The sequence below is a fragment of the Toxorhynchites rutilus genome, chromosome 2 (genome assembly GCF_029784135.1).
Source record: "Toxorhynchites rutilus septentrionalis strain SRP chromosome 2, ASM2978413v1, whole genome shotgun sequence".
Lineage (NCBI taxonomy): Eukaryota > Metazoa > Arthropoda > Insecta > Diptera > Culicidae > Toxorhynchites > Toxorhynchites rutilus.
Genome location: NC_073745.1, coordinates 30,298,471 through 30,361,948, shown reverse-complemented (window position 1 = coordinate 30,361,948; position 63,478 = coordinate 30,298,471). Strand labels below are relative to the sequence as shown.

The 63,478-nt window shown below is 38.1% G+C and overlaps 1 protein-coding gene and 1 long non-coding RNA gene across 2 annotated transcripts; one reads left to right on the top strand and one right to left on the bottom strand.

Annotated features, from left to right (window-relative positions):
* Nucleotides 1-4,266: 4,266 nt before the first annotated feature.
* On the bottom strand, nt 4,267-60,918 carry LOC129765000 (protein twist). Its single transcript, XM_055764739.1, has 2 exons — nt 59,493-60,918; nt 4,267-5,108 (listed from the first exon to the last, which is right to left on the bottom strand). The coding sequence occupies exons 1-2, from the start codon at nt 60,584-60,586 to the stop codon at nt 4,892-4,894; spliced, it is 1,311 nt and encodes a 436-aa protein (XP_055620714.1). The 5' UTR covers nt 60,587-60,918; the 3' UTR covers nt 4,267-4,891.
* On the top strand, nt 4,882-21,270 carry LOC129765003 (uncharacterized). Its single transcript, XR_008741320.1, has 3 exons — nt 4,882-5,141; nt 20,986-21,043; nt 21,230-21,270. It is a non-coding gene; the product is annotated as an uncharacterized LOC129765003 (long non-coding RNA).
* Nucleotides 60,919-63,478: the final 2,560 nt, after the last annotated feature.

Sequence of the window (63,478 nt, the reverse complement as noted above, 5' to 3'; positions counted from 1 at the left end):
GTAAATGTAACGAAAAATGTAATATTTATTAAGAGTTTTCAAATGCATATTACGCAGAATCGTTCTTATGATACATGTTATAATATAAATCATTAGACGGCAAATTTATCCACAATTTCTCTCGCCTGAGACATCAACAGTGGAAATAATAAAACAAGTGAACAATTTTACAAATAAAAGAGGTATGTTTTGCGAGTGGGTGCGAAGGTAAATCATGTGTTATGCATTCTTTCTTCCAACTTCGCTCCCATGAATGTTGTATGTAACACAAAATTGCGTGCAATGATTCGTTCTATCTAACAAATTAGCAAGGTGCTAAAGTGATCAGATACAATATTTCATGCATCACTCTTCATGCGAGATTTCATCAAAGCTACGAGGAAAGTGTCACCCACACAGTGATCGTTAATTAATTAGATTATCATGCGAAGATTTATTGAGTTATTAATATTCTTCATGACTCATAAAGGGTGTGTCACATCAAATTGCATCACGGAAAAAACGCTGTAGAAATTTAATTTTTAGGAATTTTATCTTCAGCTTTCGCTTATAATCAGATAAGAGTGTATAGATCACGTTGGCCATGCTTCACTGTCAATTTTTCGTAAATTTGGAAAAATGTCGTCGAACGAAAAAGAGCGTCGCGAATTAATCCTGCGCACTCATTTCGAGAATCCGGAGTTGTCACATCGGGACATCGGTAAGATGCTGGGAATCGTCCAATCCACGGTCAGCAGAGTACTAAAACGATACTTCGAGAACCTAACCATCGACCGGAAGGTGAAGAACGGCAAAAATGGATGCTCCGTCAGTGAAAAAGATCACAAGCGCGTAGTTAAGCAGTTTAGACGTGATCCGAGAAGTTCGGTCCGGGATGTCGCCAATAAGCTGAATTTGTCAAGTTCATTCGTCCAGCGGACCAAGCAGCGGAAGGGCCTGCGTACATACAAGGTTCAGAAGGCTCCTAACCGCGTCGAAAGGCAAAACATGGTGGGGAAGACGCGAGCCCGGAAGCTGTACACCGAAATGCTGACGAAGCCGCATTGCCTGGTAATGGACGACGAAACCTACGTCAAAGCGGACTTTCGTCAGCTGCCGGGCCTGTTGTTCTTCTCCGCAGAGGACAAATTCAGCATTCCGGAGGAGATTCGCAAGCAGAAACTATCCAAGTTTGCCAAAAAGTACATGGTGTGGCAAGCGATCTGCTCTTGCGGAAAGCGGAGCGCCCCCTTCGTGATGACCGGCACGGTAAACGGGCAGGTTTACCTTAAGGAGTGCCTACAGAAGCGCTTACTACCACTATTGAAGCAGCACGAGGGCCCGACCATCTTCTGGCCGGATCTCGCTTCGTGCCACTATTCAAAGGACGTGTTGGAGTGGTACGAAGCCAACGGGGTCACCTTCGTGCCAAAGGAAATGAACCCGCCCAACGCGCCGGAGCTTCGCCCAATAGAGAAATATTGGGCGATTATGAAGCAGTCCCTCCGGAAGAACCCAAAAGTTGTCAAATCGGAGGCGGACTTCAAGAGAAAATGGATTTCTGTTCAAAAAAAACTACAACCTGACGTTGTACAGAACCTTATGGACGGGGTAAAGAGGAAGGTGCGAGCATACGGGCTTGGGCTCGAAGTATGAATAAAAAGAAAATGCCAAAAGTTGTTTAATAGTTTTTATTTTACTGTCTAAAATTTTCAAAAGGATCGGTCTACTGGGCGAATTTCTACAGCGTTTTTTCCGTGATGCAATTTGATGTGACACACCCTTTATTCATTATTCTCAATGATCCAATTCCTTCTATGATAGATTGAGCAGTAGAACCAATACGACATGATTGTGATAGTCTGCAAACGAACATTATTTCACAGAAAAAGCTACTGCTTTCGATGCCTAATAATAAGAATAAGACAATGGAAAGAAATCACAATACCATAGCTATCCAAATAAAGCAACTTCATGATTTCATGTGTATTTTACCTCAAAATATCACGAAATCGTCAGTATTTTCAACTTGTTTTTTCGTTTCTTCCCCATAAATTTCATATTCAATGTAATCAATGACGATATAATTTTTTACCGATTCACATATACTTCATCTACCATTCCAAACTGTTATGTGTCCCACTGATATCCATTAATCATTTTCAATTAGACAGTTCAACAACCTGCCAGAAGCTTATTGTCTTTCTTTGTTCGTTATGAACCGTTTGAAGGTTATGAGTACAAACAACGAACGGCCCTTCTCAGGGCTACTATTTAGAGTTTCAAAAAAGTTAAACTAACAGATTTCTGAACAATGAAAAAAATTACATTTAAAATAACCATGTGTTCTGAACAATCACAGTCTACGCCCCTAGGTTCAGACCCTTCTACTTTCATTTCCCATTAGGCTGTGTTTCCCTAACACGGACCTCAAAATAATGTGCCTGAGGGAATCCGCTTTGCAAATACATGCAAGTTGGGGGTATTTTTTGTGTTGAGTACTTCTGTACTCGCTTTTCGTTGTGCAGACCGAAATATGTTTCCTTAAAACGTACTTTTAAACTGAGAAGACTGGGATACTAGAGGTGAATGAACTTTCGCGGTTCGAGAACTACGTAAACATCTTCTTCTTCTTCTTCAATGGCACTAACGTTCCTAGAGGAACTTCGCCGTCTCAACGTAGTATTACTTGCGACATTTTTATTAGTACTTAGTTGAGATTTCTATGCCAAATAACACGTCTTGAATGCATTCTGAGTGGCAAGCTCTAGAATACGCGTGATCACAGTGCAAGTCGGAGGAAATTTCTTTGACGAAAAATTCCCCCGACCAGAACGGGAATCGAACCCGAACACCCGGCATGTTAGTTATGACGCTAACCACTCGGCCACGGGAGCACAACTACGTAAACATGAGATGTGCAATAATGTCAGAGGGAAATGTAAAATACAATGATCGTTTGACAATTCATTCGTTCACATATTTCAGTAGTCCTAGGCATCATATCAAATGTAAAAGGACGTTCATCAGATTTATTTGTAACGAAGAACATAATCTATTACAAAAATTTTGATGCATTCTGAAATAATATTCGAAGTGGGAAACTAATGGATTGCATAATATAATTGCATTGTTCTACGTCAAAAATATGCGATCGTGTCCTAGATACAACCCCTTACAATTTTTTAAATAGTAACAGTAACAATAGTAACGATAGAGAGATGTCTGCAGAATGTATCCATATAAATTCAACCCGAATCGGTTCAGTAGAACTTGAGATGTCGTGTACGCCAGTTTGAAGAAACTAGTTTCGAGAAAAACTCGTTTGAAGTTCATTGTTATTGCCGTACCAGGTTAGATACCGCATTACTAAAATGACTCTAACTCGACAAATAATTGGATTTTTGATAAGTGCTTTCTAGGGTATATTCTTGAATGCCTAAACTACATAAATATGAAAGAAACAAAATTTGATTTTTTTTCAAAATTCTAGAGACGGTACGAGGTTTTCGTTTATTTCGAACACATATGTTGCTCTAAAGAAAAGTTACTCTTTTATGACTGCATTGATTCCGGAGAAGTGGACAAACCATGCTCTTGCTTCCTGCTGGAACGCTTTGCTTCTTTGTTTATATTTCGAAACATTGTGATTAATTCGTTTCTAGTCTTCTAGAAGCATAGTATAGGTCAATTAGACGATAAAAAAACATCTCTCACATAACCCTGAAAGGACCATTCGAAAATCTACCTAATAAAATAATAAAATAAAACCTTAATTAGAGAATAAAATTTACCGGAAATCACCGGTTTCACGTTGTTAAAAAATCGATTATATGATCTATTGGAATGAAAAAAAAAAAGATTCGAGCTGATCAATCTGTGGGACTCCAGCAAGACTACTGAACAGTGGCAGACGATATTTTGGAACAATTTAAAACTGCAAACATGTGCGAAGAACGAGTGGCGTTGAACATTCTGAGAATGTTGAAAAATTTTGTTAACTAAATACAAAATTGGATTTATGATCAATTCTGAATTCTAATACGTTCGTTTATAGTAATTTTATGATGTTACTACCATTAATATGTTTTTCCTTTGAAATTAAAGTTGTTTTCCTTGAGAATTAAATAACAACTTTTGACCTTTAAAAACGAGTACCACGATTATGTGCGAAGGACTGGATCACTTGAAGAGCGCTGAAACCGTATATGACCATCGGGAATTTTCGGACAACGAACATTGACTCTCACGAATAGTTTACAATATTTTGATGTGATGGAATCACACACAAATTTGGGCACTTTACTTCGGTTTATCTACATTTTATTCGTTGGACTTTCTCCAAAACTTCACATGGCACGACGAAACAGTCTTAGGTCACTTTTAAGACACTTACAACTTATTTGAATTTTAACATTTGTTTCGAGAAAATAAAAAAAATAAATGAAAAGAAAAATGAACGGCATACGTTAAATGGAAATGCATACGAATGGAGATTTGCTATGACCCATGTTTAGAGTCTCCACTAAAGCGGCCATACCTAATGTACCATATAGTTATGAAATTCGATATTCGATCGCAAATCATCAGTCCATTTGTGACCTAGTCAAAACGAACGATTCTTTATTTTGTAGTTTATAACAACACATTATGCATTCTTGGCTTTTAGCGCTTACATATACTTATACTTATACATTTGTAATTTCTGGAATAGTTTTCGTAGTTAGCTTAAACAGAACCTCTAACATGTATTCCACATTTCTTTGGACGAAGCTGTTGACAACATTATTTTCTCATCGTTTACACACATCTTCTCACCGCTTTGTAGGAACGTAACTGTTTAGTCCTGGGTAATACTTTCAATGTTTGTTCTTTTCTCCTTTACAGGGAGAATGAGTAACTACCGAAGTCGTCACTCCTTACCGCTGCTATTTCCGGAACTACTGCCATTGCTCCAGTCACCCTCCATGCGCCACACGCTGAACAGGTAGCTAAGCTTCTCGTGCGCCAAAATGCCACTCCCGTTGAACTGCAAACCTCCGGTGCCAGAGCTGAGCAGAGTTTTCTGCGCCTCATCCATCGGTGGCAGTTCGTTGTTCGATAGGACTCGGTACAGGAAGTCGATGTACCTACAAGATGATGGAAAGGAAAAAAAAAATATGGTGAGCGAAAATTATAACCATATTCAAAGTATCAAAAAAGGAAGACAAGTCACTGAGGTTATAAATAACATAATACGGCTTAAGACCTGTTCCGCGCGATCGATCCCAGCAGGCGTTAATCCCTCGCGCGGCAATAAGACAACTTTTACACACCCAACAAATAGAAAGAAAAAAATGGTGATGACGTAAGGTCAACATGGTTGCGCTTCGGTGGGAAAGTTTTTTGTTTGCGTCGTCTGCTCGGTTCGATCCGTGATGATATCATAAAGTAAAACCACTAAACCCAACGTTTATCCGTTGAAATCTTTTGGGGAGCAGAGTGAAAGACAAAGGAAAACTCGCGCACCCATAGCTTACTGCGATGCTCTGATCTTACCAGGGCATTCCGGTGCAGAAAGGGGGGTTATGTTGTCTTTGGAAAAAACGCGGAACATGTGTTAAATATTCATCATAATTGGTTGCGTTTTGTGTTGTACTTTTTGGCTGATGATGTATAGAAGAATAACATGGCGCGAGTTGGTTCAGTGTCTTCTCTCGGCTGTCATCAATCTTCGGTGAGTAACTATGGTTGATTCTATTTGAATTGTATACGATTATGGAATGTGTCAAGTGGTGTTGTAACGCTGGGAAATATTTGTTTGACAGGGAATCATAGTTTGCTTTTCTATTAAAATTCTTTTGCGGTAGTTTGTCACAACGCAATAACAGATAGCTTTGTCAAAATTATTAAAATGTGAGACACATTCCGAACTAGACATAATAAGTATACATGGCACGAATTTGCCAAGAGCTACTTGATGATAATAATGATCTATATAAATAAAAATGTAAGGCAAAATCTGTTGATAAGCGTAAACCCAAAGAAGGGATGGTCCGATTTTAGCCTTCTTTATTTTGTTGTATTCGTATCTTCCCGTAGATCAATATAGTGGGGAGAAAAACCGAAAAAAATTCGGAAAAATCTGAAGGAAGGTCTGAAAATTCGGAAAATTTAATTCCCACATGTACGAAAATTACATCATAATAAGCGTTGTTAGTCCATTCGATATTTGCGCTATCGAAATTGATTTTTGTTTGAAGGTGGAAAAGGATTTTCAGACGAAATAACGCATTCCTATATCTTCTATCTATATAAACAAAAATGGAAGGCCAAATGTGTTGGTGTGCCCTAAACCCGAGGAAGAAATGATCCGATTTGAGCTGTCTTTATTTTGTCATATTCTCTGTATCAAACATGTATTCCATGCAACGGAGAAACATGTTATTTCCAAATGCTTGAAGAATCTTGAACGAGAATTGTGTCTGAAAATAATTTTATATTATTATTTTTTATTTTTTTTGGCAGACTTATCTCACTTCTTAACTAGGCGAACCTAGCCAGAATTTCCACCTGCCCCCGGGCTTCTGAATGCCAAAGGGGGACTAGGCTCTGCGGAATGCACGTATCTGCATGCTCGTGCTGTTTCAGTCCTGACCGAGAAATTGTCGGACAATCGCGCAGGTGCTAAGGATGACCGACATTTTTTATTTTTATTATTATTTTTTATTATTTTTTTTTGCGCTGCGGTAGAAATCTTCAACAGATGCATGTGCGCTTCGCTCTTCTTACGTTAGTCCTGCACGAATTCATGAAACATATTCTCGAAGATATTGATTCTCATCGGCACGTTGTCCGAGGATTTGATTTGTACGACTGCGCGAACCTATGTTCGATTCTCCGATAGGTGGCATGATCTCCCTTATTCTGCGCTGCGAGTGTCGTGAGATAACAACCTCACCCACTTTATTCAGTAAGTCACCCCATTCCTGGGAGCTAAAAATTTTTTGTAAAAATTTTATATACCAGTCGATCACAAAAGAATACACAATTTCTAATATCATACGATGATAATTAAAGGGCTCAGAAGGAAAGGGGTGTAAGCGATTTGATCGAATTCTCTTCATCAACTTTTTCTTTAGTTAGTAACTCAACTGCAAAATCTTTCCAATTTGAAGTTTGCCATAGAATCCGATAGATGAGGCTCTGACCTATCTTCCACATTTTCAAATACAGCTGGGAATGTATTTGCAGCTAAGTTATGACCAAAAGAGAGAGTCGATGTAGATGATTTCACTTACACCCCTTTCATTTTGAGTCCCTCGATTATAGTCACGTCATTCGAGTTGAAAATCAGAGAACGATCGCGAGCTAAATCCCAGAATCGCTTATTGCTTGTTTGCTTATATATTTTTTATATAATGGTCCTAGCGTTTCCAGTGGAACTTTTGCCCTCTCAACGTAGGTATTGCTTGCGTTATTTTTATTAGTAGTACTCAGTTGAGATTTCTATGCCGAATAACACGCCTTGAATGTATTCTGGATTGGCAAGCTCTAGAATTCGCGAGACCTCAGTGCAAGTCGGAAGAAACTCGTTGACGAAAAATCCCTCGGCCAGAACGGGAATTACTCTGACACTACTTACTCCAAAATTTCATAATATTTCCACTCATCATTATAATACAAAATAAAAAAAAACATGTTACTCTTTCACATGAATACATATTTAATACGAAAAAGTTATTTGATTCATAATCTTTATCTTTAAAGTGCGTTGTTTTACCTGAAAAATCATTATTATCTTCACGTCACACCGAAGGAAACATAATTCAATGCCATCAACGCGAATTTCAATTGGACTACAATGTCTACTTGTGGCCCAGTGATCGCGTGGTTAGCGCCATGCACACCATGTCGGTGGTTGCGGGTTCGATTCTCGCTCGAGTCGAGTTTTATCCTAAAAAAATTCTTCCGACTTGCACTAGTACATGCGTACTCTCGAACTCGCCTCTAAGAATACAGTCAAGGCGTTTTATTGGCATTGAAATCTCAACCAAGTACTTATAATAAATGAAGCAAGTAATATGACGTTGAGACGGCCTATTACGATTCCAATTTTCAACACGTTCGTCGCTTTTAAAAGAAATTTGATGGAATATGCACCTCAATATAAATAAAGAATATATAGAGTAATCATAAAATCAAAACCATCCAAATATAATGTTTATACTATACTTTTTATAAATTTATGTTACGGATGGTTTGTACTAATTTTGCTTATAAACTCATGTTATATGACATTACCAAAATGCTAGATCATATAAAAGTTTCCTACAAACGAAATTTGATCCTCGTTTAAAAATTTATCAGCTAGTTGGGCCCCGCGAGAAACTCGACCGGATCGCGTTAGGCAACGAACGTGTTAACCATTCCTTGGGCGGAAATGAATACAACCAAATAAAGACAGGCCAAATCGGAAGAGCCTTCCTCGAGTTTTGCGCTTAGCAACATTATTTCAGTAGCTTTGTCAAAGATCGGATCATCACTTTATGTATAAATTAATAAACCAATATGCTGCAAAAATAAAACTAAAACTCAAGACAAGAGGCCCAGTAAACTATGAATCGTGTGAAATGTCGAAATTGGAAACGATATACAATTTAGCAGAAGATTCTCCTAGCAAACATTAAATCGTATAATTAGCGTATATACAGCATCATAAACCCTATATTTCGGGTGGTTTATGATGCGCCTAACTAGAGTGTAAGAGTGTACCCAGTAATCATTAAATCGTATAACTTGGCATACTCTATAACGTCATTCAAAGCATACATTGTGTATATCTGAAATCGCGTAAAATACGAAAAATCTGATTTTATTTATCACGACGGATTAAGCCGTAATTGGGTATAACAATCGTTGGTTTTACGATATACACTACCGTAAAATTGAACTAAACGATATCAGGCAGGTGCAGCTCGAGGGTCACATAAACTTATAATTTATATAAACAATGTAGTAGTACGAAAAATACTACGCAGCGGACTATCATTCAACGGTACATCTTATTAGATCGTAATTGAGGACATATTACGTCAAATAATTTGACACATCAAGATTGTTGTTCATTTCAAGACGGATCTGTGACACAAGGTGTGATCGTTTGATCACTAAGTAAGTTAGGGAAGCGGTATATGAAAACAGCACGAAAGCGAGCGTTTACCTGAAACATGAAAGAGAGGGGTTAAAGCGTTCGAAATTCTACATTCTTTCAATTAATTCAGTGGTATTCAGCTTCTACTAGTACTAGTACTTTTGTTTAGAAACAAAACAGGATAGAGTTTCAAGAAGGCATAACAAATTGAAGCCAATGAGCTAGTCTTTTTCAAAAATTATTACGCTTCGGTCATCTGAATTGGTAGTAGTTCAAAAGTTAAAAAAAATCTATTTTATGGACCACCCTTAAATGGAAATGGGCACCTTAATGAAAAAATAAAAAAATACGAGTATAATATTTTGCGACAAGGAACAAAACTACCAAATTTGACGAAAATCTGGGAATCACTATATCGGATTGGGTGCTATACGATATTATGTATTTTCGAAGACGAAACGTGAAAATTAACTCTCCTCTCTGTCGCTTCGCTTCGAGTAGGACTACTTCGGCAGTCGCCGTCAACATGACTAGTTCATCAGTCATCCTCGCTTTTAACGCTCGTCAATTTATTTCTGGTCAATTCAATTCTAGCAAATGATTATTCTAATTGACGTGACGAAAAATACAAATCTGCCTCTCCATTCAAACATCGATACATGAGAAAGAAAAAGGAATTCAGTTCGGGGGAAGTCACTTCAATATGCCGTGTAGTCCACGGCAGTGAATAATGAAATGAGCACGAAGCGTCGTAGTGAAGAGAGCAACGAAAACGTCCGAATGACCCTAGAGTAAGGTTAACAGAGAAACTACAGGGAGAGGTAAAAACTTATTTCCAATAGAATGCGAAGGCCGATGGCTAAATAGTCCCCTGACTATCCTTAGCTGAATCTGAAATTACCGAGCCCTGATTTACTGGACCAGTACACTGCATTTTTTTTCTTAAATGGTTATAACGCTTCTAGTTGAATTTCTTCCAAAAGTTCCATTTTAGAACCTTTCTTGGAACTATCTACCGTTCTGAATCATATTTCGGACGCTTAAGGCATATGATGCAGGGAACAGATCTCAACTTTATGCACAGTTATTATTTGGTTGATATTTTTAATAAATTAGTTCAATATACTTTTAAGCTTTGTACTTTGGTACCTATTTGATTGAAAACATAAAAAAATCATCGAATAAAATGCTTTTCAAATCGAGCGAATGAGAATCAAACTTCGAACACTATTTATAAAAAAATCAAATTTCGGACAGATTGAATTAAATTTTCGGACACTTTATTTTGTAATTTTTTGAACGAAAATTACATTACACTTGATTATCTTTTATAGTCAACTGCGAAACACTTACCAAGCAATTATAGTAAACTGATAACGATGATGGAAACTGATGACACACGGGAGAAATTTTAATATTGATGAACGGGTAAATTCTACGTGCTCACGCTAAGCAAACGTCAAACACAAACGATAATTAGTGGATTTTGGATTTTGGATGGTTTTTTTCATACTACGAGGGTCACTATTTATATTTCGGGAATAGGAACAAAAACAAATAGTTAAGCTGCGAATATATTTTTATTGTTTTTCAAAGTACTCGCCACGATGATCGATACACTTTTGCATGCGCTTAAACCAATTTTCAAAGCATTTATTCCAGTCGACACGAGCCTTTTTTTTTTGAGCGATTGTCAAATTATGTGGGATCCAACGTGAACATAATTTTCGCACAACTAAGTGTTCATGTAAAATCGCATATATGCTGGTGGAACTAATGCTTAGGGATGCCTCAATCTCACAATAGGTTACATGACGATCTTGCGTAATCATTTCGTGCACAGCTTCGATGTTTTCTGGCACTAAGTCGATTTTGGACGACCTTCACGAAACTCGTCGGACAGCGAACTACGACCACGATTGAATTCACTATACCAGCGATACACAGTGGTTTTTGATGGAGCTTCATCGCCAAAAGTCAAATTAAGTTGATTGACGCACTCTAGTTGTGATAATTCACGTCGAAAGTCGTAAAAAATCATCGCACGAAAAAGTTCACGATTCAGTTCCATTTTTAAGCCGAGACCAAACTTTCAACTAAAAATTTAAAATAAACAAATAGCCCTATTGGATATTTCCATGGAAGAAAATAACACCAAAATCTCATTAAATAATAAAACTTTCTGACATAGCTTGGATGGCAATTGTGTTGTGATTTAATTTCATTATTCAAGGGTCCAAAAGGACAAAATAGCGTTCTGATAAAAGCTAACTGAATTGAAATCTCAGAGATCTCATTACCACAATACACCATCTTCTTCCCAGATAACATTGGACTCGCTGGAAGTTAGGACCTTAACTTAATTTCCATCTGCAAGCGTCTCATGATGATGTAAGCAGTTCTAACAGTCATTACACGCATATTTTTTGCTTTTCTCTGTTTTGAATGTTTTCGATCCCAGCCAGCAAATGCACATTATCAACATTATTTGCACAAAAGCCATTTTTTTACTTTGTCACAATTTCAAAAACAACAAAAATTAATCCAATTTTCCTAGAAGATTTAACCCCTTAGCATACGATTTAATTTTCAAAAGAACGGACCAAATGCAAACACTTCGGTGGGTAATTAAACGCATAGAGTAATTTCACTACTCTTGCGCCTTGTGATATGCAAGTCTTAGCGCCTTGTGATATGCAAGTGTACCACGAGAGAGACTCGATGTTGAACGTTTTGGCACAATCATCTCACATCGAGTGAGACCACCAGCAAATAAAAGGTGGCAGAGCTTTCTGGAGACAAAAATAATTAACTGAACATCAATTGTCTAGGCAGAATGGGTGCTAAGTTCGAATACACTTTAAAAATGTGTTAAAAAAAATGAAAATACAAGATATTATTCTCTGTGTCAATTTTTATTGAGGTAATGTTTATTGAGAACCTTTACGACATATGAATAAAAACAAAATTCAGCTTTACTTTACTTCAATAGAGCAGTCGAGCAGTGATATTAAGTTTTCACTACGTTTGGTATGAATAAAAGAAACATCTAAGTATTTACTTTTCGAAAATGGATCTTTAGCTGATTTCGTATGAATAAAACAGCATTTATCAAGTATTTACTTCGTAGTTATCAAGTGTGCTCATGAGCATACTTTGGAACTGAAAACACATTCATTTGTTTTGATGTCATATCCGATTTATGTTTAATGCTGCTTTCTTGCGCTTAAAGTTAAACAATCCACATTGACGGTATTGAGTTTCGTTTACTAGTTTAGGGGTTCTGCTCCCCTAAACTTATAAACGAAACTCAATGCCATCAATGTGGATTGTTTAACTTTGATTGATTTCAGGCGGAATGAACACGTTTTTAAAATTTAAATTATGAATGAAAAATAACCTTTCCGTACCAAATTAGCATTCTGTTTAAATAAAAAACACTTTTTTTTGCAAATTTAAAAAAAAATCTTGCACGAAAGTTGTTTGTGAAGACAACTTTACATTATAATGAAAAGTTTCAGTAACAATGTTGAAGATGTATAGACAAAAGGTTGAATAAAAGTCGGAAACATGTGTTTTAAGTAATAAAATAACATAATGTAAAATTTTTCATTCAAATTTTAATATTTGAAAACTGGCTTCGTGTCTTCTAATCTGATAGGTATTACATTAACGAGATTGGGACCCAAAATATGGTCCCTAATTGGAAGTCGCCACCAGACGTCGACACTATTCCTTGGTCGTCGCGAATACACGCTTTGTCCCAAAAAAACGTTTTGAAACCAAACCTAAACAATCAGTTGACAGATGTTTGACAAAGTAAAAACTATGTTCGAATTCGAACATGCGTTAAAATGAAATTAGTAAAGTAAACTTTTATTTATACGGATTCAAGTAAATACCAGGAAAGTTTACTTTACTTGGAAACGGGCAGAATAAATAAATCCTTTTTTTTATTCATACGACCTAATAGCTGGGAGCACCCCAGCTGTATGACGAGCTTGAGACGTTTCTCAAAAGAATCGCACGCGGCACGCACCTGGTCCATCGGCATATCGTCCCAGGTCTTGGAAACGAGCTTCTTAAATTGGTCCATAGTGCTCACTTTATGTTCGTTCATCTTGGCCAGCATGTAAGACCATACATGAAGTCCAGGAGAATAGAGTCCGCTGGGAGCGGACAAAGTCAGTTAAATTCTCCCGACACCACGCTTGGACGATATTCGATTTATGGGCCAGTATGCTGTCCTTAATGGTCCTTCCCGTATTGGTCCACAAGTGCCGCTAGGACCTTCTCCAGGACCAGGACCTCGATTTTATTGTATGCGGCGTTGACTTCCACGATTTTCACCAGTGGGAGATTCCGACGCCTGGATACGGCCCCCCAAATCATCAACGACGCGGCGCTTCAGAACCGCGGGATGTTCATGTGGGGCGGGGGATGCTGGCCAACGTCAGCGCCCACAGCCGATCATTTTGGACCATCAGGAAACACGAACTCCTGACGTGCGTGCCGCGATAGGATCAGTTTGTTCTGTTCAGCCTCTTCTTCAACCCGTGAATCTTGCGCTTCTTGTACGGCTTGTATCCCAGGTCATGATGGTGTGGGCAGTCCTGATCAACATATCCAGGTCAGCTGCGGTCCTCCGGATCGAGCGATTTATTTTCCGACGAACCCGCTCCCTCACCACCTTGATGGGTGCTGGTGTCTTCGCCGAGCGCGGCCGCCTGGATCTCGCACGGCCTTGGCCGAACCTGTCTCTCGGTACCGACGGATGGTGGAATAGATAAAATTCCGTTCCATCCCGTGGGATTTCAACCCGCCGGAATATGTTGCCGGGTCGCTCACCTCTCGCAAACAACTTCACTAGGACGTCGCGGTACTCCTTCATCGTGCGCGGTAAAAAAATAACAAATGACAGCAAGTCGACACCATGCGTGTCGGTCGAAATGGAAAAAGGATAGGTGGGAAGATTTTTATATCTGTGACGTCACAAATTTTGTTTATGCATGTTACTTTTCTTATAATAGTCCACTACATAGGAAAAGTGTTGTTATTAAAAGTAAGAATAAGCAGATGAAATGAACGAACTAGTTTTATTTTCTTAAATCAATGTTAGCAATTAAAATCATAAAAGCCCAACTTACATTTTAGCAGAAACTGAAATTTCAGTATTATTGAAGTATTCTAAACTTAATTTCAATCCAATTTTACTTCTCGTTCGTCGACCAAAAACGTGAATGAACAAAGTCAAGGTCACAGAATCTTTTGTTCCTTTGACGGAGAAACACTTGACAGTGAATGGGAAAAAAGGTTGCAAGCTTTTTCATGTAAAATGCACTTGCAAATGCACTAAATTTAATTGACTTCGTATGACCTAGATTGAGACGAAAAGTTTTCCGCTTGTGTCTTAGTTTTAGACGAATGAAGTGTTCAGCACCCTAATCGTGAAAAAAAGTAATTACAATTGCTGACAAGAGGAAAACTTCCATGAAGTTGCTCTAAAATCCAAACATAGTAGACATTAGAGTACTATTTCTGATATAAGAAGAAATCAATGAAAAAAAAACATTTTAGTTCGTGACATGTTCTGTTTTTTTTTATAATGCGAAAAATATATTTTGGAAATATGTAATTCGTTTCTGTATATCCTCTTTCAAATTTATTCGCTGACACACTCAATGTAGTAACATTTGAGTAACTGACTGGTATGCCTGATATGTGAACTTCCATTCTTCCAGGCTACTAATACAATCAATGTTTAACACAACCAAAACCCGTGAATCTTCCCACCTTCTATTCTTCATCTCGACATTATTGTTCTGTTGTTTTTGACGTAGAACTACGTCTTTCGTCTTTCATTAAGGAGTTTCAATCGGGGGCAGCGCATCGAGGAATATGTGCGCGTTTGTGCTGAGATCATATTTTGAATGGGCGAAAAATAGTTCACTCTGCCCTAGTGATTTCGAAACTAATATAGTTTCATTAATTTCTTTGATTATATTTTTGAGATGGCACGGTGAAGTGAAATATTGGGGGAAGCCATTTTGATGTTGCGTTTGTGGTAGTGAAAACTCGTAGTTTTTGTTGCTCTCTCAGTTGTCGCGTGATCGATTTAGCGTTATAGTGCTCTCCCTCCGACACGTGTAAACATTGGCATGACGAAGTTTGTTTGCCTTCGTCTAATACATCGAGTGCGAGGTTATCGTAGTGAGTGTATCACAACCGAAAGCCATCGAAAATGGATGGACTGAGCATGCAGTGGCGTCAGCTAAGTTTTCTTTTTCCATACACACATACAGCTTAATTTACTTTACAGTCTAAATTGTAGACCATCTAAAGAGTTTAAACCCGCTTCTCTCTCCACAGTAAACGATTGCAATTGTTCTGGTGTACTTGTCTCTCGTGTTCTCATTATTATTTTGCTTCTTTTTTTCTGGAGACAATTGCAGTAATGGAATGGAAATGTGAAAAACTTATAGAGTCATAAACTCAGGAATTCTTAGATCCACAGATGCATAAATCCATAAATTTTAAAATCCATAGATTCAAAAAATTCATATCATTTTTTATTATACTCATAAACTCTTTAATTCTTCAATTCTTTTTTTTTATTTTTTAAAATCATTAGTCAATTCATTAATTCATAACTCTCTTCCAATCCATCCCACCGTCGCAATCGAAGTTCTATAAAGAATACACTCGATGGTTTACGGAATTATTCGCAGTTCCGATTGATTTCTAATTGCTCTCGGTGACCTTCTCAGGTTTCCTAAAGATCTCCGTTACTACGAATGGGGTTGAATGAAGACTATGCGTGTGGAATAACGGATTATAGTTATAGGTTGTTTTTAAACATGTTTTATGGTTAGCTTCTCAGATTTCCCTCAGTGAATTCTCCACCGTCGTAGTTGGATTGCGATAAAAAAAGTGCGATGGGTACGATGCGAAAAGAATCGTTAGAATACCATTTCGATCAAAAGCTTCCCGGAATTTATTCAGAAAATGTAACATACAAGACTATACAACAATTTCTCTTTGAAGGGGGGGCAACCCCTTCAAAGTACTCCCCATCGACTGCAACACACATAAGTCCTGGCTCCAATCCTCGAGAATTATATTCAATTTGCGGTATGGCCATCAGCGCCATCTTCGATTTTATCTCATCTCGGGTGCTGAAACCTAGTTTCTTGAGTCGTTCGAATAGGAAACGTCGCAGGGAGCCAAATCAGGTGAATTCGGAGGTTGCGGATGTTTTTAGTCAAATATTCACGAATAATGATTGATTTCGCAAATTTTGCAAATTGTACAGGCATACACAATAGCAGATGTATCCAAAACAGCGTAACTTTTAGAAGTGTAAGTGTATTAAAGTGTATCCCACTACAAATTTCATAGAATGTCAATGACAGATGAGCCAACCTACAAAATAGAAGAAAAATAAAACGGGTGACTAAAAGCGCCACACGGTATTGATTCCGTGAACTTTTTTGATCAAGATGGTATATAGGAGTTCAATTAATTTTATAGGTTTTCCTTCTCAGGATACCTAAAAATAATTTCTGCCGCGTGTAGTGACATATCAGAGTTTCACATTTTCGTTTCGTAGAGTGGTCGTTAGTTAGCGTTTATATAATCACATCACTTACCGCAGTGAATCCTGATTCTTACCTCGGCCCACTAACAACTATCCGCTTCATGATAAACGCTAGGGAACCACGCTATAGAGGCGACCCTTCTGGCCTTCGGGCGGCGAATATCATACTAACATTCCTTCCCTTCCCCTGGTGACTGTAAGGACGTGACCGGCGTCGTTATTGACCATTTAAAGCTCGAATCACCGAAAATTGCACAACTAGAATGATTTGCTAGTCCCAAGCGTCATTCTGTGTGTTCTTTGTGCAATTTGGTTGGTTCAGGTCAATCACGGAGAGCAACTACGAATTGTACAGTCTACCCAAGCTCAAGCTCAAGCTTAGAACTACGTCTTTCATTAAGGGTGCCAAATCAGAAAACAGGTCACGTTTTTATGAAATAAAGTTAAAGTTAATAACTATTTTTGCCGTAAACGGATTCTGGCGATTGACATACCAAACGAATCGGAAATTCCCTTAGATTTGTTTCATATATTATACATTACAGTCCCATAGTCTGTATATGGTTTAAATCAGTGGTGGCCAGGTATAGACACTATGCGGGCCGCATTAGAGTTTTTGATATAGCCGCGGGCCGAGCAGTCTCGTTTTTTAACCACTACAGGAATTTTTTGCATCGTTCCAAACATATTCGCTTCAATCTGGCCGTCAATAAATGACTCACACATCGATGTACGCACCAATTAATTTAGACTGATAGACACTTTTTTTCCGAAGAGGATTGCGTTGAACGCGTTCATGAAAACGTAGATAACATTGTACAGCCTACCGACCTCGGACTCCCTTTATGGGCCTATCGCCCACAACAGCTGTTTCTTTGTACTGTTGTAGTGTACGGAACACGAATCGTTCATCGATAGGAAACGGTTTGAGCAGCTCGTAGATCTGTTTTTTCCGGTTTCCCACATTTAAATAACGTGACAGTTGCCACATGCTTCACGTACAGACCGAACTTTATCGTTGCTAGGAAACAGAACAAGTATCGATGGGACCATGAAACTTGGTGAGAGAGAAGTTCAACACTATTCCGATTTCGTTCGAACTACTTTTCTTGAGCCATTTTATCTAAATCAGCTTGAATGTGAGAGATAAGGTGGAAACAGAATGCCGCGTTGTGCGTTGCTTCTCATCAGCAGTCATTCCTTGTGTGCTGTACTAAAACATTCGTCCGACGCAGTCTGCTGATTTGCAGTCACAATCTAGCATTCGCGTCACCACTTTTCATGTAAACAAAAACAAAATAAAGTTCGTATGAAAATCTTATTCTTGTTGTGTCCACGGATCAGTTGAATGTTTTTAAAAACAACACATCGACATATCCGCGCTGGCGGCATTGAGCTTCGTTTACTAGTTTAGGGGAGAGTGAAAGAATAGCTGATTTTCAGTCGGAATGAACACGTTTTCAAAATTAAAATTATGATTGAAAATTAGCCTTTCTATATCAAACTAGTACTCTATTTAAATGAAAAACATTTTTGTTTGCAGGTGGTGAAAAAGTCTCATACGAAAATTGTTTATGAAGACAACCCTATATTATGATGAAAAAATTCAGCAACAATGTTGGAATTGTTTAGCCATATGGTTGAAAGAAAGTCAGAAACACGTGTTTCAAGTAATCAAATAACATGATGTGAAAATTTTCATTCAAATTTTAGAATTTAAAAACCGGCTTCGTGTCTTCTAATCTGATAGAGATTACACTAATGAGTTTGGGACCCAAATTATGGCCCTAATTTGAAATTGTCACCAGACGTCGACACCATGCCACTGTCATCGCGAATTCTGCGCAAGCAGTTTAGAACAAATGTTAGCGTTTAGTACAACGATGCTAATGTGGCAAAGTATTATTGTGTTCGACTAAATGGAAACACACATATTTAAAATGAAGTGTCAAAGCACAATTGTCGCAACGCGACGCATGGCGCGGCATTCTGGTCCCACCTATAGCAATGTGAAGCGTGTCTTCCAACCGACTTTCAGTGATTTTGTTCCTTGCCTTTGATTTCAATTCTTTCATAACTAAAACAATTGCTCACAAATATTTGCGGATTCAAACAAAGAAGTAATGAAATGAGCATGTTTTATTAGTTCTGGAAATCGCGCTTCTGGAACATATCTGGAGTAGAAATCCAAGACATCATGGTTTTGAAATTTGGCACGCAACTCTAAATCACACTGCGTTTCAATGAGATCCATCTGCATGTTTTCTGCATCGAAACTGAATGGGGTAGAGAAAATTGGAGAATTATTTCATGGGCTTTGAAACACCAATATCTGCGAAAAAAATTAGTCGACTGGACTTACACAAATCAAATGTCAAATTTTATGGTATGGGTACATTCGTAATTGTTCGGATCATTGACGTTTACTTGCCAGTGAGTAACTGACAACGTATAAACCCGGTTTTACTGCCGTTACTTGCATGAATTTATGTGAGTGTGAGCAGATGAGAACCAAAAATGTGAAAAAGTCTTTTGAGTACTAACGAGAACGATTGTCAGAGGATTAAATTAGCACGAAATAAAACGGAAAAGAAAACAGAAAAAGATTAGTTTGGACACCCACGATTAACAAGAATAACTCGCAAAGTTCTTTCTAACCAATTGTATGGAAGAATTTTCAACTATATTCATAATTTCGCTCATATGATTTTTTTTTTCAAATCAGGCCGCGGACCGCATAAACAATGTCATCATAAAGGCTTCGTTGGTGCCTTTGATATTGCATCAATGCATTGAACTGACGCTATGGTGAAGCAGGTGTTAAGATTGGACACCAAAAAATTGTTCGAGGAATACCAAGTTAATCAATAAGCTATAATAAGTCATTAATTTATATGGGTTTGCGTGCAGATAGAGTTTATTTCGCTTATTTAGTCACCAAGAAAGTAAATGTCGTTCTGGAATTTTGTATGTGATTTGGTTTCGCTTGCCGGTAGCAAAACTTTCTCCACTAAGGATGACAGCTGCGCTTATCTCGAGCACGTATTGCTCTGCGAGCACAGGAATGCATCATCAAACAATTATCGTCAAATGATTCTACAATAAAAAATAACATTTTAGTGCGACCAAACTGGTAGAATGGTTATTTCAAAATTTTCGTAGCATTATAAAATAATATCCGCAGTTATAAACAAGCGACTTGAATTAAACTACAGCGTAGTTCTACGTCAACAATGCGGTCGTGTCTTGAACACAACCTCCTATAATTTTTTAGGCATCGAGACCAAAGAGACTCTAACTGTTTACATCATTTTTGGAAAACTGTAACTATAGTTTTGTGTTTTTGTAATACATTGTTTGTTCTGCTTTTTATCGATATCATATTCGGCAAAAAGCAGAAATTTCAGAAACTTTTGATTAGCCTGACCACTTTTTGATTCATTCACAGAAACAGAAAGATGTGTTGAACTTTTCAGGAAAAATATTGAGCTGCATACTAGATGTATACGAATACTATAAATTTTGGTTTTTTATGATTTTTGAGATTCCTAGAACAACGAGACTCTAGCTTTTAATAATTTGATGTAAATTTATAGGACCGTCTTTTCGTTGTTGAGATATATTCGTTCCTAAATATAAAGTCATTTGTTTTCTTTAATGAAAATATGTCTCAATATTGAAAACAAATTCCTGTTCCTGTAATGTAAATAGTGGTTCCTGTAATGTGAAAATTTCTTAGCTTCTCAAATTAGGTTGAAAAGCTAAGGTATTTTTGGTTTCGGCACCACAAACGAAAATTTAACAGACGAAAATTTTACATTTGGGGCATAATTCATCAAAATAAGTTTTCTCAACTTGATCTCCTAATTCAGAAAGATGCACCCTAGGAATAAATAGAAAAAAACATTTCATTAAAAATTTCTATAATGAAAAAAGATATAGATGATTTAACAAGAGTCAAAGCAGTGTCTGCAGTAATGGACTGGAGTCCATGTTTTTTTCCGTGAAATTTCTGTTTTGAAAAAATGACAGGTGAGTAAGTTTATTTCACTGTTCTATCAGAAAAATCTGTTGTATTGGTCGGCAGAGACATAGAGGCAGTTGAATTATTAAAATAATTGTGCCGGATAATTTTCCCGTATCCATTGATGTGACCGGAATAAATATTTGTTATCTGATAACGAATATTTATTCCGGTAATATAATAAAAATAATATCGTTTCTATAGGCTATAATATTTTATATACATGTATACTATTTATTATTTTTATTTCAGTTTAATTTCACATTGACTTTTATTGCTCCAGCTTCAACAGGCATCATAGTGAATACAGGTGAGTACAATGATTTATTTTTGTTGCATAGTTTTCATGTTTTTTGTTATGAACGGAATCGACCTAATAGTAAAAACGGTTCCTTGTTTCTGGTTTTTTTCTAGACCAAGGAATCGTTTTTGTTATCGTTCCTATTATCTCTAACGTATAATGTACTTTCGTATTAATTATTTTATTTATTTTCAGGTTAATCTCGCATTGCCTACCACCGCTCCACCGACAGCAGGCATTCACATTAATATTATTATATACTACAAATACTTTTAACATGAATATATATTTAGATGTACATTATAAAACTAAGTGAATAACCGATAAGTTGATGATTGTATTTCAAGTTGCAATTGTATTTAAGTGTAAATTGCTTTTTCTAGAAATAAAATACATATTTTTTTTATCAAAGGTTTTTCCCTCATTACATTTTATTTTCATTTCCTTGTTTTGCAGTTTGCAGTTTTGCGTGTGGTCGACGCGGTGCCAGATTGGCCCAACGTTGGCTCATAATTGGTTGTCAAATACGAAGGGTAGGTCGACAAAATCATTGCAAAATGGCACGATATCCGTTGTCGACACCATTTGTTGGGACCAATTTTGCACAACAAAGCAGACTGGGAAGTAATCGCTACAATTATAGCGGGGGGCAAAACGAGGTCCAATCCATCACTTTTGTAGTACTTTTCACTGTTTCGAGCCGATAACCGCTCGAAAATAATTTAGAGCGGAAAGTTACTCGAAGAGTACCAGTGCTGCAATCCATCACCGTCAATGTCACAAAAAAGCTGACCATAGTCACTCAATTCCTCTCACGGCACGTGAGATCCGGACACTCAGTAGTGATGCTCACTCATTTGTTTCTGACACTTAACCAAATGACGGTTGGTTCCAATCTAGGTAGTGCGGACTGAATCAAAACGGCTGTCAAAAAAGATCCAATTGAAATGTCAAAAGAGATCCAACGATCAGGAGTGTTATTTTTCTTATGATAATCAACACTATAAAAGAGGTATTGTTATCAAGGGCAAAAATAATTAAAATTAAAAAATGAACGAACTACATTTTTCCGTCAATTGTTCAATTAACCATTGCATCTCTGAAAGAGCATCTCAGCCTTTCACTGAGCAACGCATTTTTATTGTCCCCTCTCTTTGACATAACGTTTTTCCGAACGAAATAAAAACAAACGAAGTCAGAGTCACGTAAATGTTTACTCCTGCGATTTGAAAATATTCGATAAAAAGTGGAAGGAAGGGATGCCAGATGATTTTTAAAAAAAGTCTGTGAAAACATGTGGATGTCTGTTAAAAATGTGGAAAAGTCTGTAAAAGTGTGCAGATCTATAGAAATGTCTTTTAACGTTAATTTTCACATATTCATTAATACTTTGTACATCGCGATACACGTAAGATTGTATTTTGTATATATATACAACCATTCCATGCCAATCCAATATAGTGATTCTCAGATCTTCGTCAAAAGTGGTAATTTTGTTCTTTATCGCAAAACATTAGACTCGTATTTTTTTTTTTTTTCATTAGGATGCCCATTTCCATTTGAGGGTGATCCAAAAAATAATTTTTTCCACTTTTTCCCAAAATGACTTTTTTCAAAAATTTATAACTTTGCAGAGTTTATATCAGATAATATGGATCCTATTTTCGTAATTATTGATTGTAGTCGTTTTTTAATGTTTTCTTGGTTTTAGACTAGGGGGCACCATATTTTTTTATATTTTTTCTTGAAAGCTTAGAATTTTTTTCATAAAATATCTTGATCTCAGATATGCTACTTTTTCGTTTTTGAAATATGATTTTTCAAGATTAATCGATGGTTCGAAAAACAATTTTCCCCATTTTTCCCACTACAAAAAGTCATAACTTTTGAACTATAGGACCAATTCATGTCATCGGTATATCAAATTGAAGCTTACGAGTTATTTTTCTTTGAAAAAATATTCCTTTGCGAAAAAATTTAATTTTCACTTTTGTAATTATTGATTGAGTTAGTTTTTCATAGTTTTCTCGGTTAAAGATAGGAGCGCTATATTTTTTTATATGTTTTATGGAAAGCTGAGGATTATTTACCTAACATATCTCGATATCAAAGATGCTATAATTATCGTTTTAAGTTATAATTTTGTAAATTTAACATATTCATATGTGATTAAACTAGACCTATGCTACTAGAATCCAATCTTCCCGCAAGTGTGATATTATTGGCTTGGTTTATTGGCTTATTGGCTTCAATTTAATATATCGATCATCTAAATCGGTGCAGTAGTTCAGATGTTATGATTTTTTGCAGAAAGTTATTTTTGGACAAAGGGGGAAAAATTATTTTTTGAACCACCGGTTAACTTTGAAAAATCATATCTAAAAACCGAAAAAAAGCATCTCTGATTCCAGATATGTTATGTAAAAAATCCTCAGCTTTCAAGAAAAAATATAAAAAAATATAGTGCCAAAGTCATAAAAAATAAAAAACGACTAAAATCAATAAATACTAAAATATAATTATTCTTTTCGCAAGTTAAATATATTTTAATAAAAGGCTAGGTCATTAGTTTCAATTTTATATGTCGATCATCTAAATCGGTTCAGTGATTCAAAAGTTATTAATTAATTTTGTCATTTTTGGGAAAAAGTGAAAAGAATTGATTTTTCGGACCACTTAATAACTTATGTGTTGTAAGTGTGTTTGAATGTTTCAACGATCTACACATACATACATACATACACATACATACGCGTTGTTAATTTTTATAAAAATCAGTATTTCTTCGTTGATATATTGGACTTCCACCAAGGCTTGCGGTCTTGTCGTTGATGAAATTTATAAGAAAATGCAGTGTATATTTTCCATCCGCCATGCAAAGCTATACAAGTTTTAGATCACCACACGGCTATGAACCATGTCTGTGGTAACAATATCGAACAGTAACCCATATTTCGTCATAAGCAGACCCGAAAGCGAATGTAAGTTGTTGAAAATAGAATGAACATTTTTAATCGATGTTGTTCAAATACTTAGAAGACATAGTCCTGACCCTAACTTAACTATTTTCAATAAATCTCCTTGCATTTCAGCAAAACAATCTTATCTAGAACAGAAAATAATTATCAGAGACAATTTTCGTTCAAGATTTTTCCTTACCTGCATAGAATGCAATTTTTCATTAATTGTGTATAACCGTATCCTCTCTTTCGTCTGCAATGATGTCAGGGCAAAAGTACTTATGTGTATGAGTTCCAAACTTTATACACATCAGATGGGCCAACCAGAAAGACTGCCGGGCCGCAGGTTGAGTATCGCTGGTCTAACGTCATGTATATTGATATAAACTAAATATAATAACTTTTCTGTATTAAAACTGTGGAAAAATGTCATATGGTGAGTCAAATATCTTTGATGTGATGGATAGAGCCTCTTATTTTTCAAAAACCTGTGAAATATTGTTATATCCAAAAAGTCTACAACAAAAATAGAAAGTGTTTTACAGATATGTCTGTAAATTTACAAACATATTTGTAAATCTGGCATCTCTGGTGGTCTGAGAATTTATTGCAGGAAATCGCTTGAAAACATGCATGAATTTGCTTGAAAATGAAGTGGATTGAGTCCGCACCACTTAGGTTCCAATGCCTCGCACTGCCGATCGCTCTGTTTACAATTTTACGTAAAGAGAGTGGTGGATGTGGTGAATGATGGTAGTGGAAATGTGAGTGACCAGAGAATTCCAATCATTTTTGACAATCGCGAACGTTATTTAGATCTGTTTGTTGAAGCAGAAGTTGTTGTGTAGAAGAAAGGTAGAGAAAATTGCTTGTTTTGCTGTCGCAAAAGTAAGATCGGGGCTGTCGATCCCGGTTTCTGTGTTTGGTGTAGTTCATCGTCACGGCAAAGTTGTAAGTTTCTGTTTTTTTTGTTTTCTCTTCATTTACTCAATTAGGCTCGAGTGGAAGAGTCATCATCTAGCACAGCTATACTCAACGGGAGGACCGCGAACCGCCTGTGGCCCATAAGGCTTTTTTGGTTGGCCCGCCTGGTCCATATTAATTTTGTATGAGTATCAATCACGAAAACATACGAGATATTTTTGTTAACATGAGATGAGAATAACGGAGTTTAACACATTACACATTACACATCTAGACATTAGTTGTCTAGAAAAGTGGTTTTAGTAGATTAAATATCTTCCGATCATTAGGGCTAATCCTGAATAAAAATCTAAATATCAATATGAAAATATTAATAAACTAAAATAAGTCTTTCAGTAATGGTAACAAATCAAAACAGTCTGTCACCGTTTTCTATGAAATAGTTTTACCGTTAATATTTATTTTAGCTATGAATCAATTTTGATGGTTTGCATTTCCACCAAAGCGAACATTGTTGATTTTTTTCAGCAATTAAAACAGTTCCCATGAATGATTTAGCCCTTTAACGGGTACCGGCATCTATATTGCCACCAACTATTTCATTAATTTCTCTTCTTGAACAATAAATTATCACTTCGGATCTTATGTGGTAACTTGTTCTGATGTCTAGCAACATGCCTGATTTTTTTGAGCGCGAAAAAATCAAAAACTATTCATTTTTGAGCCATTTTTGTGTTAACAACTCTCAATTTAGAGCAGCCAGAGGAAATTTCCCGTAAAGTCATTGAAAACAGTTATTTTGCTGAAGTTTTCAATGCATATTAATCGTTTAGGACCTGTTGAGTCTGATCATGGGTTGTTCTTGTTGAAACTAGCATAAAAAACAGGAACTAGGTTATATCTGTGGTATAACCGCAAGGGTGACGTAGGACTATCGTTGATTCAGTGATCATTTGTTTTTAGTTGCATCTGAATCAATTCTGAATGAATGAATAAATGAATATTTGGGGGACTTCGAAAACGAGAGCGTTACGTTGAAGGCACAATATTTAGCAAAAAAAAAACAATCACACGAAAGTTGTATAATGCATAATACATTGCTTGTATTGTGATATGATTTGTATTACATTTCCAATAGACAAAATATCTGTTGCATAAAATTAGTCTATATTATTTTTGCGTTCGCTCATCCTTTCTCAGAACACCCATTTCTCTTTTGAGAAATTGTTGGGTAAACATCCCGAAAGACGTGGTCTTACGTTGATCGCACTTGATTGAAAAATCACAAAACCAAATGTATTTGGTCGCAGTGTTATATGGATAGAAAACATCAAAATAAACTCTTTCGCTTGAATGTTTTTTTTTCAATTCCCAGGGGAACTGGCAGATTATTTTTCAACAACGATAACGTCCTTCCAGATTCTCTTCGATACTCGAAGCCCACCAGGTCAGGTCAGGTCAGGTCAGGTAATAAGCGCACCAGCGCTTTCATGCCAGCGCTTATATACCGATTGGTGATTTCAATAGCCTGTTTTGAAAGCAATTTTAAGGCAATTGAAACAAGTTTTTGGATGAAAAAGTAACAAGTATATACCGCGTAGACATTTTATCTTTCGAATGAAGTGTTTATCATACCATTTCGGTCAGTTGTTTAAGAGCTATTGACGCTCAAAATCTCGGTCTCCGGCGTAACGCTTTCGTTTTCGAAACTTTGATTTTACACCCCGGTATAGAAATGAAAGACGTAGTCCTACGTCAAAATTCGAATACAAAAAAATCATTTTCACCTAGAGTTTTCAGATAGACGGCAGGTGGCAACTATATTACCACCAATTTTTTAAAATGTTTTTGATTGTTTTGCGTATTGAGACAAATGTTTTGTGTATTTTAGCATGTAAACATGTCGTTGCAATGGATTTTGGCAATTATATTGTCACCAACATTTTACGGTAGTCAGACAGGCAGCATCTACATTGCCACCAATATTTTGCGCTAACCGGGCAGTGGCAACTATATTGTCACCAATTTTTTCAATGTTTTTGATTGTTTTACGTATTGAAAAAAAAAATATTTTGTGTATTTTAGCATGTGAACATGTCGTCGTATTGGAATTTGCATTGATTACATACCAAGTTCTCACGGCCCGTTAAAGGGTTAAATTAAGGAAAATTGAAAGAATACACTTTTTCCTATCGTGTTCTTGTGGCCGTGTATGCATGAGGGAGGTACAATATTCAAATATCACTGCTAATAAAACGGACGTATATTGGAGGCTTGAAATGCAATTGCAGCTTTCTTTCTACGGGCCATGTGGATAGAGATAATATTGCATTCTTAGCTCCCCCGTATTCTATTCATTTAGTATAAACAAGCCATTCGCGATTTCAAAACACAGTATTCGCAATTCATCAATCATCTAGCTAGCGACAGCGAGTCTTTCGAATAACCTTTCTCAATACCGAGTGTTTAGCAGAGTTTTCCAAATTGGTCTTTTACAAGGCAAGAGGCGAATGAACTGAAGAATTTAAAAGCCTCTATAATTCATAACATCATCATGATCATCATCATTCAAGTCGTCTCGCTTCAGCTATCAAACAGCAGTCTTTCTCAATGCAGATGTCACACATAATGGCTTTGCTCGATTCTAAGGAAGAATGAATGATAGATATTGCACTATATGGTGCAATTTTGTTGGGGCACCGCGTCGATTTGTATGTCGTCTAGTAAAGAGTACCCCTGTATTTTTGCATCACATCACATTTAAATCTTTACCTGGGTGTAAGTTTAAAATTTCTGAAACAAGAGCGTTTGGCGAGCAAAGTTTCAAGTGCTAACACCTCTGTCAGTTGTATAAAGTAGAGATTGACATACCACTTCATTCGAAAGATGCCAGATGAATTTTTTGAAGGTCTTCGACAAAAATCTGAAATGTTGATGTGTATAAATATTTGCCAGCTACTTTTGTAATTGTGAGAATCGCAAGGTAATGTCTGGGGGTTTTTAGCGCAGAAAATCAAGTCATAAAGAGAAGAAATGCCATATCCCTGCAGTGTGCAACTGAAAATATAAGTCTACTACAGGACAGACAGGACTTAAATTAAATATCAGTAGAGTTGCGAACATGTTTGCAAATTTAGCATCCTTGTAATGATGAAAAACAAATATCGAAAAAACATAGTCGAACGAGTTACAAAAAGCATCATTTTGCTAATTTCAAACCCAACGGGATCCGGAGTAGAGGGGATCAAGGAGTCATTGCGTGTCGTTCCACAAACTAAGTACTAATACAAATGAAACGTGTAATATTACGTTGAGATGGTGGAGTTCCGCTAAAAATGTTGAGGCCTAAAAATATGAAAAGAAAATACATGCCTGAAAACACAATATTCTTCAAATTGTTTTTAAAATGAAACTGTATATTCACATCTGACATCCCTGGTCGCAAAGAACGAACACAAAGAGGCGAATGTTGTGAATCAAGGCGCCTAGAAGTACCATAGACCCGTCTTGGTTGTGAATATCGAAACACCAAAACCTGAGAGAGAGGAGCCAGCTCGCGTTTGTTGTGATCACACTTATGTCAGCGCGAACCAGTCACGGTGAACCAAGGGGAAGTATTGAAATATGTAGAAAATTTCAACATGACATTTTTTTGCAAGACGTTAACGACGTCAACGTTAAAATAATGTTGACGTCGGACTACATCTTTCATTTCTATACTGGGGTGTAAGTTCAAAGCTTCGAGAACGAGAGTGTTACATTGGAGAAACAGGATTTTGAGCAATAAACCCTCTTCGCCGGATGAAAAAAAATGGTATGATAACCGCTTCATTCAAAAGATAAAATGTCTACGCGTTATATGTGTGTTACTTATTGATCCAAAAACTTGTTTTAACAGCTCAAAATTTGTTTTGAAAGCTAGCTATTGAAATCACAAAAATCTGTATATAAGTAGGTGCCAGCTCCACTCAATTATAATCGTACAGCGGTTAGATCATTTTGGAACAGTTACTGCTGCAAAAAACAAAAACAAACTTGCTGCTGTGAAGAAGGCGACCAGCAAGAAGAAAGCTGCTGCTACTGCTGGTGTGGCTGCCCGAAAGCAAAATACTGCGGTCAAATATATTCTTTTTGTAATTTCTTCGATCAAGTGCGATCAACGTAAGATTACATCTTTCGAGCACTTATTAGGAGTACAATGAATCTTGAGAAAGACAATTCATTCCTGCTCGACACTCGCACAAAAAATGTTCACTCATCAATGTCACAAACGGGAAGTGGGTGTTGTGAGGGAGGGCAGAGTGAGCGCAACATTTACGCAGACTGATTGGAAGCGACAGATATGTTGTATATGGGAAGTGGTATACAAATTATATCACACATAAAGGGGAGAAAGAATCTTGACCCTTTTAGTTTTTTGGACAAGACTATTGGTTCACCTTCACTATCGGTCAATTCGATTGGATCTTCAGTGATACTATTGCCTTGATTAAACCTGCATGTCAAATTTAAATATTGCATATGAATGGTCCATTAGTGATGGGCAGGAATATCATGGCAAAGATGATGAGAGACTGGTAGTATAATTCTCATCTTCATCCGAATGCCTGTTAAAAATGCAGACTCAGCATCCTTTTTAGTCAACCTAGTATTATTTCCATCGGACACAAACAAAATTCCCTCAAAATGCACCTGAGAGAAATCAATGTTGGCTATTTCCATTGGAAGATTAGCTCTTATTTTATGTATTCCACACACACACAGGTTTTTTTACGCGGGGGATACGTATCTCGTAAAAAAACCGCGTTAATTGGAAAATCCGCGTAAAAAAAACCGCGTAAAAAAACCTGGAAGAACGCTGCATATTCAAATTGCATCGGAGATAGACAATCATCGCCCACATTGCAAAAATCGATTCGTCGAGCTTGCAGCAATAGATCAACCTGGAACCAGTGAAAGAATACAAGAATTCGCGAAAACTGAATGAACGATCGGAAAAAGTCACAAATGGGCCCAAAACACCCATAAATTCACACAAGATCTCCACCAACAAACAAATCATAAAAGTCGGTTTGCTTCTAATTTCGGATTTTGTTTTAGAAATCATCGAAATAATTCTTTAGGACAACTATATCGAAATTATCAAAAGTAAAAAATGTTTGAATGGGCCGATGCCGCTAGAAGCCATGATGTGGGCTGACCTGGTACATCTTTTATTATTTCCTACATGATCAGTGTTCAAATTTTTACCCCCCATATATTCCTGTTGGACGCAGTCCTATGTCAAAAATCTAATCGGGGATAAAACGCACAAATGTACTCACTAACAAAACTTCACGTCAAGTTTGAACACTTTTCTCATAAATGAATGACAACAACTTGCTTGATTGAAATTGTCAGTTTGGAATTTTCTTGATGAGAATGCGTAAATATAATAAGAAGAAAACAAACTATCTGTCATTCAGCTGGCTCCTCTCTCTCATGGGCACCTTACACGATCAACCGGATTGACAATAAGTGTCTTCAATATCGTGACAGCTAGGCTTTCAACATCTGATCTAACCTCAATCAATATTTTTCCACCTTACACGGTCAATATCGCCCTCAACCCGAGACAACGAAAATATCCGCGATGGCTAGTGGCGACATTCGAGTTTGGGATCCAAACTATTCTCTATCAGATTAGAAGGCTAAAAGGCAATTTTCAATTGGTAAAATTTGAATGAAAATATCTACTTGGTAATATTTAATAAGTTGAAGCGCGTAGTCCTAACCTTAACTTAACCTACTTCCTCTGAATTTTCAGATATTCCTACTAAACAGTATTATTATAATATAACGTCAATTTCAGACATAATTTTTGTATGGGATTTTCTCACCACTTGCAGAAAAAAAAGTGATTTGCATTCACATAGAATACTAATTTGATTCGTAAAAGTTAATTTTCATTCATAATTTACACTTTAGAATTCGGTTTTTCTTCTCAAAAATACATCATAATACTCGTTTCACAAATACAGACTGTTCCTTTCAGTTTCAGAGATGCCAGATTATTTTAGTTTGCGAAAATATATGCAAGTTATTTTATCTGCAAGCAAATGTTTATATTCCATAAATGAGACTATGACAGTAGAACCCCGATTATCATCGAGCGGGTGATCCGCCCTGCGGATTATTCGTGACTGCGAGTTCCATAGTAAATCAATAGGCCTTTCCGGGATTTGTTAGTGAGTGGTAGGCCCATGCTCTTTTGTTGTGGTCATGGCTTTTACATTATTTAGCCACTGGTGTACACGACCTTATAGATGGATAGTTGATTGATTTTTGTATTGATAGAACATAGTTTTTATGTTGAAACATCTCTTTTCGTGTTTGCATTTTTTTGTCCTTTAATGGGTCATCGCGATATTCGTTAATCGCGGTGAGTTTGCCCGACTATTCCGCGGATAATCGGGATTCTACTGTAGCTTGAATTAACACATGATGTTTTTTCATCTGTGATTTCCCCAGATCTTCTCGTTCTCCAAATTTTATAGCGGAGTGTGAAGAAACACACAACCCGCTCACTAGCGCAAAGAATGACCGAGTTCAACGTTAAAAAATTCCTAAAACGTTGTTAAGTTTCATCCACTCTCTCACCATCACATTGTCAGTTTACTTTGAAGTTTTGATTTGTATCGTGAAAAGTACCGTATTTTGCTATTCAAAGTATCGGTTTTCCAAACCAAAAGCTTCCATTTATGATACCTACAATTTCAGTAGTTTATAAATTTTAATTGCAATCGCAAAAAAGACTAACAAAAATTAAATGTGCGCTTGCATATCTGGCAACTCAGTCTGGAAGTCCGTGAGGTAAAACGTCAACATCATGCATCTATATGAAATGTCACGATATTGATGCTCGAAAATCAGAAAATCCGGATTTCTGCGTCGTCGGCCATGTTCAGTTGTCATTATGCTCTCAAATGTCATCATATTGTCAATAAAGTTGACCGTGTAAGGTCCGCTTTATGGGCACCTTACACGATCAAACTGATTGACAATAAGTGTCTTCAATATCGTGACAGCTAGGCTTTCGACATCCGATCTAACCTCAATCAATATTTTGCCACCTTACACGGTCAATATCGCCCTCAACCCGAGACAACGAAAATATCCGCGATGGCTAGTGGTGACATTCGAGTTTGGGATCCAACCTATTCTCCATCAGATTAGAAGGCTAAAAGGCAATTTTCAATTGGTAAAATTTGAATGAATATATCTACTTGGTATTATTTAATTAGTTGAAGCGCTTAGTCCGAACTGTAACTTAACCTATTTTCTATGAATTTTCAGATATTCCTACCAAAATTTATTATTATTATATAACGTCAGTTTCAGATACAATTTTTGTATGGGATTTTCTCACCACTTGCAGGAAAAAAGTGATTTGCATTCACATAGAATACTAATTTGATTTGGAAAAGTTAATTTTCATTCATAATTTACACTTTATAACTCGTTTTTCCTTCTCAAAAACACATCATAATACTCGCTTCACAAATACAGACTGATCCTCTCAGTTTCAGGGATGCCAGATTATTTTAGATTGTGAAAATATATGCAAATTATATTATCTGCAAGCAATTGTTTTTATTCGATAAATAGTATATTTATTACATGAAAGAAAAAAAATACATATATATATATATATATATATATAATAAGACTATGACAGTAGAACCCCGATTATCTGTATCTGTATCTATTTCTGTATTGATAAAACATAGTTTCTATGTTTAAACATCATCCCGACTATTCGCGGATAATCGAGATTCTACTGTAACTTGAATTAACATGTGATGTTTTTTTCACCTGTGATTTTCCCAGATCTTCTCATTCTCCAAATTTTATAGCGGAGTGTGAAGAAACACACAACTTAGACTAAAGTGGCTGCCCCGCTCGCTAGCGCAAAGAATGACCGAGTTCAATGTTAAAAAATTCCTAAGACGTTGTTAATTTTCATTCACTCTCTCACCATCACATTGTCAGTTTACGTTGAGGTTTTGATTTGTATCGCGAAAAGCACTGTATTTTGCTATTTTAGGTACAGTAATTTACATGTAATGCGACATTTTTCTAATTGGACACACCTGTATGCGACACGTTTAGTTATACATTTTTGTAAACATCGAGTTCGGGCCCAAATTATGGCCCCACATTGAAATTCGCCGCCAGACGTCGACGCTGTACCACTCTCATCTTCAATGTCCAATTACAGGTCAAATCGCCTCCAATGCGACACTGAGTGGTTCCTCGGCATGTCGCATTAAATGTAAATTACTGTATCAGTTTTCCAAACCAAAAGCTTTCATTTATGATTCCTACAATTTCAGAAGTTTATAAATTTTAATTGCAATCGCAAAAAAGACTAACAAACATTAAATGTCCGATTGCAAATCTGGCAACTCAGTCTGGAAGTCCGTGAGGTAAAACGTCATCATCATGCATCCATATGAAATGTCACGATATTGATGCCCGAAAATCAGAAAATCCGGATTTCTGCGTTGTCGGCCATGTTCAGCTGTCATCATGCTGTCAAATGTCATCATATTGTCAATAAATTTGACCGTGTAAGGTCCGCTTCAGACCAAAACCATCAGCTCGGCTTTTGAGTGTCGCCCGATTCTGACATTTCAGCAACAGGACACTCACCAAGGAGCTCACTTTTCTACTGTCAAGTAGAAGCTCACCATGTGTTAGTGTTGTGATAATACTTTTCTCACACCATTGGACTGGCTTTGGGATGGTCACCAAAGATAATCGTAGTACAAAATTTGTTGATTATCTTTAGGTGAGTACCATCGTTTGATTGTCATGACAAATCGCAGCTCTGAAGAGTACTTGAAGGAGTTTATGCTGACCAAGCTCCATCCCATGCAACCTGTAAAACGTAGTATAGAAATGCAACAGTAATGTTTTATATCAACGACAAACCGTGCTGGCGGCACCCGAAAACAATGGAAGACGATTGCTAGAATTAGTGCACCAAAACGCAGCTGGGAGAAATTGGAACTTAGTTGTTTTCAATTGTTTCCACGTACTGGAAAAAAGGTCAAAAAGAAAGGAACCGACATCGTTTCATCATTTGTCAGAAAGATGACACATAGTTTTAGAAAGTAAAGGAAAGAATTTGAACAAAATTGTTCTAATGAACGATTTTGCTCCGCCATTCCTAGGCGGAAACTAAGATGATTTCTGGTTTAATTTACTGCAAGATATTGCATAATTGCAAGCATAATTGAAATTTTATTTGGTTCATGTTCAAAGTATGAGGTGGAAAGAAAGGAACGACGTCTGTAGCCGAACTAATACAGGCGCCACATAGACACAATAGTGAGATGCATTCTGTGTCTCGGAAAAAAAATGGTTAAGACATTAGCAACTTTCCATTAGTTACTCCCCCAGCAGCATTGCCATCCTTCGGACGGAACATCTCATTCTCGTGTTCACGGCCGATCGCTAAACGGCACCGCCTCAATCAACGACAGACTGCCTCAGCGGCCAGTAAATTTACGAGCATAATTTTCCCGGAATGAAATATTTAGAAAAGAGTGAAAGGAAAAATAAACAAAATTACGGATGATCAACACCGTTTCCATTTCCCCCCCCCATCTTTCCACCCCATTCATCCTCTTTTCCCACATATAAATTTAGCCGAATTGGCCTCCACCGGGGAAGGGAGACACTTTTCTCATCATCTCTCCCCAACTTTCATACGCCCCCGATCCAGCGATCTTACCTCGAATGGTTTATAGTGCTGCGCCTTTGATATATTATTTATAATGATGATGTTGATGAGTTTTCAAATAAAACTTAAGCGAATATTTAAGTATCGTAAATCTCCCGCGCTCGTACTCGCCCGGAGTCCGCCTAAGATCAGCCAGAGTAGTAGATCATTTCGAACGCTGCCGACTTTGCCGTTTTTCAAAGGAACCATCTTCTCTGCTGGAAGATGCCTTCTTTTCAAAATTTTTAACCTTTCTCAGAAACGAACTGTCTTCGGAGGAAGGTTTACTTTTTTCCGTCTCCTGGTTTTTCGGGGGGACACCAAATAGCGTAAGCACAAAAAATTGCTTTTTGAGGATGACCCCCCACACAACGCAACCCAACGCAAACGAACGGAGCGTTTCTTCTCTGAGTCACTTCCAATTAATGTTTCGCCAAGACATGCCACCGAAATGTGACACTTGGCGCGCAGAAGACAGCGAAACGACGCATCGTTCCGGAAGGAGTGATGGATTTTCATCGTCGACCTCGTCGGGAAGCTTTTAGAAACCCGTCCAAACTGCCGTTGTCATATCATTCTCGACGCGGCCGCATGGTCACTCATAATGTAGCGCGCTGGTCCCGAAATGAATGCGAACTAGGGTCGTAAAAAGTGTTTCTCACACTTTGGTGTGTGAGTCGTTTATCATCTTCGTTGTTCGTTGGAGTGGAATATTACTCCGAAAATAGTTTTGGCGTTTTGTTGTTGTTGTTTTTATTGCCGTTTCTGTCTTTCCAAGTTGCTTCGACTTCGAGTTGCTTCGGCTTTCTTTCTAGTTGAGTTTTTTTTTGTCTTGGTTGGTTCACGCTGGAAAAGCCGGAGAGCAAAGACAACTGTAACATAATTTGAATTTGAGATGGGCGCAAAAAATGACAAAGGAACAAGAACAAGAGGCTGATTTGAAACATGACACATATGAAACAAAGCGTATCAGAAGAAAAGAGGCGGCTTTCGGATGTGGCCAAGTGTCTTCTGTTCAGAATCACAGGAAGCTGCGTCGTGAAGAAGTTCATTTACCACATCACATTAACATTAGTGTTTGACAAAACCGGAATGTATACTGACGTCATTGATTCTAAAAGAATGCTCTTAATTCGACTAATGGTTGTTTGAAAATTTGAATGACTAATAATTTCAATATGGACCAGATAAAAACTAGCGACTAGATCCAAAAAGTTGTCTTGTTTTCGTTTTCAATAGACTCGATGAAGACAACAAATTCTCTTGTTCATTGAAGGGTATCAGGTGAGGTATCATTGAAAGTCCTTAGAGTATTCTTTCAAATAACACACAAGCATTGACCATGCCGTCGATGCGATTAGGCCTTTTAAATTTTGCAAAAAAGTTCATTAATTATAGTATCTATCAAAAATGAAGGATAAAGATTTCTATAGTGACTATAATGTTAATAAGTTGATAACTGCAATTGGAGGATAAGAAGGAAGGACAACATCTAAGACTCATGTTAGGTGTCTGCACTCCGCCTGCGAATGACGGATCTCTATACTAGCATGTCCGAAAAAGAACCTGAAACTATTGAGAACCAGAGCAGTGGGTCCAAAGCCCCAAAATAGGAGGATGATTGTAATAGCTGTTATCCATGGTTATTATAGAAAGAAAGAAATGGATAAACCCCTAAGCCAAGGTGTTACGCGACCCGTGCCGAGGGTTGAATGGTATGGGGGGTTTCATCAAATACCTTGCCTATAACGGAGCCTGTGGAGCACCGGGGCGCCCTCCACAGTATTTTCCGCCCTTACTGCATTAAGCGGGTCACTGATGTAGCTGACCTTCTTTACCGCGCAACTCGTGGGACTCACATGAACAATCCTAACAAGCTTTTCGGGTTCCGGCAGCCTCTCCCTGCATAATGGAGACGAACAAAATGCTGGAGAGAATAAAGTTTATTCAGGTGAACCTTCATCACGCCAAGGGAGCAAGTAGCGTCCTATGCAGAAGGTTCATTCACGAAACATTGGATGTGGCTCCTATTCAATAGCCTTGGTTCTATAATTCTCTACACAAAAATGTAAACTTCTCTATGACAGCACACAAACTGCACCAAGAGCAGCAATTCTTATGCGGGATAACATTAGGTATGTACTGATCACAGAATTTATCAACCGTGACATCGTGGCTATACAATTGGAGGTTCCAACGACCCGAGGGAAAACCGTTATCATCGTCGCTTCGGCATATTTTCCAGGGGACAACGTTGGAGTTCCTCCATTTGAAGTTGCTATGCTGATACAACATTGTAAATTAAATAACAAACAATTCATCATAGGATGTGACGCCAATGCCCACCATACGGTCTGGGGCAGTAGCGACACCAATGTTAGAGCTGATTGTTTGCTTGAATATTTAATGTCAAATTATATTAACATTTGTAACCAAGGAAACGGCCCAACATTCGTTAACTCTATTAGACAAGAAGTTCTTGATCTAACACCAATGTCCTGGAAAAAAAAGGTAATGAAGATGGTCGAGTTTCGAGCGACATAGCATGCGCTGCCATAACTATTTCGCAAATAGTGACGTCAGTCGTTGTGTTTATCTTTGATTGCCCACCGTATCCATATGAAACTGGTATATTCAGGAAGTAATTTATCAATTAAAAACGTACCTCTTTGTAGAGCACCAGCTGAATATGAAACTAGTGTGATAGCGTGAAGTGAATATTTGTGAAATCACGTTGAAAAAGACGGATAAAATTGATGTTTCCATGTGCAATTTTCACTCATAGTTCATAGAAACAAACGAAGTTTCATTATTTTAACGTTATGAAGTTGATGTTTCGAAGACTCTCAGTGTCGGTGTGTATGTTGTGATATAATAATCGCCAGTTAATCAAAATTTCACCGGAAATGTTACTGCTTTCGAGAACTAAGCATATGACTGCTCTCTGGACCTTTTTACCACATGAATAATCGAAATAAACCACTATATAATTGCCATCTGTTCAAAAACAACCAGTTGAATGATTTCATGTGAATTTTGGGCTCAAATTATCATGCAACCGTGAGTACTTCCAACATTGTTTTGTTTCTTCCATATTGAATGTTTTATTCCATATTGAATGCAAATAATTACGACACGATATTTTGCTTGCCAATACAGATACACTTCGCCTACTGCTCCACCTCTATATGTACCTCATTGATCTAACACTCTGCAGTTCAAAACTATCAGATAGGATAAAAAATTGGCATGTGTCAAATGAAGAATCTCTGTCTGATCATAAACATATAATGTTTAATTATAATTCTGGTGATCTTTTGATCGAACAATTCAGAGATCCGAGAAAAACAAATTGGGATAGTTATCATTCACAGCTTGAAATAGTTTCCTCAGAATTTGAAACCAATATTAAATCCACCTTCGAAGAAAACTGTCCACTGAAGCAAAAAACTTCAAGTAAGGATGCATCTTGGTGGAACAAAAAACTTGAAAGGCTTAGAAAATTGTCTAGAAAAATTTTCAACAAAGCAAAAATTACCTCTGATTGGACAGATTACAAAAACTGTCTAACAGAATATAACAAATAAATCCGTAAGTCTAAGAGAAGGGATTGGAAGTTCACCTGTGAACAGGTAGAAAGTTTACCTGAATCTAAGGATCTTACCAACGGACATGGTAGTCTGAAAAAAGGAAATGGTCAATATACAACCGATTCCCAGGAAACACTTAGTATCATGATGGAAACACACTTCCCAGGCTCAATCCAATTGATTTCCGGACACGCACAGGTCTTCAACACAGCTCAATCTTGTCTGATCAGAGACGAGAATAGAGCTAATGAATTGGCTAGGGCGGTCTTCACGAAGTCAAGGGTTGAATGGGCAGTGGATTCCTTGAAGCCCTTAAATCTCCAGGACCAGACGGGATTTATCCGGTGCTGTTACAAAAAAGCAAGGATATCACTGTCCCTCTTCTAACGGAGATGTTTAGAGCTAGTATGGTACTATGCTACATTCCTAGTAAATGGCGAGAAGTACGGGTTATATTTATTCCCAAGGCTGGCAAACGTAACTCCCAAAGCGTATAGACCAATTAGTCTAACATCTGTCATCTTAAAAATGATGGAAAAGGTCATTGATCTCCATATCAAATCATCGTATTTGAACAAGAGACCATTGAGCAAATTTCAATTTGCCTACCAAGCAAATAAATCAACTGAAACAGCGCTTCACACGTTAATTTCAAAAATAGAGAAGTCTTTTGAAGCTAAAGAAATCTCACTTACAGCTTTTCTTTATATTGAGGGAGCGTTTGACAATGCATCCTACAACTCTATAAATAAATCTATGAAAAAATGTAGTTTTGACATGTGCATCTCCAACTGGATACATGCCATGCTAACCAACCGACTAATAACAGCTAAATTAGGAGGATCTACTCTAACAACGAGACCAACTAGAGGTTGCCCTCAAGGAGGAGTTCTGTCTCCTCTGTTGTGGTCCCTAGTTGTCGACGATCTTCTTAATAACCTAGCTAATTTAGGATACGAAGTCTTTGGTATGGCTGATGACATAATCATCTTAGTGAGGGGTAAATGTAAGTATACTATTTCCAATAGAATGCAAACAGCCCTTAACTACACACTCAAATGGTGCAACTTGGAAAGACTTAGTGTTAATCCTTCAAAAACAGGCATAATTACATTCACCAGAAAAAGAAAGTATAAGATTCCACCTCTTAGATTGGGAGGTGTACAATTGGAGCTTTCAAATCGAACCAAATATTTAGGTGTCATGCTTGACCAATAACTAAATTGGAACGACCAACTGGAGTCTGCAATATCTAAAGCCCAGACTGCTCTCTGGAGTTGCAGTAGTATATTCGGGAAAAAGTGGGGACTAAAACCGAGAATGATTCACTGGATTTACTCGGCAATTGTGAGACCCAGACTAACATATGCTTCGCTAGTGTGGTTGCCTAAAACTACACAAATATCAGCTCAGAAAAAGCTCGATAAACAACAACGTCTGGCATGCTTATCAATAACTGGAGCAATGCCTTGCGCACCTTCCAAAGCCCTAGTTGCTCTTTTATACCTTCTACCCTTGCACCAATATGTGCAACTTGAAGCGGAAAAATGTGCTCTTAGGCTGAAACGTATTAAACATTTTCTAGAAGGAGATCTCACGGGCATTTACAAATCCTGAAAGATTTTCAACTGAACACTATAGTATGGAGGAAACAAAGACTAATTTCAGTGTTCCCTTCAAAGTGATTGAATTCAATCACAACGAATGGGAAGAAGGTGGTCCCAAAACTCGTCCAGGATCACTCTTTTTTTATACCGATGGATCTAAAATCGGTGAATCTACGGGAGCTGGTATTACTGGACCAGGAATCGACATGTCAATTCCAATGGAACAGTGGCCTACAGTTTTTCAAGCAGAAATACAAGCTATTCTAACATGTACAAATATTTGTTTGACTAGAAAATACAGGTATGCCAATATCTGTATCTTCTCAGATGGCTAAGCAGCTCTTGATGCAGTAAAAGCATTCACATGTCAGTCAAAGCTAGTTTGGGAATGTATTTCATCCATAAAACAACTAGCTGCTACTAACGAAGTAAACCTATACTGGGTGCCTGGTCACTGCGGTATAGAAGGTAATGAAAAAGCCGATCTCTTAGCAAGATTAGGATCTTCAACTAAATTCGTCGGGTCTGGACCATTTTGTGGATTATCTACATCATGCATGGAATCGGAGCTCAAAACCTGGGAAATAGCAATGATTGAAGCCAACTGGAGAGCTCTATTAACACCAAGACAATCCAAATTATTCATTACACCTTGTAACAGAATAACACGCAACCTACTCAGCTTGAATAAGGCAGATTTGAGTACATGAACCGGTCTATTGACCGGACACTGTCCGAGCAGGTATCACCTTAAAAAAACAGGAAGTGGGTTATATCTATGGTATAACCGCAAGGGTGACGTAGGACTATCGTTGATTAAGAGATCATTTGTATGAAGTTGAATCTGAATTCATTCTGAATGAATGAATATTTGGAGAACTTCGAAAACGAGAGCGTTACGTTGGAGGCACAAGGTTTTATGCATCCAATATTGGATACGGAAATATCCTACTGATGGGTGTAGCGCTGCACTGATTTTAGTATTGTTGAGCCCCTCGTTTCTATGGGTATGAACGTCAGTTTCAACACAACTCCCGTGTGTAGAATCTGAGTGTCTTTTCATATGTGTATGTTTCGGATGAACTGCAAAGCGAATGCTTTTCCCCTTTCCGATTTCACTGCTAGCTATAATTGAGTGCCAGATGTAATTCGACGGCTCAATTTAGCCAAGACACGTCTCAGAAAATGTCTTAGACACTCGTGTGAGTTTTTTCTAAGAAATTCACGTTTCCTTAACCGGGAGAGTTTTTGGCGGGTTTTCTTGGTATTTGAATTCGGAATCCGGCGAGCGACTCGATTTAAGCTGCGCTCGGGAGATTAAAGATAATCGCCCGAAAAGGTTTGAAAAGTGGACAGATGTAGGCAAGGGGGTTGAGGGTAAGACTACGTATTATTAATATCGTTAATAATTGCGTAGTTCCGGTCCTTTTGATCATTGCGCTGATCTGAGGACTTCGAAGAAATATTCTTCCATTTCAACTTGGCCCGTGGAAGAGGCAGCAGTGTGTAGTTCCGTTTGTGAAATCGCGAGTAGTTCAAAGGTAGTTGGTACTTTTCACGCCATAGTTACTGTAGCTCATTTGTGTTTTTTTTCTTTGTTTGTTCTTTTTCTTTTGTTTTTTAGTGAGCGCAGTTAGCTCAATTTTAAATTTAAAATTTACTCCTCCAGTGCGTGAAAGTTTATATTCAATTGGAGGTAAGCATTGGCTTTTTTTTTGCAAAATGTGGCTTTATGGTAAATGGCTTGTGTGTGCGCTTCTTATGTGTTGTTTCTAGGTGGCACCACTTCTGACCCCACGGCTACGTTGGAATTGGCCCTCTCCGTCAACACGAGGGCCCCAGCAAAATTCTCGCGCTCCCGGCGGCTCGTCATCAGCGGAAGTTCATCGCTCTTCGCCGCCGTACCACGTAAATCCATGGTAGTGAGTACCCATTTTTATTTTCCTTTTAACATGCGCATGTAGGGAAATAATACACAACACGCTAATAAATGAGAGGTGCGCTATAGAGCGCAAGAACAGAAGCAACACCACACAAAAGTACACACACAATAGCCATTGAATGTGAGTGAATGGAGAAGCCATAGCAGTATGACTAGAAAGTCAACCGCCATTACCAAATCTTTTTGAATGTGCCTTTAGTGTAGTGAGCTAATTGCTATGTCTGCAAATGCAATGATTTGATGTTCGAGTCTGGAGTTAGATTAAATTTTTCTGTTATGTTATAAATGAGTTGAATTAGTTTTTTGTCGTCACGCTGTTTTCCTGTAATAAATGTTGAGTTGAATATTTTATATTCAACTGAGTTATTTACTGGCTAGCGGTGTGGCCTAAGTACCGGCAACTGATTTTTTGTTGTTGTAAAGGTCTTGAGTCTGCAAAGAGACTCCTTTTTGTTGCAGTTAGTTGAACTCCTACGCTCCGAAGCGAGCTTCGTTGTGGACAATATTTTCGCTAATTGGTCCAGTGAGGAAAATTTGCTGAAATTTGTGGTTTGGGGATCGGCCCACGCACTCTCGGGCTTTAATCTTGTCCTCTGGACAAGCGGTGTTCGGGTTCACTTTACAGCGCAGCTCAAATTGAGAAACAAACCGGGTTTTGGGGGAAGAAAGAAAAACCCGCCCTGGGAGTTCGATTCTCATTGGCCGGGCAACCAAAAACACGGCGGTTGGCCTCCCTTACGGGAGTGGCGCTTAAGCCAACTGCTTGACTGCGCAGAGCCCCGGTTAGGAAGGACTCACACGCCTAGAAGGCGTGTCGGGTTACATGGGGAAGAATAATCTTCAGAAGCTATCCTGTTGATTGCGATTGATTGAAAAATCACAAAACCTAATGTATTTGGTCACAGTGTTACATGGATAGAAAACATTAAAATAAACTCTTTCATATGAATGTAATTTTAAATTCCTAGAGGAACTGGCAGATTATTTTCCGGATCTTTCTCGATCCCAACGGAAAGAATTCCGTGCGTGTATGTGTGTGTGTAGCGGCTGCTTCGAGATCTTCCCGGGGAACCGTTTGTAGCATCACACTCTCCTCCTGATGGATTCCCTTTTGGCCTAAGGTGCACAAACAGGCTCTTGGTGACACCGTTCATCCGCGCTTTCATGATAAATGAAGAGCTTCACCACAACAGCGACAACATGCTCCAATCGCTGTTCAATTAGAACTGAGTGGATTTCCGAGCGGCGCTCGCTTATATACCGATTGGTGATTTCAATAGCCTGTTTTGAAAGCAAATTTAAGACTATTGAAACATGTTTTTGGATCAGAACGTAACAAGTATAGAACGCGTATACATTTTATCTTTCGAATAAAGTGTTTATCATACCATTTCGTTCAGTTGTTTAGGAGCTATTAACACTCAAAATCTCGGTCTCCGGCGTAACGCTCTCGTTTTCGAAACTTTGATTTTACACCCCGGTATAGAAATGAAAGACGTAGTCCTACGTCAAAAATCGGAAAACTGGCGGATGATAACTGTCGTTTCTGCAATTTCGAAGCTGAGACTTCGGAACATTTACTGTGTCAATGCAGTACACTAATTCAACGAAGACTGCGAATTCTTGGAAAGGGCATTCTTATGCCTAACGAGATTTGGTCTGCTGAACCAAAACAGATAAGGAACTTCATAAAGGAAGTCATACCTTCGTGGGGGGATATGCAAAGTTCTGGTGCGACTGTCACTTATTCCCTGAGTGGTGGAACGAACTGACTCTGCCTACATAGCAAACTGGAGTGCACTACAATAGATCAAACTAATGATCGCAGTGGTACAAAGCTCCTACAGAAAAAGAAGAAGAAGAGATGTCTGCACGTGATGAAAGTCGTTTGCCTCCAAGACGGATATTTGTTTTTTTGTAATGAGAGAATCAATTTAAATAAAATTTGTGAAGTGTGAAAGGAATTTGTTATGTAGAATTAAGGATTGATCCCGCAATTACCGGTGGTGATGGGGCCTTGTGAATGGTGAAACGCTCGTGTTGCTGTTGAAGATTGCGCTGACTTATACATGAAAGTCGGGGGTATTTTTGTTCCGACTGAAATATGTTTCCCTAACACGGACTTTACATCCATCGAGCATGGGGAAATTGGCATTGCAAATTCATGCAAGTCGGGGGCAGGGTTACCATATCTACAGAATAATATGTATTTATACAGATTTTTCAGTCTTTTTGAAAGCAAGAATCTGTAGATACAGATTACAGATTTTTTAGGTTTCCATACAGATTTACAGATTTTTTAAAATAACGATTCAATATCACTTATGATTTGATCACAATAATATTTTTTCCCAACTCTTCAATTTTATTCCTATAGCATTCGAATCAGTCTGAATGAGAGTCATTTTGGCATTCATGTGTACCGTGCAATACTGCTTTCTCATGTTCACTCTAAGGCGAAAAGTTGCCAAAGTCTGCGCCATCAGTTAGCTTTACAATACATAAATATCACTGTTTATCTTTTTCCTACTAAAGCATAGTAAATGCGAATTTTTACGTGGATACCATCAACATCGTCAAATTCATTATAACTAAGGCTAAGATTATGCTTCAAAACGTAACGTACGTAGAACTCATCATCACAAGAGAACGGCTGATCAGATTTGAGTCGTCTATATATTGTTGTGTCTGTCTCCACTCAAATTAGAATGATAGAATGCTTTGAAGAATATTTTAAAAAAGGCAAATTTAAAAAAAGGGCTACGCATATATACTGCACTGCCAATGTTTGCATAGGAGACGTAATCACCAACACCATTAGTGTTGGGAAAACGCAATTTTGTTTGTTTTTTGCCTACAAGCGTAACCATGCAAATTTCCAATGAAAGAATCTGTCCAATTGAAGGATATTATCGGCAAAAAGAGAGCTTAGCAGATTTTGCGGATTAGTTTTTTCATTCGGGCAACGCTTACGTCTATTCATGCGGACAATCGATCGTTTCAATGAACATTTGTTCGCATATCTAGACGTAATCACCAGGTTGCTCTGTCTGAAGCGTTAGTATTTACATTTTCGATAATAGTCAAAACGTCTCCGTCGGTGATTTCAGTTGTTATTGGATAAAATCAAGAAGGTTTGGAAGAAATTTAGTGAAATTGCTGGAAAATGTGCTCTGGATTTGTTGCGAGATATCACAAGAACGACAGGTTCGTGCTTTTTTCAATTAATTGATTTTGTAAAGGCAATCTGCACTGTTGGTAATTTTAGCAACATGATTCACCGATATCACGATCAATCGCATAAAGATGTTGGAGTGACATACATCAACGGTATGAGTAAATGCTGAGTATGTGGAATATATCGATGTCGAATCCGAGAAGTTATAATACTAAGAACCAATATTATTTAAATTTTACTACTGATCTGATTGTTTCATTATCTACTTGAAGATTCAAATGCAGAAATTTAGGTAATTATAACATTAAAACACAATTGCTTCTCTTTGTTCATTGCAGTGCAGTGTACAGAAAATAGTAATTATATGAACAGCGTTTCAATGATTTCTTATATTCATCTATTAGGAAACACTAAGTCATAAGACACTATCGTGACAGTCAAGTTCGGACTCTACAAAGAATGTGATTCAAATGAAGATTTAGCTTATAGCACATAATACTGACAATTGTTGATTTTTGAACGATGTACGAAAGCTGCATGTTGAGCAAACGTATTATATTGCGTAGAATGCAAAACGGCGAAAAAGTCGATTTTGTTCATTTTGTCGCTTACGTCTCCTATACAAACATGGGCAGTGCAGTGAAAAGTGAAATTGAAAAAAATGATTACGCATTTGTTCTACAATGATAAGTTTGCCCGATTGGAGGTAATTTATTTAATGGAATTGATTTTGACGACATTGATATTTATGTTTCGCCATTTTTTTAATACTCATGGATTTTCAGGTGGAAAATGAAAATGAACCGCGGTTATCAAATTCGAGTAAGGATTGTCCGATTTGAGCTGAGATCCCTTCGTAGATCTATGTAATGGTGAGAAAAATGGTTTTGTTTTTGGAAAATTTTGAAGGAAAAAGGAACAAAATCGGAAAAAAATGAGCAATTTGAAAATGCTCTCGAGCTTAGTAAGCTGATAGAGTTAATTGCAAATTAGAGATTGATATTTATTTTCTATTATAAAATTTTAGACTTTAAAATTCATTCGTGTCTAGCAGTAACACATGCCAATTGAAAGATTGATCAATAAATTTACTGGAATTCAAGCCACGAGCGTTCGAACGTGAATGTTCAGAAGTATTCATATCAAAAAATCAATTTTAGGCAGGACAAAGTTAGCCGGATCACCTAAATGAACTTATAAATTTAACACTTTGTGGTGGTCTTAAATTTCGACATGTATGTCGTACTGATCGCAATTATTTTTACTTGAAGAAGCAGTGATGTATAACTTGGCAGATGAATAAGATTTCTTTTGTTTTTGTAAACTTTTGATAAGTATTTATGATTAACACGTTGAGTGCCATGGTTTTATAGCCACTCTATGGAAATTTTGAAACGTATTGGGGCCATCGTTTCTTATCGTAGTGAAATGTATTTTTGTTCGAAAGGGAATGCTTATAAACTTATATGCTCATATTAGTTATATGCTTATATCAGTTACCTTTATTATCATATACTGTCATAGTCCGGTGACTGACGCTGCCTGAGCGAAAACTCGGTGTCAGTCACCGGTGACTGACGTGGCAGTCAACGTGTTAAACAATATTTGGTATAATTCTTTTGCGCGTGATATCTGTCGCATGTATCACCGAAATAATCAGTTTGTCGCCTTTCGCCTTTTATCTTTCTGTTTGAACCTGCAAAACAATGCTCTTTACATCTAGACAGTGCCGCAATACATGGAGTTTTCCATTAATCCTTTCCCCGAACTCGGATGACAACTTTTGTTCATACTGAGTACCGTTATCTATTATTCATAGTAGCACCGTTTTGGTTCGTGGATAAGTTCACAAGACTTGTTCCAATTGGTATATCGATCATCTGAATCGGGCCGGTAGCTTTAAAGTTATGAATTTAAAAAAAAGGTTATATTTGGGAAATATAATTTTTTGACCATCGGTTAATTTTGAAAAATCATAACTCAATAACACAAAATAACGCATCTCTGAATTTTGGATATGTTATCTGAAAAAATCTCAGCTTTTAAGAAAAAATATAAAAAAGATAGGTCTTAAGACAATGTAAACTATTAAAATATGCAATCAATAATAATAAGACCTAAATCCAAAATTTCAGCAAGTATAATGTTTTCCGAAAAGAGACTGATTGGCTTTAATTTGATATGGACCACCTTGAAATGGAAATGATCACCTTTTTAATTTGTAGATAATCCGAATCGGTACAGTAGTTCAAAAGTTATGAATTTAAAAAAGTCATTTTTGAGAAAAAAGGGAAAAAAATTATTTTTGGGCAACCCAAAAATGGAAATGATCACCATAATGATAAAAAATACGGGTCTAATGTTTTGCGATAAAGAACACAACTACCACTTTTCACGAAAATCTGAGAACCACTATATCGGTTTGATAGGGAATGGCTATATACAAGCATGGAAAACTGCATTCGCTCATTTCTCCACACCGAATTATAAATCACTCTTAAATCTGCTTGGAATACTCATGGCGAAAAGAATGCAGCATGTAATCGTAGGATTGCACGATTAATCATTTTTCACTCTCCGACCATTTTCATTCGGGTCTGAGAGTGAACATAACAAAACATAGAGTGGAAAACAACATTCAATGAATGAATACTCCTTTGGAAGGATCGCACGAAACAAAATAACGAGTGAGTCCAAATAGACTCAATCTGCGTGCATGTATGATTTTATTTCCCCTTGCACTCCTTTCCTTGTTAGCATTCAAGTGCACATGAATCTACCTTTCCCATTGCCATTGCCATTGCAATAGTGCACAGGAAACAACTCGATTTCAACTATCTTCCTATATTTTACTGCCGCGATCGAGGCTTCAATGATTGCTATTTGAGTGAAAAACGAATGATTTCACAAAGACACTCGCTGGCAAAGGTTTCCAATTTGATTCTATCACCATCCAACGTCATTCCGAGAGGCAAATGAGGGAATGCAAAATTTTCTGAGAATAGATGAGCGGAATCGAGCCAGTATTTTTCCGATCGAATTGAGAATGAACTTTGCGAAGAGGATAGGTGAATGTTTTCTGTCTCAATTAAAGTGAGGCACAGGGCCTGACAATTTCACTTCAATTAGCACATCGTCACTCAATAATGTGTCTATCGCTTCTCAGAACAGAACCAGAACCATGCAGGCTAAAAATATATCTATTCTCTTTTCACGCACAATAAGAAAAATATCTCGTCTCTTTCGTACATATTCCTTTCATTTCATTTTGATTCCTTTCATTCTGCAAACAAAAGCGACGTTAGAAATCGTCACTTGGAAATTAATTTGAAGCATCCATGTATTCTGGCAGTTTGTATAGAAATGAATGTTTCCTTGTTGCATTTGAAACTTATTCACTGAAACTAATGAAAACTGTGCAGTGAGGGTTGTGTAGTATGCCTGCAGGAGTAATTATTTATCGGCGCTAGTTGTCAGTGTGAAATTAGTGATGAAGCGGATAGTGGTTTGGTCGGATACTGGATACCGGTCAGCTTCGAATCCGGATAGCCGAGTATTCGACAGCCCGATGTTTGTGTGCGTGCACGTGTATTTGTGTGGGTGTTTGTGTATGTTCGCGCGTTTTTTGGGTGTTTGTGTGCGCGTGTGCGCGTGCGTTTGGGCGTGTTTTTTTTTGCTTGCATGCAGGTGTGCGCTTTTTTTATGCGCGGGCATGTGTAGGCGTGTTTGCGCGCATTTGTGCGTGTTTGTGTGCGCGTGTGCACGTGCGTTTGCGCGTGTTTTTTTCTTGCTTGTGTGCAGGTGTGCGCGTTTTTTTGTGCATGGGCATGTGTGGGTGTGTGTGCGTGTGCACGTTTGTGCACGTGTATGTGCTTGTGTGTGCGCGTTTGTGCGCACCTGTGCGTCCATTTGTATGTTTGTGTGCGCTCGCGTTTTTGTGCACATGTTTGTGCATGTTTGCGCGTGTGTGTGCGTGTTTGTGCACCCAATGGTATGTGCGTGCGCGTGCTTCCGGCATTGTGTATGCGTTTGTGCGTGCACTCGCAATTCTGCGTGGGCACGCTGAAAGCGCAGACCTAGTCGAAAATCGCGTAATTTCGAGCAAATCGTGTAAAAAAATCGCATAATTTCAAGCAAATCGCATAAAAAAATCGCGTAATTTTGAGCGAATAGCGTAAAAAATATCACGCTAAAAACGCATAAAAAAAATCCAGCGTACTTGCAAATAACATGCTTCTTCGTAACATGGAACACATGTTTGATACAGGAAATATAATAAAATAAAGACAGCTCAAATTGGACTATTCTTTTCACTCCTAGAGAGAGTGAAAAACTCGAGAAAGGAGTAGTCCGATCTGTGCCGTCTTTCATTTTATTACATTTTCTGTAACAAACATGTATTCCAAATAACAGAGAAACATGTTATTGACAGGTAATTGAAGAATTTTGAACACGATCCGCGACGATCCATTTTGGTAAAATAAAACTTACGTTTGAAAGCAGCAAGCATCCTCTAACATGCGAAATGAAAATAAATATAACCCGTTCAAGCAGTTTTAATCGTCAGTGAAAGCTTCTGCTTTTATACTTGTAAGAGAACGAAAGAGTAAAGGAACGAAACAAAAGAATCAATGTTACTGTATGCGTAGAGAATATTTCGTTTCCACTTCACCCCGATACACTGAAATTAATCCACCGAAAATGACTGTAGTGGAAGTGAGAGTTGTATGAATAAAACTCAATCACATTTATTAGCTTCGAAAATAACTAGCCCTGGTGAGGCATAAACGTAGAATAGAAGGGTTAGTTTTATCTGTGAATGAGTGTTGCTGAACAAATTTCGATGCGATTTTGCCCATACCTGGCTGTATATAAAAATTTCCACGGCACTTCTAGGTGGATTGACACTATTTTCGAAACTCAAATAATCATTTAAGTTAAATCATCCCGAAATTATTGAGAAATTGATCTCTAAACACAATGCTTAATAGAAAGTATTATTCACTACTTTGACCCATTGTCACCCCCTCTAAGGGGTTAGATTGGGTCAACTTTCACTTAATCGTAGTTTAGTAAAAAATTAATATTATTCAACAATTCCTTGAACACTTACGAGTGTTCATCATTAGAGAACATTTATACGTTATCAGAATTGTGTTTCACTCTAATTTACGATAGCTATTAAACAAAAAGTTCGAAAACTACCTTTTTTGACCCATTTTTATCCCCATCGATGGTATGTAAAAAATACTACTGGGGGAGAGTGCCATTAAACCTCAAAAAATTGGATCACGTGCTTTATGGACGACCCGAAATAAAAAAAAAATGGATGCCAGATTCGTGTTCAGCATCCGGAAATTAAGTAAATACCATGTTTTTTTTTTTGCTTTTAACGGCACTTTTTGTGATTGGCCAGCCTTTGTATGGAGTCGCCCCACTGTGCGGTGGACCGGAGTTTTCGTTTCGAACACGGAGGATCGAATCGCGAAGCGCTTGCTCCGGAGCAAGGCGCTTATATCAATGTAGAACAGGTGAAGCAACATCATCACTTCAATAAGAAGGGGATTACGGTTTGTGGAGCGGGGGTTGTTTGTTTTGTTATTGCTAGGATACGCCATTTTGCATTTTCACATGCGAGAGTAGTATGCGAGTTCAAATAAATTCGCGAAAGCCGAACATAGTAGGCAACGTTCGAATAAGCCTCGTAACAGTTTCTAGAGAGCCGCCGGCAGCGTTCTGATGCAGTTTATAGAACAGATCTGGGTTGCTGTTCCACTTCGCTTCTACACCACCTTTATCGGAGTTGCATATATTCCACCCGATCTAACCAACGAACTATCAGTGATTGATCAGCATATTTCATCGCTTGGCTGGATAACCGAAAAATGGAACCTAAGGACAACATTCTCCTGCTTGGTGATTACAATTTACCGGGCATTAGCTGGATCAATAGTTCTTCGAAATACTTCTATCCTGATACTGTACGGTCAACCATGAATCGCCAAACCGTGCATCTTCTAGACAGTTTCAGTTTTGCTGGGTTATGCCAAACAAATGGAGTTCCTAATGAAAATAATCAGATTCTCGATCTATGCTTTACCAGTACCGAAATCATACCGTGCGTAGCTGTGATTGAGGCGCCCTCTCCTCTGGTGAAATCGTGTATTCATCACCCTCCGCTTCTCATTCCGTTACGTGTTCCACATCCAGCCGAATTCGCACGCACGACAGAATCAGTATATTACGATTATAGGAAAGCTAATTACTCATCAATGAATAGATTTTTCTTGAGCATGAACTGGAACGAAATTTTAGACTACTCAGATTTAGAGGCAGCTACTCTAACCTTTTCTCATGTGTTGCTCTATGCCATCGACCAATTTGTTCCGAAAAAAAGGAATCGTACAACCCTTCATCCACCTTGGTCAAATTATCAGTTGAAACGCTTAAAAACAACTAAACGATTCGTTTTAAAGAAATATTCTAAAAATAGATGTATTTTGTGGAAAGCACGTTATACAATAGCTAACAACAATTATAAACGTCTAAACAGTTCATTATTCGGCAAATATCAGGACCGCATGCAATCTTCATTGAAAAGCAACCCGAAACGTTTCTGGTCATTTGTTAATGACCAAAGGAGAGAGTCCGGACTACCGACTGTAATGGTGCGCGACAACATTGAAGCTTCGACTAGAGAAGATATCTGCGAACTGTTCCGAGTTCAGTTCAATAGCGTTTTAGTGGAAGAGTACCTTGATCATGATCAAATCACCGCTGCAGTTAATAACACGCCCCAGTTTAATTCGCCTGTAACACCTCCTATGATCAGTCCCAATATCGTGGACGCAGCATGCAGTAAGCTGAAACAGTCTACAAATCCTGGACCTGATGGCATTCCCGCCATTATTCTGAAGAAGTGCTCGACAAGTTTGTCTCAAACACTAAGCATCATATTCAACTGCTCCATCCAGAGTGGCATCTTTCCGAAAACATGGAAGAATTCTTTCATATTCCCTGTTTTCAAGAAGGGTTGCAAAAAGGATGTAAAAAACTATCGAGGAATTGCTTGCTTTCGAAATTGTTCGAAATAATTGTACTGGATTGTATTTCTCATTACTGTAAAAGCTACATAGTCCAAGAGCAACATGGATTCATTCCCAATCGATCCACATCAACGAATTTGATCGTTTACACATCTTCAATAACACGGGCTCTACAGTCGCGTCAACAAATCGATGCGATATACACTGATTTTTCAGCAACTTTCGATTCCATAAATCACCAGATAACAATCGCCAAACTTCAATGTCTTGGCTTCAGTGGCTCTTTTCTGGGTTGGATGCAATCATATCTGGCAGGTCGAAAAATTTCAGTGAAAATTGGTGACACTATCTCGAAGCCCTTTCGGGTTACTTCAGGAGTTCCTCAAGGAAGTCATCTCGGACCATATATTTTGTTACTTTACCTCAACGACATCAATTTCTCTCTTGAGTGCCAGAAATTATCGTATGCGGATGACTTCAAACTGTACCATCAGATTGAATGTGAAGCTGATGCTGAGTTTCTTCAGACACAAATAAATACCTTTGCTGCGTGGTGTGACGCGAACAGGATGATTTTGAACCCAAACAAATGCTCGATAATATCCTTTTCTCGTAAACGTTCAACAGCTTATTATGTTTATAAGCTTAAAGGCATAACTCTACAACGTGTTGACTGTGTTAAGGACTTAGGAATCATACTGGACTCAAGGCTTACGTTTCGCGAGCATAGCGCATACATAATTTCTAAAGCATCTAAAGCACTTGGCTTTATATTTCGCTCGACCAAACATTTTAGGGACATTTATTGGATAAAAGCTTTATACTGTGCCCTGGTCAGCTCATTATTGGAGTACGGCTCTATTGTTTGGGCACCCTACTACCAAAACGGTATTCTACGTGTGGAAGCTGTCCAGCGGAAGTTCATGAGGTTTGCATTGCGCCGTCTACCGTGGAGTAATCCTCATAATCTCCCCAGCTATGAAAATCGCTGCAAACTTATCGGAATAGAAACACTGCATGATCGTCGAAGGATTGCCAAAACCTGCTTCATATCAGATTTGATATTATCACATATTGATTGTCCAGAGCTTCTGCAGAAGGTTAATTTCAACGTGCAAACAAGAAACCTGAGGTCTCTCAGTTTCCTTCAAATACCGTTTTCTAACACAAACTATGGCTACAATGAGCCTTTGTCGACCATGTGCCGTGAGTTCAATTGCTACAGTCGTTTCTTCGATTTCGGATTGTCTCGCGCATTACTTAAAAAACGATACACCTCCGCAATTACAGCCACTGCTATTAGCGATTAATTTTTTTTTCACGTTCATATATATATAAGTAAAATGTAAGTTTAGTTCAGTAAGTGATCGTCATTAGGGCATAATTGTACCCGTTGATAAGAATAAATAAATAAATACCGACAGCAATTCCAATATGGCTTAAAGTGCATTTCATATGATTGTTTCACCTGGTATATATAGAGGCGCCTTGCCCCGAAGAAGCCATGATGTAAGCAAATGAACTTATTCGGACGACCTATGCCTACTGTGGTTCTATATATTCGTGAAAAATTACGAATGATTGAAATCATCCTACTGGTGGGGTGAAAACGGCCAGCTTTTGTTTTATCACTAATTTCAACGGACAGCTTACATTAGAGCAGATTTTGAAGTCAAAGCCAATGTCAGACGGCTGAAAAGTTTGGAGATTCTGAAACAATCTCTGCAGCGAGAGTAGGACTATCTGTCGCCCGAGGTCGATGTTGTTAGCCTGGACTCATCTCCGATCTTTGGTGCCTGAGATTCCCAAAATAATAGGGTAAATGATCTTGCTTTGTCCAATTTCTGGTGTTGTCACACAACTATTAAATGCAAATCGATTTTTCTTCATGAAAATCACATATAATCAAGACGAGTTTGGGTTTGTTGAAAAGCCCTAAGTCTCTATTTTCTAATTCTACCATAAGGCGTTGAAATTATTCAAATATATATATTTTTTGATGATTTTCCTCAAAGAGAAATTATGATCATTATTAATCCAACTTTGATCATGGTTTGTCCAAAAAATTATCATGGTTTGTCTAGTTTTAGAAATCATTTTTTTTGAATGAAAAAATTCGAATTTAAAAGTAAATGTCGCATTTCTTATTGCTTGAGTTAACTGTCTCAAGTAATCATATTGATCCATTCATAATTTATGCTTTCTTCAGAATATTGCCTTTTCTTGGACATTTTAAAAGTGTTCACCTCAACCCACTCAACACAGAAAAACTCTATTTCTGCTATGCGCGAAGGACACCAAAAACAAACTGCAGCGCGCCAAGCGGATGCCATACAGTGATAGACATTCGTTTAGCCGCACTTGAAAAAAAAACTTCAAACACTTACAAAACAACTAGGAACGTTCTTTTTATCGGGATACTTATTTGCTGTAGTGATGATATATTCAAGTCACTTTTATTGAAAGGACGTGCGTCACAATCACACACACACACACAAGGCGGCATCGGTGGATATAAACATTGAAACGTCGTTTTTTCCCGAGACATACGTTTAGCCGCAGGGCATAAAAATAAAGTTTTCGCACAATCACCAAGCCTGTGTCTGTGTTTTTTGAAAAAATACTTGGGAATGTTCAATTTACAAAATAAATATTAGATGTGCAATGTAAGAAGTTGGTCAGATTAGTGATTTACGTAGAATTTAAAGGAATGGCAAAAGGTATTCTATTGACGGAAGAGGGGCGGAAAATAATAAAGATATTCAGTGAATAAAAGTTTTCTAATCGCTCGATCGTGACAAAAATTGGTCTATCTGAGAAAGTGGTACGGAATTTCTTTAAATAATGCCAGAAATATGGGATATAACGACCAACAAATGGGAACACCAAAGTTACTTTGCGTCTTAAATAAGACACGAAGCAACCTGGAAACGATGTCCTGCTCATACATTAAGGCAGAATCGGATGTTCCAGTAACGAAGAGGCATATTGCGCGCATCTTGAATGAGTTACCAAACATCATGTGGAAGAAACCTCAAGGGAAGCCGAAATTGACCGCCATCCATAAGCAGAACCATCTCATTTTCGCCCGGCAATACATGGAATGGAAACTAGAATGGGGAAATCTTGTATTTTCCGGTGAAAAAAGTTCAATTTGGATGGTTCGGACTGTCACAGTTGTTATTGGTACAATTTAAGTCGACGGAATGTCGTGAGATCGAAGCGAAACTTTGGGGCCGGAAGTTTGACAGTGTGGGAGCCGTTTCCTATCACAGCAAGCTTCTCATTTGTTCCATTTTCACCCGAATGAACTCCGAAAAGTATCTTCAATCACTGGAGGACGTTTTGATAGGCCATATTGAGAATAATGCTACCGAGGATGTCGTTTTTTCAGCAGGATCATGCATAGATCCACGTTTCCAAGCAATCGAAGGCATGGTTTGCCGAGAAGGACATTCCGCTTCTTGAACGACCTGCTGGCAGTCGATTGCAATCCCAAAGAGAACCTATGGAGAAGCTTGGCCGAGATGGTCTATGCAAACGGATGACAATTTGACAACATTTCCAGTCTCAAGGACAGTAATTCAGGAATGTTGGGCTATAATCAATATGACAACACTTTAAAAGCTGCCTGACTCGATGCCAAATCGAGTTTTGAAAGTGATCCGAAGTGGACATACTAAATATTAGCTACCGATTGGACTCGAAATTTGCCGCACAAATTTTCTTTTATTGAAATTTTAGGATGCGGCTAAACGAATGTCCACCCTGATTCCACATATTTGAATTACTTAGAAAACAAAAAGTGAATTTATACTTTTTTTTTTAGAATGAATTCGATGAAAATGAACAATAATCGTCTTTTATGAGCAAAACTGTACAAAGAATTGACTTATTTCTAAAAATATTGAGGAAAAATAGGGTGCGGCTAAACGAATGTCTACCACTGTAGCAATCATGTGGACAAAACAACATTAGTGAATCGGACAACTCATGATCAGAATTGAGTCATCGAAATGTGTTAAATACATGGTTTAGCCAAGTAAATCTGATACAAATGGTGTGCAAGCATGATGTTTACAATATTTGTGAGTGTTATATATATTTTGATGAAATTATACTCAAAATACTTGGTAGGTATGAGAATAGGTTGTAAACTATATATGATACCGGTAGCATACCGATAACCATACATTTAATACCGAATAGGGTGGCTCTATGCAGAAAAAAAGATCTGGATATTTTTTTTTTCAAAAATTTGTCTTCATACCATACATAAAACCTTAAATTTCGACCCCAATTCCCTATTTTTAATTGCGATTTTATTATTTTTGTGTCAAAAATATTCTAATAATTTAACCATTGTTCTTTTTTTCAACAGAACGAATTTATTTAAGTTGTTCAATGACTAATGGCGTAACGCCCGCTTCATTGACCATCCATCTACAAATACACAAGTAACATCAATTCATCTAAAGCAGGGAGCATCTCCGACGAGCTGGAAGCCTTTTTGAATGAGCACAATGAGTTATCGAAATTCTTCAAATCACATTTGCTCGGATTACAAAATGACAATCAACCCTGATAAAACATCAGCTGGAGAGCACGTGTGTAGATCCAAAGCACAAGCGCTGCTGGAATCATGATATCACGGTGACACGAGAAATTCAGTGCGAAGAAAAAACAATAATCTGGAATTCATTGTTGACACACACCGTTCATACGACCCTCGCTATGTTCTTCTTCAATGGCACTAACGTTCCCAAGGTTTGCCTTCTCAACGTAGTACTACTTGCGTCATTTTTATTAGTAAAAAGTTGAGATTTCTATGACGAACAGTACGCCTTGAATGTATTCTGGAGTGGCAAGCTCAAGAATACGCGTGACTACAGTGCAAGTCAGAAGGGTTTCTTTAACGAAAAATCTCTTGCATAAACATTAGACCAACGAGACCACGTCACAGATACTTAATTCATTATGAACATCATTTCTCATTTTGATTTAATATTTATGAACATGCGACGAAACAAACAGAGGGCGCGCTCGAAGGATTTTTATGTTTATCATATGGTGATTTGACATGGTCAAGAAACGCCAATTCAAGATATCGTAAGCGGTGCCAATTCTTACTACACAATCAACAAAAGCGGTGCGAGGAATAATACATTCACTTGCGAGACACTATCATGAGCAACGCCGACACAGCTTTAGTTATAGCCAGGCCAAAGCGCAATGCATTGTCATGACATTGCGCGTGTGTTCAAACACAAAATGAAGCTCGATCGTATTCGTCCCCACATATTGTTGGTTGTGTTCTGTTGAATGTAAAAAGCGCAATTTTGCGTTCTGTTCAAGTCGAGTTGAGCAAATGTGACAACCTTGCCACGCAATTCGACGTAAACAACATTGGTCTCCATGTTCCATTTCTATGAAGCAAAAATAGTAATGGTTTTTCGGGTGGAATAAACACGCAAAATTTTGCATTCAAACACATTCAAAACAAATTTAGCATCCAAACGAAATCGAATAATAATTCTCATTCAAATTTCAACAATTTAGAATTATTTCCGGAATTATGCAGATCAGATAGAGAGTAAATTGAACCACAAATACGGATGACTTATTTTGACCATTGTTTCGCGACAAGGCGAACGAATTTAAGAGTGTAAAAGTCGATTTCGATCGAATTGTAAAATCCGATCACTCATATGCATATATGAATATTGAGTTCTACAAATCGGTGAAGAGTAATAAAAACATCCATGAATAAAGGAAGCAATATGGTTGTGTTTCAAACTTGGATTACCGATGTAAATACTCCTCGATTGAATGACAGCGATAAAATAACGCGATTCCAAACAGGCCGATTAATCAGCTCCATTAAAGTTAGCTGGCGTATCGCTGTTTTCCAATTTATGAACGAGACCAAGCTGTTATAAACTAAGCCATGTTGAAAATCACATGCACGTATTTTCTAACAAGGAGACAGCAATAAATATTGATTTTCTATATTTCATTTTTTCTACTTTACGACAAACTTATATTACTTTTTTCAGTTGACGTTTAACTTTTAAGAGATCAAACATGTCAGTTACGTTAATGAAATACACCAAGAAACATCATATAACCTTTCGTTCAAATCATTTAATTCGTTTTTTTATCGGTCACATTCGATTTATTTTGAAGATCGTTAAAATATTCAAACACACTTACAATACATAAGTGTGTTTTATTCAACACCCAAAATATTCACTAGAAATAATTTATTTGGCAGAACAACGTTTGCCTGGTCAGCTAGTATTATTAATATGTTTTGAAATATTCGAATACCTAATTTGACATAGGTGCGCTGAACTAGAGCATTAGAAACAGTGGACAAACCATGATCACATTTTCAACTGGACAAAACAAAATCATTTACCTTATGGTTCTGCAGTAACAGAGACATCTACAAATCATAGAATTAAGAATGATTAATAACGCTATATTCGTTCTTAATTATCTTGGGAGGAAATTTTTCATAAATTGTGTACCGAAATATTTGCCAGATTGTGTGCAACAAGTGCACACAAGACAATATTATCGACTTCCGTTTCGCATTAAACAACACAAACATGTTCAACAAGAGCAACTCGACAGCTTGCGAGCAAACAAATGGCCGTAACAAACGAAACACGCAAATCAAGCAAAAATAATGAGACACATTTTTATAACTTATTGCTGTCAACTCTTTCTTTTCGTCTCCCCCACTCTCGTGTCGCCTGTTGGAACATGACCAGCCTGAAGGCACTCGCAACTTGTCACACGATCGTCATCAGAAATAGATCACCCGATTCCCAGCCTCTTTCCGGCTTCCCAGTGCTTGCGCGCGCGGAACATCTGCACGCAACGCAACGCAACATGTCCCGACTTTTACGAGCGCATCGAAAGGACTCTGTTTTCTCCCAGGAAGCGGACCGTTTTTACGAGCGCGCGCGCACTTGACGGGTCTTTGTCCGTCTGAAAAGTAACCAAACCTCCGCTCGGCGCTTGCATAGGGAATCGTCCGATATTTGGAATCGGAATCGCGATCGCTCCAACCAAATCATCATCGAAGTTGCTAAGCGGGAACGGACAGGAGGAAAAAAAACTAATAATCTACGTTTCCACACATCATATGAATGATGTGTGGAAAAGCGACTTGACGCTCGAAAGCCAGCCGGATTACCACGGACGGTTGGGAGTTGTCTGTGAAAATTTATTGCTCGTTTTGGTTGACAATTTTTCAAATGCTTGACACGGCGGTGACAAGAAAAGTTAAAGATGCTCTTGCCGAGGAAGTGACTCGAGTGTTTGTTAGTTATTACGGGGGTTGGACCGCGGAAGCGCGAGCTGATTGATTGCGGCTACGCCGTGAACGATTTTTAATTGTTTCCCAGAGGAAAAGGATTGGAAGCACTCACCTTGAGGCCAGTTTGAGCGTCTGGATTTTGCTCAGTTTGTCGCTGGGCAGGGTTGGAATGATTTTCCGTAGCGAGGCGAACGCCTCGTTCAGGCTTTGGGTTCGCTGGCGTTCTCGAACGTTGGCCATTACCCGCTGGGTTTGCAGCTCCTCGAAGCTGATCGATTCCCGGACGTGTCGCTTGCGGATCCGATTGCTGCGGGGTTTCTTGCCGTTGGTTTTGAGGATGTGCGGCTTCTGGTCAATCGGATCCACTTCCGGATGTGAGGTTGAGGTAGCGGTCGTTGCGATGGAAGACGATGGCGATGCGCTGCCGCAGGGCAGCGACGATGCAGCTGTGATCATGCAGGAGGATTGTGAAGATGAGTGATTCAAGGTATCGCCGGGTTTGACCGGCGAAGAGGTCACCGAGATGGACGAGCCATCGTTTTCCATACTGCAGGGCGTATCGTTGTTGTTGTAGTAAATCCCGTAGTGAATCGGATCCGAGTAAGCCATCGATCCGTTATGAATCATTTTGGCGGAAGATGAATCTTCGTCCATATTTGCCAGCTCCGGTACGACGGCATAGTTGCTGTAATCCTGTTCCGGCGGGGGATGATAACCGTAAGCTGTGCCATTGTATCGGCTTCGTTTATCGTGGCTGGAGTTCATGGGACTTAGCGATGATTGATCGAATTCGTAGTCATAGTCGGCGTCTAGCTTCCGTTTCTTACAAACCACAGGCGTACTAAAAGTAGTCGCCATAATGTCGCTACGAGGAACGTTTGTGCATTCAACCACCGGAACGACATGAGTCGCCACAACCGATGGTGATTGATAGACGTAAATTGTCGATGGTCCCGAGGAATTAGGAGGCATCAGTGTGGTGAAATCCCCACTTGCATGCATCGAATTCAGATGATGATGCGAGTACTGTCCCATACTGTGGTGCTGATTCATACCGGAACTATCCAAACCATCGAAAGACTCCACCTTGATCATTATGGGAGAACGCTCAAGGTTCTCACAAACACTGTTTTGTTGCTGACAATTGTCAAATTGATTATTGCTGATATCCAGAATTAATTTTGGCGAACTGGAACACACAGACATTTTCCACTTTCAGGTAATAATCCCTGTCCAAAGAAGCACCGACACACAAACTTCACCATCGATTAACGCTTAATTAATCACAACACTTCACACCATTAAGTATGCGTCTGCCCATTCACACAAACAGATCCGCGATCACACAATCACTAATCAGGTAGGCCGAAAAGTTTCGATAAACTACGCGCGCGCGTCTTCTCACTGAGCGTCCAATCATTCACGTCAACGTTGCAGAACTAACTTTCGCAGACCTCTATGCCCATTACGATTACCAGCAGCGAAATGATGGAAAACGGTTTCGTTTGGTCCCAAATCCCTGAAATCCTCCCGGAGAAGGACAGAAAGAGATCGAAGAAATGCCTCGTTCGTTGGAAGTTGGAAGGGGAAATCTTCACGCTTTCCTTTTCCCGCAAGCGACTGATCGAGTGCGAGTATAGAAACGATCGTGCAAGGAAAAGCTCGTACATATTTTACTGCAGGTCCATCCATATCGGCAATGAGGAAACGAGTGGGGAAAAACACACATTTCCATTTCATTCACGCTTGGGACCGTCGAGCTAATGAGTCGCTTCGACGAGTGAAATGAGATGCAATGAATTATGATCTTCGTCGTCGTCTCCGTCGATCGGTACTCTGGGTTTCTCTGTTCGCTGTGTGTAACTGCGGTTTTGTTGCGATCTTGGGGTTCGCACTGACAAGCTTCTAACTTGGGCGATGGTTTGTCGAAGACAACATATGGAATGTTTTTTGCGGTGGTTTGGTATGATTTTCATGCATCACTGACACCATAGAACAAGCAAGACGATAACACTATTTTCCGCTGTTTCTATAATTTGAAAAAATAATTCTGAGTAATTTGGTGGGAGAGTTTTATGGATTTTGCAATTAAGTTCTCAAAACTAAAAATGTTTCATAGTTATATACATTAGGGCATCTAAATTTCAAGTCTGGAAAAAAGTCATTTAGAAGAGATGTTTCAGAAACAGTGGGTTTAAGCATCAGTGCTACAAAATACGGGAATTTAACAATTAATTCTATGGTAAATTTATTTTGTTTTCATTTAAAACAGGTTGGCATTTTCTTAGCGAAGTACCTAGAAAAATGAGATACAGTGTTGGACAAAATATAAGTAATCAATTACGCACAATCATAGGCTGTGTTTTAGTTGATATGGACAACTCAGTAAAAAAAACTAGAAGCACTGTTTGACCGCTTGAGCATTATTCTTTGAATTATTATCTTGTTGAAAACCTCATTTTCTCCGTATTCCTGAAATTCCTCTATAGGGCAACAAAACATTTCTAAGGATGCTAACTTCAGTATATTGATCTCAAAGCTATTAATTTACAAGTTTGGAAGTGGACATTAGATAATTTTTTTTTTATTAAATCGTTTATTTTTACAGGCTCAGTTACATAAGTTTAAAGGAGCCAAACTCCTATCTGTATTGTTACAAGTATATATAATCATTTTTCATTAATTCTAGTGTTAATGAAGTAGAGAACCGATTACTCGCGGTTTGCTCGAGTTTGGAAGGGTGACATTTTTTTCAGGAAAAGGAAGGGATATAAGGATATGTTGACAATGTTCACACTCACATTCGCACTCACATTCATCATACTCAATTCTTAAGCCTATCTTATATCTAATATGTATTTACATTTCACCTTATTCTATTGTTAGTAAGAAGGGATTTAATTTCTCGCGAAGGAAAAGGAAAAGGAAAATATAAGGATATAAGGACAATCACACACGAAGATCGATAACTTTTAAGAAGACGTATATTTGGGACAGTAATCAAGGTCTAACCGAGCCAACACATTTCTCTCCGGCACATTGGGCTGTCTTCCTCTAGCCCGAAGAGAGTTTTCTAAATTCGATCTGGCAACAAGATACACCTCGCACGACCAAACAACGTGTTCGATGTCGTGGTAACCTTGGCCACAAGCACAGATATTGCCATCGGCAAGATTAAAACGAAAGAGTAGCGCGTCTAACGAACAGTGATTGGACATGAGTCGAGAGAAGGTGCGAATAAAGTCCCGACTCAAGTCCAGACTTTTGAACCATGGTTTGAGGCTAACCTTAGGGATAATCGAGTGAAGCCACCGACCCAATTCATCTTCGTTCCACTTACGTTGCCAGTTAACGATGGTATTTTTACGGACTAAAGAATAAAATTCATTGAAGGCGATTTGACGCTGATAAATATCGCCTTCAATTGCACCTACCTTTGCCAATGAGTCAGCCCTCTCATTACCCGGAATTGAGCAATGTGAGGGGACCCAGACAAAGGTAATGACATAACAGCGTCTGGTTAAAGCACTCAAAATTTCTCGTATTCTCTCAATGAAGTACGGCGAGTGCTTTTCCGGCCTCACTGAACGGATAGCTTCGACAGAGCTAAGACTATCCGTTACAATGTAATAGTGTTCAACAGGTCGTGAGGCGACGCTGTCCAGCGCCCAGTGTACCGCTGCCAATTCAGCAATATACACTGAGCAAGGATTCTGAAGACTGTGGGAGGTGCTAAAAAATTCGTTGAACACTCCAAATCCTGTGGACTCATTCATAGAGGACCCATCAGTAAAGTACATATTATCACAATTGATACGCCCATATTTTGCATTGAAGATCGTAGGAACGATCCCCGATCGATGATAATCTGGAATTCCATGGATTTTCTCCTTCATGAACAGATCAAAATGTACAGAGGAATTGATGTAGTCAGGAAAACAAACACGGTTGGGAATATACGAAGAAGGATCAACCTGCATGGAGATGAATTCATGATATGAAGTCATGAATCCAGAATGAAAATTTAGCCCGATCAGCTGCTCAAAATTTCCGATCACCAATGGGTTCATGACCTTACATCGGATGAAGAACCGAAGA

Bases quoted from the DNA above. Each gene is read 5' to 3' on its own strand.
- LOC129765000 (XM_055764739.1), bottom strand. From the start codon at position 60,586: ATGTCTGTGTGTTCCAGTTCGCCAAAATTAATTCTGGATATCAGCAAT. The intron at 5,109-59,492 runs GTGAGTGCTTCC...ATCATCTTGTAG, and splicing joins ACGCTCAAACTGGCCTCAAG to GTACATCGACTTCCTGTACC.